Source organism: Pleurodeles waltl, chromosome 3_1 (genome assembly GCF_031143425.1).
Source record: "Pleurodeles waltl isolate 20211129_DDA chromosome 3_1, aPleWal1.hap1.20221129, whole genome shotgun sequence".
Taxonomy (NCBI): domain Eukaryota; kingdom Metazoa; phylum Chordata; class Amphibia; order Caudata; family Salamandridae; genus Pleurodeles; species Pleurodeles waltl.
In genome coordinates this window covers 820111636-820183724 of record NC_090440.1, presented here as the reverse complement: position 1 = coordinate 820183724, position 72089 = coordinate 820111636, and positions in this window count along the sequence as shown.

The following is a 72089-nucleotide window of genomic DNA, read 5'->3' as shown; positions in this document are numbered from 1 at the left end:
AAGTGAAAATATGTTAACAAGCTGTGAATGGAAAAATACCTGCACCACCAATGTGACTGCATTTGAAGCCTAGCCTAGCACAAAATTGAGTCAGTGGTCAAGATGGAATCAATGGTTAAATATAGATAGCATCACACCAGCCTGAGTGAGTTTTAACTCCTAAACTATGCCCCCCCATCCTTGTACTCTTAGTTGTGAAGTTAAAAGTGCCCAAAATCCAAAACTTGGGACTTCAAATTTTTTGGGCTAGAAACTCCTCTGAGAACGGAAAGGGGGCCGGTACAACCTGCTTGTCTATCTGCCTAAGGGACATTGCAGTTGGCCTGATTTCACAGTAGCTCCTGCTGCGTTCACATATCCAGTTCAGTGGTCCTTCGCCAAAGGAGTATCCTGTGGTAAAGCACGTTAGGGCCTGCTTAGAGACCCATATTTAAATGCACATGTTAAGTTAGCATTCCTTTTCTGTCACTAACCTTTTACCTAGCTTTTCATTTATGTGATAATGTACCGAGAAATTATTGTACATGCTGGTTGTTCCTAGAAAGCATTGATGCCATTTAGTCCATATACTATGTCCAAGGCTGAGCACACCTAAAGCAATTAAACATTCTGGTTGTCTGTGGAGACAGCTCAATGTTTCTAGACATTTCACAGCATCGAGCTTGTACCTCTGAGACCATGTGTGACACTAATGGCCACTGGTGGGGTTGGGTTGCCACATAGCCTGCCTCACAAGGGACCTTGCCTACAAACTTTGCCCTGGCCTAGGGGAACCTACTGACCACCTCCCCCACCCAGACACCTCGTAATGCGCACAGAGTCAGCTGAATGAGAGTGTACTCACCCCCTTGTGGCTGCTGTGATGCCCTCAAGCGCCCATTCAACTCCGGACACGCCACCACCAGGATCCGTAACATCAGGGGTCATGGTGTGACGGGCACCCCTCCCACGTTGGGAGGCCATCCCCAGCTGGGCCTCTGCCGTCTTTTTGCTCCAGCGGCGCAGGTCCTCCCATCGTTTACGGCAGTGGGTGCTCTGTCTGTGGTAGACCCCCAGGGTCCAGATGTCCTTGGCGATGGCACGCCAAATACCTTTCTTCTGGTGGGCGCTGACCTAAAGGAATGGTACAGGGGGAAAAGGAAATGAATTACCCGTCCGGACCATCATACTCATTGCCCACCAGTTCCCACCCTTGCCCTGACGCACATACACTCCCCATCCGCACATGCAGGCCTCAGCCCCCCCATGAATCTTCCATCCACACCACTCAAAACAGGCATTGCCCATGCAGCATGCTCACAGTGTACTCACCTGTTTGTCTGGAAGACCGTACAGTTGCGTGTACTGGGGGAGGACCCCATCCACTAGTTTCTCCAACTCCTCCGAAGTGAAGGCAGTGGCCCTTTCCCCAGACACATGAGCCATTGTCGCTTCCAGACTGAGGTCACAGCAGCACTTGCAGTGCAGGTCCTCTCCTGTTGAGGGTCAGGTATCAAGTGAGTGAACAGGGAGAAAATGGCGGTCACCTCCACGGCGGAGCGTACCGTCACCACCTGCGTACATCGTTATTGGCTCCTGGGACCCATAGGGCCCAATGTTAACCAATGCTGAATTGCGCTGCGGTCTTCGACGGCCCACCGCGACGGTGTAGAACGCCAGCGCAGTTACCTCATATCCCCTTGTCCCACCTTACAGGTCAGGCAGCCGCCATTTCAGGAGGCCACGTGGGATGGATGTTAACTGCGTCACACCTATCTAGGCCAGGAATATAGACCGATACCGGCACATTGCAGATTAATTACGTTTCTGAAAAAAAAACATTGTGATACCTCAGTGTTGGATGACTCTCTGCTCGCTATTTTCCTCCATAGGGCACGTCTGCTGGGGCAGGTGATGAGATGGCGGCATCCTCCGGTGTACAGACCCCTGGTCACATACAGACTTGATTGTGCAACAATCCAGGAACTGTGTGCCCAGTTGGAACCGGACCTGATGTCAGGTATCCGCCATCCCACAGGAATCCCCCCTGTAGTGCAGGTCCTGTCTGTACTCCATTTCCTGGCCAGTGGGTCTTTTCAAACAACAGTGGCCATGGCATCAGGGATGTCCCAGCCAATGTTCTCAAACGTGTTGTTCAGAGTGTTATCTGCCCTGCTGAAACACATGCGCAGCTACATCGTTTTCCTTCAGGTGGAGGATTTACCCACAGTGAAAGGTGACTTCTATGCCCTGGGACATATCCCCAACATCATTGTTGCCATTGATGGGACACATGTGGTGTTTGTTCCCCCCAGCAGAAATGAACAGGTGTACAGAAACCGGAAGAGCTACCATTCGATGAATGTGAAGATTGTGTGTTTGGCAGACCAGTACATCTCCCATGTCAATGCCAAGTATCCTGGCTCTGTGCATGACACTTACATTTTGAGGAATAGCAGCATCCCTTATGTGATGGGCCAACTCCTTAGGCACCATGTGTGGCTAATAGGTGAGGTCAAGGTCCCAATACAGTTGACATAGGTGTCTGGGTATGGGGTTGTTCCTAAGGGTTATTGTGTGTCTAACAGTTGTCCCTCGACATTTGCAGGTGACTCTGGTTACCCCAACCTGTCATGGCTACTGACCCCAGTGAGGAATGCCAGGACAAGGGCAGAGGAACGCTACAATGAGGCACATGGGCGAACTAGGAGGGTGATCGAGCGTACCTTTGGCCTCCTGAAGGCCAGATTCCGGTGCCTCCATCTGACAGGTGGATCCCTCTACTACTCACCGAAGAAGGTGTGCCAGATAATCTTGGCCTGCTGTATGCTGCACAACCTGGCTTTGTGACGCCAGGTGCCTTTTCTGCAGGAGAATGGGCCAGATGGTGGTCTTGTGGCTGCTGTGGAGCCTGTGGACAGTGAAGAAGAGGAGGGAGAAGAATATGATATTGACAACTGAAACAACATCAATAGGGCAATACTTCCAGTGAGACACAGGTAAGAAGATGCCACTGCTTCACACATCTCATTCTATTGTTGGAACTAGCATAAATCTGTCATTTTCATTTAGTGTATGGACCCTGACTTGTCACTTTGACTTTCCATTTCAAAGATTTGTGTCCCACTTTCTACCCTCTGCTATGTTTACTGCTGGCCTACAGCTGTGTTACATTGGTATGTGAACAAGTAAATTGACATTGCTATCTTCCATAGTTGTTGCAATTACACATTTGTGAAAGCACAGACTGACTCCAGATTGTTTTGTGATTGAAGTGTGTCTATTCCTGTGCTAATAAGTGGAGGGGGTTGTAAAATGGGCTGGGGGGATGGTGGAGGAATGTCCATAGCAGAGTCCAGTCTATTTGTTTCACAGGTGCATTGTCCAAAGGGTCATACGAAGTTGAGCAATTGCAGTTTAAGAATGGACAGGGTGACAGAGTGGGACAGAAGGGTGACATTCAAGGGGCCTCATTTCCTCACAGGGGTCTTGGCAATGTTCTCTGTCTTGTTCCTGAATCTCAGGGGCCATTTGCGGGGTGGTTCTCCATATGCGGGTGGTGGGGTGCTGGTGTCCTGTTGTACCTGTGGCGGTGCCTCCTGTCCACTAGCACTGGAGGAGGTGGAGGGCTGTTCATCGTTCAGGCTAGTGTCAGGGGACCCTTGTTGTGCCACTGTGTCCCTCCTGGTGTTGGCGAGGTCTACCAGCACCCCTGCAATGGTGACCAGGGTGGTGTTAATGGACTTCAGGTCCTTCCTGATCCCATGGTAGTGTTCCTCCTGCAGCCGCTGGGTCTCCTGAAACTTGGCCAGTACCGTTGCCATCATCTCCTTGGAATGATGGTAAGCCCCCATGATGTTGGAGAGTGCCTCGTGGAGAGTGGTTCCCGGGGCCTGTCCTACCCCTGTCGCACAGCAGTCCTCCCAGTTTCCCTGTTATCCTGTACCTCTGTCCCCTGAACCGTGTGCCCACTGCCACTCCCCCCAGGTACCTGATTTTCTTGGGTTGGTGGGTTTGCCTGGGTTCCCTGTAGTGGTAGACACACTGCTATTTGACGTGTCCTGGGGACAGAGGGATGGGCCCGCTGGGTGGGTGCTGTGCTGGTGTTTCCTGAAGGGGGAGGCTCTGTGGTGGCTTGTGCCAGTGTCAGGGGAACTGACTGTCCTGAGGTCCCTGATGGGCCAGGCTGGTCATCTTGATCCAGTTGTGCAGAGCTGCTGTCATCACTGTGGGCCTATTCCGTGGGGGGACTGGATATGTCTGGCACCTCGTGTCCGGTGACGTTGGGTAGGGGTCCTGTTGGGGTGTAAATGCATAATTATTGTATGTGTGTCATCGTGTGCAATGGGTGGTTGACCCTGTACTCCAGTGCTTGCATTATTGGCTTGGTCCTTGTGTGATTGGTGATTTTGGGGCATGAGTGAGTCTCTGTAGTGGACATGCTTGGGTGATGGTGTCCATGCATTGGTGTCACATGCAGGGCTTGGTTTTGGGATGTGTGGGTTGTATTGGTGGGGTATCTGTGGGTTGTTGGGGTGATGGGTGTGAGGGTAAGGGCGGGAGTATGTGATGGCATGCAGGTAGGGTGGGGGGGATATAGTAGTAAAGATTTGCCTTACCAGAGTCCAATCCTCCTGCTACTCCTGCGAGGCCCTCAGGATGCAGTATAGCCAAGACTTGCTCCTTCCATGTTGTTAGTTGTGGGGGAGGAGGTGGGGGCCATCGCCAGTCCTCTGTACAGCAATCTGGTGTCTGGAGACCACGGAACGCACCTTCCCCCGTAGGTCATTCCACCTCTTTCTGATGTCATCCCTAGTTCTTGGATGCTGTCCCACTAAGTTGACCCTGTCGACGATTCTGTGCCATAGCTCCATCTTCCTTGCAATGGAGGTCTGCTGCACCTGTGATCCGAATAGCTGTGGCTCTACCCGGACCATTTCTTCCACTATGACCCTGAGCTCCTCCTCAGAGAACCTGGGGTGTCGTTGAGGTGCCATGATGTGGTGTGGGTGATGTGTGAGGTGGTGTCTGTTGTGATGTGTGAGGGGGGTGTTGGTGTGTGTTGTTTGAGGAGCGTGGATGTTGTGTAAGTGATGGTGTTGTGTGTCTGTGGATGCTGGTTTTGTTTTTGGTAGTGTATCTCTCTGGCGTGGTTTCAAAATTCTGGTAGCAAGGGTTTGTGGGTGATGTGGGTGTGTGCTTTATATTGGATTGGGTGTGTGGGTGTGGTGTGTGTAAGTTTATCAGGTGTGTGTATTTTGAGCGCAGCGTGTGTACCGCCAATGGTTTACCGTGTTTTGAAAGACTGCTGCATTGATTCGTGGTTCGTGATAGTGTGGGCGTATTCCTGTTGGCGTGACAGTGTGGGTTTTGTTATCGCCAGTTTATCACTGACCTCTGATGTGGCGGACTTGTCTGGGTGTCTGTATTGTGGGGGATTCTGGACTGTGTCTCGTGATACCTGTAGCGGAATTCTGCGGCCGCAGCGGTATGTTGGCGGTCTTCTGCACAGCGGTAAGTGGGATTTACCGCCAGGATAGTTATGAGGGCCATAGTAAGGATTGAGAAGTAGGCCCAGCACAATGCACAGAATACAAAAAACAAGATGACCTAGTGCGTAGGTGACCATGTGGTGCAGTTCGCGCTTGTGTTGTGGCTGAGTACAATTCCACCCTTTTGCACAAAGTGAGTCAGAGTTTCTCCAATTGCCTTATTACATTAATTAAGTGCTAACTTTTGATAAGAAACAGGTGAACATTTAATGTTTGGTGTCTGAGAAATTGTAATAAAATATCTTCTTTAACAATAAAGTCAGATTTACGTTGCAAGTTTGAAAATGGCACTTTTAGAAAGTTGTCTAGGTATACTTGGCAGTTCTCCTTTGTTTATTCCTCCCAGACAGCCACATAATAGTGGGATTAGCTGTGCCTGAATGCGTAATCACCTCGCAGGATAGAGGGGCAGACCCAGACATAGCTTCACTTGCTACTGGATAGGAAGTGCCATGCCTTTACACAAATTACTTGTTACACCTGTATTGTTTATGCAACCAGCTTGAAGCCAGGGCAAGGGAGGCAGAAAACTTCAGGCACTTCAAAGGGAACTTTCTAGAAACTTCTCCTATTTCAAAGAAGGCACCAGGTATATAAATAGAGCCCTCAGATCCACTCTTCAGTGTACTTTCTTGACCTGCCAAAGGACTCTCAGAGGACTCCCTACTGCAGTGTCCTATAATTGACAAGACTGCTTTCCTGCATCTGGAAGAACTGCTTTGCTGCTTAGAGCATGCCTCGAACCCTTAGAGGCCTGTCTGCTGCGTGTGCCCTGTTCCAGGGCTCCAGAGTATCTACATGGGTTAATAGACTATTCCTCCTATCAGAGCCCCAGGAGCAGAGAAGGGGGCAGCGTCCTTGAACTTGCGCCTGCAATCAGCTGTTCTGCTTTGTTTCAAACTAAGAGGGAGTGAAGCTAATGAATGCAAAGAATGCAGCACTCTTAATCTGAGTAATGAATTTATTAAGGCACTTCCCAGGGCTCCAAAAAAATATATGAAAATGATAACATAAGCACTAAGGCCCTCATTATGACTTTGGCGGTCCTTGTCAAAGACCACCAAAGCCACTTCAGTCAACAGACCGCCATATTAGGAGACCTGAAAGGACTTCTGCCCATTTAATCTGACTCCGTTGGCCTGGGTGGTGGAGTTGAAGAGGCGGTTCCACCACCAGCACCGCCACGGCAACAAGACACCGCCCGCTGCATTATGATATGTGATATGGTGTGGCGGAGTCCTGTTGGCGGTGAGGGGCTGGAGGTGGAAAACGCTAGGACCAATCCCCTCCCAGGCGACCACCTCACCAGAAAAGGTATGTATGTGTGCCTGAATGGGTGTGCATGTGTGTATGTATGTGTGCATGGAGGCTGTGTGTGTCTGCATAGATGTGGAGGGGAGGGGGGTGTCAGCATGCGACTGCATGTGTGTTTTTATGCAGAGGGATGGGGTGTCTATCTGACTGCGTCTTTGTGTGCAAATAGGGGTGTCTGCATGTGTGTTTGTGAGCAAGCGAGTGGGGTGTCTGGATGTATGTGTGCAGTTGGGGAGAGTTTCTGCATGTATGTGCAGGGGACAGGGGTGTCGGGGTGTGAGTGAGTACGTGTGTGTATTGGGATTCATGTGAGTTGGGGTGCATGTGTGCAAGTCGCCGAGTGAGTGGGGGTCTCTGTGCGCAAGTGTGTGTATGAGGTGGGGTGTATGCAAGTGTTCTTATACGGAGGGGGGAGTGTGTGAATGTATACGTGGGTGGAGGGAATGGGGGTGTGCATAAATTCAGAGGGGTTGGTGGTGTGAATGATTGCTGAGGGGGTGCATATGTGTGAGTGTGGGTGAGGGTGTGTGTATGTCAGTGTGAGAGTGGGTGGGGGTGTTTGTATGGATATGTGCAGTTGGGTGGGGGTGTTTGCAAGTGTGTGGACGTGTGGGGGGTGCATGAAGGTATGTGGGTGGGTGGAGGTGCATGGAGGTGTGTGGTTTGTAGGGGTGTGTGTGTGTGCTGCTGACAGGAATGGGGATTCTTGCCACCGGTATGTTTCCGCCAGGGTTTCTGCACGAATAATCCCGGTGGTTTGGTGCCTCGTAATGTGGGTGGGGTCCTGCCGTCAGATCAGAGGAGCTCACCGCGGCCGTGTTGGTACAACTGCACCGGCAGGCCTGGCAGTGTTGTGGCGGTTTGGCTTCAGCCAAACACCACAACTTGTAATGCGGCAGTCTTTACCGCCGGGTCCGCTACGGAAAGAACGCCACCGCACGCAATGGTTTGATGAACGGCAGCCTCGTAATGAGGGCCTTAATTTGAATGCAGCAACACATGTGCAGCTACTAAAATAATCATAGCTGTTGGATAATAATGATCAGAGAAAGTACAGTATATCAACAATGACTATATATGCAGTGAATAGGTATATTTATGCATGCACACAGTGAAGCTAGATAATTAGGAATTAAAAATGCATCACCATGGGGAATGAATCCAACATCATCCTTGTCTGCCAATGTCAAGCTGTGAAACCCGGAACAGCTGAGACTGGAGGAAGTTCCCCAGTGGTCTTGTTCTGAGCAATGCATCCACCCTGGGAAATGAATTCCTTCTGGCCCAGTGCCAAGCTACCCCACCTTAAATACTTCTTTAAACATTTAAACAAACTTAAGGGGAAGGTTCTAGTAATCCCCCTCCCTTTGAGCATGTTGTTAACTTAAAGCATTGGCTGTACTGGGTCAGTTTAGAAAAACATGAAAAGAGACTGGCCAGATCTCACGGTGTATTTCCAAGACCAAGCCATACCCTTCTCTGCTATAAACATTCTCATCCTTGTACACTCTTATCACCATTGCATCTCCCACATTATGTTCCCTTTCCTAGTGAGAAAAGTGAAAATATGTTAACAAGCTGTGAATGGAAAAATACCTGCACCACCAATGTGACTGCATTTGAAGCCTAGCCTAGCACAAAATTGAGTCAGTGGTCAAGATGGAATCAATGGTTAAATATAGATAGCATCACACCAGCCTGAGTGAGTTTTAACTCCTAAACTATGCCCCCCCATCCTTGTACTCTTAGTTGTGAAGTTAAAAGTGCCCAAAATCCAAAACATGGGACTTCAAATTTTTTGGGCTAGAAACTCCTCTGAGAACGGAAAGGGGGCCGGTACAACCTGCTTGTCTATCTGCCTAAGGGACATTGCAGTTGGCCTGATTTCACAGTAGCTCCTGCTGCGTTCACATATCCAGTTCAGTGGTCCTTCGCCAAAGGAGTATCCTGTGGTAAAGCACGTTAGGGCCTGCTTAGAGACCCATATTTAAATGCACATGTTAAGTTAGCATTCCTTTTCTGTCACTAACCTTTTACCTAGCTTTTCATTTATGTGATAATGTACCGAGAAATTATTGTACATGCTGGTTGTTCCTAGTAAGCATTGATGCCATTTAGTCCATATACTATGTCCAAGGCTGAGCACACCTAAAGCAATTAAACATTCTGGTTGTCTGTGGAGACAGCTCAATGTTTCTAGACATTTCACAGCATCGAGCTTGTACCTCTGAGACCATGTGTGACACTAATGGCGCTTGTATTATGAAAACTGCCAATGTGCCACGTGCAGTAGAGGAACACTTCTGCTGGGGTTATCCTGGAATGCACCATGCAGGGCCCAAGATGCAGCTTGGCTGACTCTGATGCTGATCCTGAATCTGACCTCCATCCTCCACAGGACTAATAGCCTGCATTACATTGGACTACCTTCCTGGTACATTTACCCAGGGATGTTGGTTGGGCTTTCCCAATAGATTTTGCATACTGTGTTCCCAGTATGCTCTCAGCAGTATCTGTAGTTACAAATGAGTGCACCAACACATTCACAAAACCATTGTTGACCTGTTTATCTTTCTTACCATTTTTGTAATGATGGTTACCATGCTTTGTTTTTTTTGCCTGATAATCTCAGCACATTTTTTTTTATGCAAGAAAAAGACTTAAATACGTTTTCACATATTTTTGTGTCTAATCTTGGGTACTCTAAGTGACAATGAAAGGGTAAATATATTTCTAAGATTTCCTTGGAAATCTGAGTAGTAATGTTGGAGGTTGGCAGACTCAGCTAGTACCCTGGTGTGTTTAGTAGATAGGAAGGGGCACTGTAAGCTGGCTAAGGACGCATGTCAACATTTCCTAATGGTATAAGCGAACAAAGTCTTTATACCGTGAAGTTTATATTGACCAGGTACGCAGTCCTACTTCATTTGTATGAACTGTATTAAATGGCTCCACCAATATTCTAGGCCAGGTACTAATTTAATGGGTTACCTGAATAGTTGTTAAGTACAAAGTGTACCCTTCTTAACTTAAACAGAGACGTCCATGGTGCTAGGGGTTAATCCTCCTGAGCTTCATAGGAAATTCATTTTTAGTATGTAGGTTGTTCAAACTTGAACCATTGAAAGGATTACCCCACTATAGTGTTCCTTTTCTGAATCCTATTCTTAATATGATGAATGCAGTTAACATTCAGGTAAACTGTAGACAGGCAGCCACAATCTATTTGGCACAACAGGGACTCCCTAACACAGGAAGTAAAGTTACCTTTGTGGTAGAAGCCCATGAAGCATGTTAATCCAAAGTTTTTTATTCATTGGTCAATTTTCCTGCAGTAGATTCAAACATACAAACATTTCATATGTACACTGAATTGGCAGCACCTAACATTTCAGGAACATTTAAATTGATTCCAAGGTGCCTTTCCACATGCATTGCAACACTTTTGCCTGGGTCCCCTCTGTAATGATGGAGCGACCTTGCCAGTCCTAGCTGGCTATACCAAATCCATCCTTTATGCAAAAATCTTGTAATATTATATAGACAATTGACTCAAGTTTGTTATTCAAACAATAACGGCTGTCCCAGCAAGATCTGTTCTAGCTGTTACCTGTGCCTGCAATTAGTTCTGTCATTATCAATGCAATCATGTCTAACATTCCCACTAGACAGGAAATTATTCCATTCTGGATTGGTAAAAATAAATCTGCTCGAAGCAATGCTTCCCCATACGAGACCCATAGATAAACACAGGGTTCTTACTATGTGCCTATCCCTTGGTATGGTTCCCCCTGTTGACGATTGTACCATCTGGGGCATCATCTTTGCTGCTGTTTACACCATAACTCATGGAAACCCATTAATAGCTGTTTTGCTGGAGGTGCTAAATCAGATTCAAAATGAATACCCCGTGGCCCCTGCCTTGATTGCAGGATGAAATTAAAAGGAAATTTAGCCACAGTTTGTACAATTATATGAAGTTATATTAAAGGGGAGGCACCAGCACTGGTAGTATGCCAACAACTTGCATAAATTCTGTACAAGATCAGAAAACACACTTTTCTAGGTATTATTAGGGGGTACCTATACATTTATAGGTCAAGGTAATTTCAGAGCTAGTTCTAATAAGCCGGAGCATAAAGGCAAATCTGACCAAGAGGTTCCAAACAGACATCAGCATCCTCTAACAAATGCTGGGACAAACAAATATTAAATTAAGATTGGATCAAATCAAGGTGTGGATCTTTGGAACCTGAGCCCACTGAAACATGTTACAACTTGTGTAATCAGTATACTGATAGACGTCCTTCTCATTTCTTTCAGGACTCACCAGACAAATGCTTTGAGATAGGAGGGTGGTCCAAGCACGGGCACAAAGAGTATGTGAAACTGACAACAGTCTCAAAATGCTCATAACAAAACCCTTAAACATAAAGAAGAAAATGGAAGGTGCTTCTGTTAAATATTTAAATATGCCACACATACTGAGAACAGAGCTTCTGAACAAGACGTGGGCATTGACACTCCCAAACAGTGCAGCAGAGACCACAGCAGTTTGCCGGAATCTTCAAGAGATTCTGGTTTCAAGATCAACTAGTAAATTTGCACAAGTTGAAACACCAAATCAGCAGGTGAGCCATCACTGCGGACTACGTGAAGTGGACTTTCAAATTGAGGCCAACTTAAGGCACACTATTAACCCGTACTGGGCCCAGGACGAGGTGATCTCGTCCAAGGCACCGGTTCCCCGGTGCCTTGGACGAGATCACCTCATCCTGCTATGGGCCCCTGGGGGAGCGCTAGCACTTCCCCCGATGGCCAGGCCCACCCCTCCCCTAGGCAGGGATGGAAGGGGAATTGCTTCCCCTTCCACCCCCGCCCCCCGTGAACCCCCTGTGGCATCTGATGACGTCAGCGCGCGAAACGCGCGCTGACCTCATCAGAGGCCTTTCCTCCGGCGCTGGAAGCTCAGCTTTCAGCGCCCGATCGGAGGAGAAATGCAAAGCATTTCTCCTCCGATCACGTGGAGGGGGCAGAGAAGCCTGAAAGGAGAGGAAAGGCCTTTCCTCTCCTTTCAGGCTTCTCTGAACATTTCTGCTGCCCAATGCCACTCGACACCAGGGATTTTTTTTTTTATTTACTTGATAAGGAGAGCGGCCACTCGGGCAAGGGCCGCTCTCCATGGGGGCAATTTGTTTTTTGGCTGTTTCTGCACCCCCTGGGGGCAGAAACCCCCCTAGACACCAGGGATTTTTTTTTTGTGTGTTTTTTTTATTTGTGGGGAGCGACCCCTTAGGCAAGGGTCGCTCCCCTCGGGGCAAAAGTTTCGAGGCCATTTCTGCCCCCCTTGAGGGCAGATCAGCCTATTTTTATTAGGCCAATCTGCCCCCAAGGGGGGCAGAAACCACTTGACACCAGGGATTTTTTTATTTTTTATATGTACACATAAGGGGAGCGGCCAATGGGCGGCAAATAATTTTAGGGCTGTTTCCGCCCCCCCTGGGGGCAGATCGGCCTTATATAATAAGGCCGATCTGCCGATCTGCCCCCAGGGGGGCAGAAACCCCCTAGACACCAGGTATTTATTTTTTGGTTTGTTATATGTGGGGAGTGACCCCTTAAGCAAGGGTCGCTCCTCTGGGGGCAAAATTAATTCTAGGCCGTTTCTGCCCCCCTTGGGAACAGATCAGCCTATTTCTATTAGGGGGGCAGAAACCACTAGACACCAGGGATTTTAATTTTTTTGCAAAACATTCACGCAAGGGGAGTGACTTCTTAGGCAAGGGTCGTTCCCCTGAGGGGCAAATTTATTTTAGGCCATTTCTGCCCCCCTTGGGGGCAGAGCTGCATATTTGTGTTAGGCCAATCTGCCTCCAAGGAGGGCAGAATCCACTAGGCACCAGGGAATTTTGTTTGTGCCAATTTCACGTAAGGGGAGTGACCCCTTAGGCAAGGGTTGCTCCCCATGGGGGGGAAATTTATTTTAGGTAATTTCTGCTCCCCTTGGGGGCAGATCGGCCTATTTCTATTAGGCCGATCTGCCCCCTGGGGGGCAGAAACCACTTAGACACCAGGGATTGGTGTGTGTGTTTTGTTTGGTGGGTCAGCCCCTTGGGCAAGGGTCTCTCCCCATGGGGGCACATTACTGTTGGCCATATATGCCCCCCTTGGAGGCAGATCGGCTTATTTGGAAGGTCCCTCAGCCCCCATTGGGCGCAGAAAGCCCACCAGAGACCAGGGAAGTTTTTTCTCAAAATAAGAGGGTGGAGGTATGGCCATACCCCCACCGCAGATAAATGGGGACCAAGTTGTTCTGCCCACCAGTGGGCAGATGGGGCAATTACCTCTGATCCACACCCCGGGGGCAGGAAGTCTGCTAAATGCCAGGGAATAAAAAAAAAAATAGTGGGGTGGTGGCCACCAACCAGTATGGGCATGGTTATGCCCCTACCCCAACTGAAGGTGGTAACAGTCTTTCAGCTCACTAAAACATCTTATCCCACGGCAAGCAAGTGGACATTTGATTATTTGGGGTTTTGGTTTTACATTTGGGCCATGAGAGCTTGGCTAACTCTCAAAATCGTCCCACTTGGAATGGTGAGGGCTGCACTTTTTGGACTTTGGGACGCTGCCATGTAGAAAAATCCACAAGACCCAGACACATCTGAAAACTAAACATCTGGGTGATTCCAGGGTGGTGTGCTTCAAATGGACCCCGCACAATTTTCTTACCCACAATGCCCTAAAAACCTCCAACTTTGCTGGAAATCACACATTTTTCCCACAGTTTTGTGATGGAACCTACCGGAATCTGCAGGAATCCCCAAAATTCCTACCACCCAGCATTGTCTAATCTATACCGATAGAAATTCTGCCCCACTTGTCAGCCTAAAAATGCTTTTTTCCAAACTGCCCTTTTGGACCCACTTTGGTTCCCCTTCAATTTTGACATGTTTTGGGCTCTTTCCTGTCACAGGCACTTAGCTCACCTACACAAGTGAGTTATAATTGTTACCGGGAGACTGAGGGGAACGTTGGGTGGTAGGAAATTTGTCCCTGTGCGGTGATCTCACACAGAAAGGTGGGAAAAATGTGATTTTTTACCTAAATTTGAGGTTTGCTGAGGATTCTGTGTAAGAAAACACTGGGGTATCCACGCAAGTCACACCTCCCTGGACTCCCTGTATGGCTGCTGAGCCCAGGACCAAAAACGCAGATGCCCCCCGCAAAAACAGGTAGTTTTGTATTTGATCATTTTGATGTGTCCAGATAGTGTTTTGGGGCATTTCCTTTTGCGGGCACTGGGCCTTCCCACACAATTGAGGTACCATTCTTATCGGAAGACTTGGGGGAACACTGGGTGGAAGGAAATTTGTGGCTCCTCTCAGATTCCAGAACTCTCTGTCACCAAAATGTGAGGAAAAGGTTTTTTTAGCCAAATTTTGAGGTTTGCAAAGGATTCTGGGTAACAGAACCTGGTCAGAGCCCCACAAGTCACCACGTCTTGGATTCCCCTAGGTCTCCAGTTTTCAATAATGCACAGGTTTGGTAGGTTTCCCTAGGTGCCGGCTGAGCTAGAGGCCAAAATCTACAGGTAGGCACTTTGCAAAAAACACCTTTGTTTTCTGTAGAAAAATGTGATGTGTCCACGTTGTGTTTTGTAGCATTTCCTGTCTCGGACGCTATGCCTACCCACACAAGTGAGGTACCATTTGTATCGGGAGACTTGGGGGAACGCTGGGTGGAGGAAATTTGTGGCTCCTCTCAGATTACAGAACTCTGTCATCGAAATGTGAGGAAAAGGTGTTTTTTTAGCCACATTTTGAGGTTTGCTAAGGATTCTGGGTAACAGAACCTGGTGAGAGCTCCACAAGTCACCCCGTCCTGGATTCCCCTAGGTCTCTAGTTTTCAAAAATGCACAGGTTTGGTAGGTTTCCCTAGGTGCCGGCTGAGCTAGAGGCCAAAATCCACAGGTAGGCACTTTGCAAAAAACACCTCTGTTTTCTGTGGAAAAATGCGATGTGTCCATGTTGTGTTTTGGGGCATTTCCTGTCGCGGGCACTAGGCCTACCCACACAAGTGAGGTACCATTTTTATCAGGAGACTTGGGGGAACATAAACTAGCAAAATAAGTGTTATTGCCCCTTGTCTTTCTCTACATTTTTTCCTTCCAAATATAAGACAGTGTGTAAAAAAGACATCTATTTGAGAAATGCCCTGTAATTCACATGCTAGTATGGGCACCCCAGAATTCAGAGATGTGCAAATAACCACTGCTTCTCAACACCCTATCTTGTGCCCATTTTGGAAATACAAAGGTTTTCTTGATACCTATTTTTGACTCTTTATATTTCAGCAAATTAATTTCTGTATACCCGGTATAGAATGAAAACCCACTGCAAGGTGCAGCTCATTTATTGGCTCTGGGTACCTAGGGTTCTTGATGAACCTACAAGCCCTATATATCCCCGCAACCAGAAGAGTCCAGCAGACGTAAAAGTATATTGCTTTCAAAAATCTGACATTGCAGGAAAAAGTTACAGAGTAAAACGTAGAGAAAAATGGCTGTTTTTTTCATCTCAATTTCAATACTTTTTTATTTCAGTTGTTATTTTCTGCAGGAAACCCTTGTAGGAGCTACACAAATTACCCATTGTTAATTCAGAATGTTGTCTACTTTTCAGAAATGTTTAGGTTTCTGGGATCCAGCATTGGTTTCACACCCTTTTATGTCACTGACTGGAAAGAGGCTGAAAGCACAAAAAATCATAAAAATGGGGTATGTCCCAGTAAAATGCCAAAGTTTTGTTGAAAAATTGGACGTTCTGATTCAAGTCTGCCTGTTCCTGAAAGCTGGGAAGCTGGTGATTTTAGCACCGCAAACCCTTTGTTGATGCCCTTTTCAGGGGAAAAAACAGAAGCCTTCTTCTGCAGCCCTTTTTTCCTATTTCTTTTTTTAAAACAAAATTTTCCCTGTATTTTGGCTAATTTCTTGGCCTCCTTCAGGGGAACCAACAAAGTGTGGGTACCTCTAGAATCCCTAGGATGTTGGAAAAAAAGGACGCAATTTGGCGCTGGTAGCTTATGTGGACAAAAAGTTATGAGGGCCTAAGCGAGAACTATTCCAAAGAGGCCAAAAAAGGCCTGGCACAGGAGGGGAAAAAGGCCTGGCAGCAAAGGGGTTAAAGTGATATTCTGGGAAAAATTAACATGCAGTTATGACATTCTCTTGACTGAAGTACATTGACCATCTGAGTTTGTTAGGAAAGTCCCACAAAGAGAAGATGTCCTCCTGATTGCCGACCTAAAGATAGTAATTCGCAAAGTCAAAAACACAGACATTTAGGGGGTCATTACGATCTCAGTGGGTTTCGGCGCTGACGGTCAACAGAAGAACCCCCCGCCGGCCACTTTCTGAACATCCAGCTGGGCCGGTGGGCAGAATCAGTGTCTCAGCCAGCCGGCCCAGCTGGATGCAGGGCCTGAACATTGATGCACCCGTCACGCATTTCACGGCCTGTAAATCGGGCAGGGAATAGCGCGACGGGGCTGTGCATGGGGGCCCCTGCACTGCCTATGCCAAGTGCATGGGCAGTGCAGGGGTCACCAGGGGGGCCTGAGTCACTCATTCGGCTAGCCTTTCCCTGGGTGTAAACCACCAGGGGAAGGCTGGTGGAATCAGACTCATTATCCGGTGGCCAGCGCAGCTTGCAGCCCTGCCCACTCGGATTAGAAACACCGCCACCCCCAGGCTGCCTGGTGGCGGAAGCCTGGCAGTGGCAGCGTTTCAAACATGGTGGTTCAGCCACGTTCATTATATGGCGGTCTGGACTGCCATACCGTTGGCAGCAATTACTGCCATGCAGATAATGAGGGCCTTAGTCTTTGGTCATAGACCAAAGGTCTAAGTTTACCTGTGTGAATCGGGCTCTAGGAGAGAGTCAACCGCATAGTGTTGGGATTTGCAGAATATAGCTACAAATTCAATTTTCAGAAATCAAAACTTGCTTTTCGTAGTGTCCTGTTTTTGGAATACAAATTGTCCAATGAAGTCAAAAGCCTTGCTCCACACTTCCTAGAGAAGTATGGGCCAGATGTAGGTACGAAAAAATTCCATGCGAATCACTATTTCTGACTCGCAAAACGATATTCCAGTAAAAATCGCTATTCCAAATAGCGAGTCGCAGCAGAGTTGCACTGCATTTTTCGACCTCGCAAAAAGCGAGGACGCAAATTGAACGAAGGGTGTGGTCCAGTGTCGCAAATTGCGACTGACTCGCAAATTGCCTGCAGGTAGAATGAAACTTTTGAAATACCCAATTTCTGGTTCTGTTTGATGGCATCAGAACCAGGAAGTAACCACATGGAACAGGGAGGAGGGAGGAGCCCACCCAGCCCAAACTGCAGAGCCACACCCAGGTGAGAGGAGCTGCAGCAACAATGGCTACACACGAGAAGGAGACACCCAGTGGAGGCAGAAAACGCGAAATCAAGTTTTCTGACAAGGAGTTGGAGGTGCTGGCTGAGGAGTGCTGCCTGCACCATGAACAATTATTTGGCAAGGCAGCAATGAGTGTCCCTGACACCCAAAAAAAGAAGGTCTGGCAGGACATCCAGAACAAGATCAATGCCATTGGTGTAAGCCAACGCACCATGGATGAAATACGCAAAAGGTGGTGTGACCTTCGCTCCAGGACCAAAGAGAGAGTGGCGGAGCGCATGAGGGAGATGCATGGCACTGGAGGATGGCCATCTACTGTTCCACCCAATACAGCAATAGAAAGCATGGTGAAGACAACTCTGGAGCCGGAGGCTGTACTGGGCATTGGAGATGTGGACAGTTCGGTACCAAAACATATGCATTCACACCCGCATACGCACTATGCACATAATCCCAGTACACATCAGCAGGCACCTCCAGACTAGCTCCATTCACAGTTTAGCAACCTATAGAATAGTGCATTATGGGCAATGTAGTACAGTAGTCCAAACATAGACAAATGTTTATTTTGAGGCATCAAACATATGTGCAAGACTGACAGCATATCCCCTATGTCCCACAGGTCTCCGACAAGGCCCTCCTATCAGTGCCACTGTGCAGGGAGAGGAACATGGCACAGACCCACAGGAGGAGGCTGCCACAGATACCGCAGGGGAGAGCAGGACAACACCCCGTGGCATTGGCACTTGTGACCATGGACGATCCTGCGCTGGGTATGGAGGCAGCTGTTGAAACACCAGGGCCAATGCCTATGGAAAGGCAAACACATGCATCATCAGGTGCAGTGCGTAGACGCCGCCGCACATTGCAGTCTGTGCGCATTGAGGATGTGTCAGATGTAGATTTTGTGGGACTTGAGGCATCCTTGTTGCAGAGTCAGTGCCTGCAAAATAGACAGATGTTGTTAATGAACCGGAACCTCTCAAGACTGCAGACCACTATCACACATGGGCTGGCAAATGTGGACAACCAGTTCACAACAATGAACACACATCTGGGTAACCTGATGACCTCCATTGACAATTTGGTCAGGGAACTAGTGGCTGACAGGGCACAGGCACGGCGCAGGGAGCGCAACACTGCTGTCCGTTTAGACAGGCTTGGTGCATCCATGGGCGCCTGGCAACAGACACAACCTGCCTGTCAAGGCGCACTGTCAGCCTGCAAGTAGAACTGGGGCATTTTGCAGGAGATGTGGCACATGGACTTGACTGCATCAGCCATGTGGTGGATCTGCTGGAGATCAGACAGGCTGCAAGGGGCATAGTGGATACCCCGCAGGACAGTGAGGAGGGCTCAACTGTGAGTAGTGTGTCTGCCACTGATGCACATGTGTTGCAGAGTAGCAGTGCATGGCAGGGCTAAGGGGACCAAGCTGGAATGAGCCATGGTGGCCACAGACGTAGAAGGTTGTGAGCCACTGACATGTATTGGTACAGAGGCACATGAACATAATATGTCCGATTTGACTGTTTTATTACCATACTGTGGCATTGTTCACATTGATTTCAACATTATAGTTCTGCAATAAAAAGGTTTAGTTTGTTTGACTACACAACGGGGCTATGTGTGTCTTACATTAGTGAGTGTTGTCACGGTTGCCACGTACCTGCCAAAGTAGTGGGTTGCAATGAGGTTCTGTCTCTGTCTGCCCTCCATTGCGATGCTTCTATCCCCAGGCTGTCGGTGTGGTAGCTCTTGCTCCTCATCCTCCGTATCTGTGTCTTCAGGGGTGAGATATAGCCCACGTCTGGTGGCAATGTTGTGTAGGATGGCACAGGTGGCAACTATCCTGCATGCTGTTTCTGGGGGCATACTGGAGTTCTCCTCTACTTTTGTGGAGGCATCAGAATCTTGACTTCAACAAGCCAAACGTCCTCTTGACTACAGTTCTGGTCCGCGGATCTGCAATGTTGTATCGCCTCTCGTTCTGATTGCCAGGTGTTAGGTATGGGGTGAGTATCCATGGTCTCAGGGCATATGCACTGTCACCTGTTTGACAAAAGAGGCAAATTTAGCAGGGCATCACAGGGTTACACAGTGACCTGTATGTAAGGCTTCAGCGTGTACTCGCCAATACCTAATAAATATCCTTCTCCAAACTCCTCACGTGCTAGGCGTTGGAGTATCCCACTGTGCCTGACGATGTATGCATCATGTGTACTCCCTGGATATTTAGCCACAATGTCAGTAATGACATTATGGGTGTCACATACCACCTGGATGTTTAGTGAGTGGGTACATTTCCTATTGCGGAACACATATTCCAGATTTGCTGGTGGGCAAATTGGTATATGTGTCCCGTCCACACACCCTATTACATGGGGAAAGTTGGCAATTCTGTAGAAGTCCAACTTGGTGCTGTTCATTTCTGCCTCATTTCTGGAAAGGTATATATATCTGGATATGTGTGCGAGTATGGCATCCAGGAAACATCTGAAGAATCGTGAGAGTGCACTTTGGGATACCCCACCTGCCACAGCAATTACCCCCTGATAGCTACCCAAGGCCAAGAGGTGCAGTGAGCATAGCACTTGCACATGTGTGGGGATGGCGCTGCCGTGCATTGTCTGTCGTTCAAGCTGAGGTTTCAGCAGTTCAATTGTCTGTATTTATCATATATCTCCTCCTCAGTTTGTTGAAATAGTGTCTGCCTGGTTCGATATATCCTCTCCTGTCTCTGCCTCCTCCTCCTATGCTGGGCAGCCTGGACTCTCCTCCTCCATGCAATCACGTATAGTGCAGCCATTTTGAGTAACCCAGATGCCTTTTGGGTCTCCGTTTATACTTTGGTTCTGGTTACCACCTGCTCAGAATCAGTGGCAATCTGGGTGTGCAAAATGGGCTTTTTGCGACTAGCATACGGTTTGCAACTCGCAATTTTTTGCGAGTCGGTAATGGGTCGCATCGCTATTTGGTGATCCGAAATGGGATTTGTGCATCCCATTTCACATTTTGCGGGGGTCGCAAATAGCGCTGCAAGCCAATTGCGACTCGCAATCCTTTGCTCCATCTGGCCCTATGTTCTTTTACAACCACCAAGCAGCTTAAAGAATCCACAATCACTGTTAGGCTTCCTAAATTTTGGTGGATTACACACATCGGATTAAACCAATGTACGATTTAATTTGTCCACATATTTCCAGTATACACTGGACATGTGATCATTCACAAATACTCAGCTCATTACAGACTAACATGCTAACATCTAGACACTTAGACACTTGTGTCAATACAATAAATCTAGTGATGCTTGTCATTGCAGGTTCCACTGGCTACACCTATGTCACCTTCAACGAAGGTGACACAGTGCCTATTGCATATAAATTGCATATTTATTCAAATGCTGAAATGCATTTTGCACCCACTGAAATAATATTGACTGGAGTTCAGATGGCTGTCATAAAGGAAAGACCATCGGCTTAGGGGGAGACGCATTATTGTTGTAACTCCCATCCCAGCCCTAGAGGCTTGTACCAAGGAAAGAGTTCTGAACACGAAAGTCGTACATCCAAGATGGATACAGTGAGCCACTTCCTTGACTGCTACTGATGTAGATTATGGGCCTGATTTAGATGTTGGTGAGAATGGTCTTGCCATTAACTTTTCAACTGGAAACCTGCCTGCTGCCGTAACAGTCCACCTGGAGTACTTAGATGCTGGCAGTCCCATAGATGAAAGACCACATGTGATGCAACGTCTCTGCCAAGAAACACCAACTTCATCAATGGCGGGGAACGGAAAAGGGGATGGTGGTGGGACCGCTGCCAGCCTTCCCACCATACAGATTCAGATGTGCCTTACTGCCATGGAAAAAGCGGTGATCTGACCTCTACTCCTTAGATCAGTGGTTCCCAACCTTTTGACATCTGTGGACCCCCACTTTATCATGACTGGAACCCGGGGACCCCCATTGAATCATTATTGGAATCCAGGGAGCCCCTACTGAGTCATTCCTGAAAGCTGGAGACCTAATCTGTTAATATTATTTGATTTTCTAAGCAGTCGCGGACCCCCTGAGGAGGCTTCGTGGACCCCCAGGGGTCCACGGACCACAGGTTAGGAACCACTGCCTTAGATGGTGGATTGAAGAAAGGGGGTAAAAAGTCTCCTTTTTTCCACTTTGTTCCCCCGTCTTAGACTTGACAACAAATGCCATTGCTGCTGCCACTGACACACGGAAAAAAAACACACCCCTGTCTCTGGACTTCAAGGAAGAGACACTGAATTGGCAGTGTATATTGGATGGGCACTGCATGGGAGGTGTCGACCACTGGAGACATATACATGTCACAGTATTTTTTTTATCACTGTGACATGCATATGTCGGGGACGCAAGTGGCAAGACATGGATGGAGACACACTGGTACACAACACATATTGCACACATACACAACTGTCATTATGGTGCCACTGTTCATTGTTAAATTAATGCTGGCACCACAGTGATGGTACATTCACACCAACCAACTGTGTCAATGTATGCACATTGCCAGGGGACCTGTATCTGTCATGTTGTGCAGCGTGTAAGTCAGTACATGTATATGTGCATGTGATGCGATTGGCTGGTTGAGGTGGGGGACCGGGTGAGTATGACTGTGTTTGTGTAGCTGAGTGTGTAGTTGTGTTGTTTGTTGTGTCATTTGTGGGTGCATTGTTAATGGTGTATGTATGTTATGTCATGGAGGTATTTTTATGTGTTGTAGGGGTTGTGTTGTGTCGGAATGGCAATGGGTAATTTTGTGCATGTGCTGTGTAGTGTGAATGTGGGACTACACCTATGGCTAAAGGACAGTACATGTGTGTCCCTTACCACTCTTCCATATTCCTTGCCATTGTACGAAGTCCACAGAGTCCCGCCATGTCTCCCACAGTCTGCAAACCTCTGCCATTCGGACAGCCAACAGAACTGTAACATCTAAATATGGCATGCATCACCGTGACTGTATTTTATGGTTCACACCCAATGCAGTTTGGCCGTGTGACCGCCTAAATCTAAATCAGGCCCTATGTCTTTGCTCCAACTTTGCAGACTTAAGAATTTCTGCAATACAAACAAAAAATTGTGACATTTTGCCTCTTGAACAGTATGATTATATCATATATACTGATGGTCCAGTGCATCCTACGATAGACACCAAGCAACAATACTTAGCTGCTTGAGCAGCACTTCATGATGTCCTGAAAAATGATGAATTCAAGCCAATAAAATCATTCATGCAGTCCTGGGATTGCACATATCAACTGGCTGAGATAAAAGCACTGATTCTGGTACTAGATTATACTAATCCTGAATTCCCCACACTGATAGTGTGCAATCCGTATGTCCAGTCCTATAATAAAAACTTGCATTATTGGCACCTGAATGGATTTAGAGATTCCAAATGGAATACTATCAAGCATAACCTGCTTTAGAGTACGTGGGCACATCTTACAAATTGTTTGCCACAGGTTCACGTAATTCACACATTGAGTCACTAATGTGTTGGAATACATGTTTCAGGGAATTCACAGGCTGATGAAGCCACAAACGTAGTGGCACAGTCTGTTGTAGTAGCCGTGATTACTCATTCTCATACAAGGTTGTGAGATGACATTATGACTGCAGTAACTGCTTCACGCAGTGCACTCCTTTCCTAAGCAATTTCCATCAAAATATTAATATCTGTTGAGTTTCCAAAACATTTTCTTTGCCTGCATTTCTGGGGTGGGTGGTAAACCAGGATTGCATGCTAGAGCTAATAATAGTTATGTATTAGAGGTAGGTGTCTGCACATGCTGGTGTGGCAGCAACAGTTTCTCTACTCGAAACGCTACTGGTGTCATGGTCTGCACAAGCACATGAAACAACATGTCCTTAATTGTAACATTTGCAAACAAATTAATAGTTCTACCACTACACGCCCACCACAGACAGCCCTCTTAATTTCAAACAAACCTCTCCAGTGCCTATTCTTAGATCATTGCAGACTGTTAAATTCTGATGGGGCTTTTAAATACATTCTACTAACTTTAGATTCATGATCTTGATTCCTAATGGTATGGCCCCAGTGATGGGCTGACACTCCAACTGTTAGTAAAGATTTGCAAATCATTGCGGGGACATGTGCAGTAGTGACATTCCATTTCATACCAGGGTCCTCTATTTGCCTCTAAGGCTTACAGGTATACCATGGTAATCCTGGGTGTTGCTCTGCATTTCTCCTCTCCCTATCATCCTAAGGGATATTTGATAGTGGAGAGAAAGAACTGTGACTTAAAGCAAATCTTAACAGCTACAATATTAGGTTCAGGTCACAGCTGGCTCCATCACTCGTATGGAGTGCAGAGAGCTTTAAATAATCTACCCAGAAGATCTTTTAGAGGCTGAACCCCCTACGAGGTCCTTTTCAGTATCAAGATGCATGTTTCAGATTGATAATCGTGGCACAGAGGAGGAGAACACACCTTTTGAAATAAATGAACGTTTTACTCTCTGATAGGAATTACAACATTTTTATGGCAAGCACTCAAATTAAATAAGCAAACATTGTGCCACTGATGAAGTTTCGAGATCTGATCCATTGAGAATGCCAACAGGAAGGAGTTTGGCCCATCTTACTGAAAACTGGTGCTAGTCCTGGGTATTCCAGGTACAAGAACCGTGATGATTGTAAAAGTAAACGCATTGTTTCTATTGACCTGATAAAGCTACACCATGTGGATAGTCCTACACAGTAGGCCACAAGGGCTCCTCCCACTTCTCTGCCTGAGATCCCTCTACAAGAATTAAGTAACACAATGAATGCTTCTCCCCAGCTGGGGACTACAGATGGTGAATTTCCATTGGTTCCTGTTACCACTTAAACTACAGGACGTGTTCCCGATATGAATGTACGGTCTTCAACTGCTGTTTTTACCAATAAAAGTATGAATTGCGAACCACCTTTGGAAGTAAGTACTAGTTCCCCTTCACCACGTGAGGTCCCTATTAGTGCACAGACTGCCTAAAGTTACTTTTGATTTTACTAGTTGATGTTTATCCATTTATTAACATATATATTTCCCTGGAGTATGTGCTTTTCTTGACTGGCTAAGAAAGAGTTACCTGATTTCTACTTGGTACTACATTTGGATTGCCATTTCACTGTTTTTCCTTTTACTGTGGATTGGGTTTGTCATAATGTTCTTTTTGATTTAAAATGGACATTAAGTTGCAGAACGCACTGCTCCTGAACTGGTTGCCGATGTGTTGAAGTCTCACTCTTCCTCGCAGAGGGTGCAAAGAGACCTGTCCCTTTTGATCATTTCTACGTTTCCTGTCTCCAATTGAATTGTGTGGGATATGGTTTGGTTTGACATTTTGAGTCCCTACTGAACCTCTACAAACACCATACAGTCTTCAGTTCTCTTCTTTTTATTTATTTCTTTTCAATTTTATTGAAGATGCACAGCAGAAAAAGAAACAATATAAATAGAAGACAGATAAATACACATAATTTATCTCATCCATATATTACAAATAGCAATTACTAATTAGGTTCATTAAAGCCATCTGAAGAAGAAGTAAAGTGCAGATAAAATGCAGGAATCAATTATGCTTAATACACATCATATACAATCGGCGCTTAGCTATTGCCTAGCCACTGTGCGAGCGGGACTCAAATTAGTTTACCAATCTGTCTACGGGCACAACCCTTGAGTGCATAAGAGTCCATCTCAAAATAAAACGTTGAGCACAGACGGGCCAGCCAGTGGATAAAAGTTGGTGGCAATGATTCCAGCCAATCAGATGTAATACAACAATGGGCCACTGACATAGCTAAAAACAAAAACCGCTGTGACTGGTCTGCATGCCCCACTCTATCAATTCCTAACAATGCAAGTTGAGGAGTAATCACAACATCCTGCTGAATAATCCTAGACAAAAAGTGGCCATATCAGTAAAAAAATTAATGTAGTCTACTACAACTAAAAAACATATGTAGTAAAACGCCCGCTACGCTCTTACAGCGGGGACATACCACCCCCATCGAGCTGCCCCATTTAGATAACTTAGCAGGGGTATAATAAAGATGAAATACTGTTTTATAATATTGCGCTTGTGGCCCAGCAGCAAGCTCAAAGTGCTGGGCCATGTCTAAAGAGGCCAAAAATGAGGCTTCAGAAGCCCCAATACTCCGTGCCCACCTCTCCACATGATTACCCAAATCATCTAACAATAAATCCAGAAAAAATGGGTATAGCAACCGAACCCGCCATCTAGTAAACTTTTATAAAACCTCCAAGACTGGGTCAATGGCCCACATTCGGAAGTGGAGGTCGTCAAAAAAAAATCCCTAATTTGTAAGAATTTCAAAAAATCTTTACTGTCCAGCTTAAAGTCACCTGTCAATTCCTCAAATGATTTAAGATGGCTATCCTTATCAAAATTGCCAATATGCCGGACACCCCGCTGTGCCCAATTGGCACAGCGCTTATTCTTGAAGATGTTGGGAAGTATGGGCGAGTTCAAAATAGGCGCATAAAAGTTAATCCGGTCAATTCCAAATCTGGTTTTAATACTAGACCACACCTTGAATGCAGCCCGAATGGTCTTAAACTTAACTTTTTTTAAATAGCTAGGCTCAACAATTCTCATAAAAGCCGCATTGGCATGGCTTCCCCAAATCATGTTGTAAATAGAAGGACAAGTTTCACCAACGCCTCTGCTATAAACATCTTGGGTAAGTAGCGGTTGAATATATTGTAAGGCTGTTACCCAATAATAAAAAAGGAAGTTTGGGGCAGCCCAACCCCCTTTCTTTCTTGGAAGCACTAAGTACTTATATGCCCGCCGTGCTTTAGAAAAGTACCATATAAAACTGTTTGTTAAGTTTTCCATGTGTTTAAGCCAGTCACTGCTAATTTCCTGCGGAATAGTGCGAAAACAATACAGAACCCTGGGTAAGAAGAGCATTTTAATAAAATTGCACCGCCAAATAATCGTAAGGCGTAAATTATTCATACGGTGGAGTTCTTTCCTAGTTTTGGCTAGAACAGGGGCAAGATTGCTCTCAACAATCTGCTCCAGGTTAATCATTAATCTAACACCTAAGTAGGTCACTTGTTCAGCCCTTCTGTTATCTACAATAGAGACCCATTCATTGCCCAATATTTGACATTTAGCCTTATTTAATGAATAGCCCGAAATCTCGCCAATCTCCGCCGTTAGCTTCTCTTTTTTTTTAACCGCCTGCCCTGGATCGGGTGTAGTAACGGCTATATCGTCAGCATAAGCAAGTATTTTCAAGGTGCCGTCAATCATTACCATGGACGGGATCAAAATACTTTGAAGGAGCCTTCTAATTAAAGGGTTAATATAAAGTGCAAAAAGTAATGGCGAGCAGGGACAGCCCTGTCTGGTACCCCTTGTGATGAAAATAGGGTCAGAGGCTGCCCCGGCCAATTGAATTCGAACCATAGGTTTCTGATATAGGCCCAGAATAGCCCTGATAAAGCCAGGATCTACATTAGCTTTAAAAAACACTGCCCAAAGATACTCCCAGCTCACCTGATCAAAAGCCTTTTCGGCATCTAATAAAATTAGAGACATAGGTGCTGCTACAGCCTGGGATGCATCTAACATGGCAATGACCCGCCTCATGTGGTCGGCGGTCCCACGCCCAGGAATAAACCCATGCTGCCATGGGGAAACAAGTACGCTAATTACTCAGCTCATTCTAGTCGCAAGAATTTTAGCAAACAACTTGGCATCTGCATTTTTTAATGAAATAGGGCGATAGGAACCTGGTAATGATGCATCCTTCTCCTTTTTTAAAATACAATAATATTAGCATCTAGCCATCATCTTTGAGTTCCTCAAAAAAGGCCATAGAGCATTTCATTGGGATCATATTGGGCCCAGTAGCTTTCCCATTAGGCAAAGAGGCTAATGCTGCTATGATCTCATCCAGCATAATAGGAGTAGCCAGTTGGCGACTCTCATCTTCCGCCAGCCTTGGACCTGGCGTTTCACTCAAATACTGGCTAATCCTTTCTTTTAGATCACTTGGAGGTTGGTTTTCCTGCTAATACAAAACAGAATAATAATCCTTAAAAACCTTTAATACTGGCAAATCCCCCGTACGATCTGCCCCTGGTTGTCCTTGATAGCAATATTGGCATCCCGGGTCACCTTCTGTCTAGTATTATATGCAAGAAGCTTGCCCACCTTCTCACTAAGCTTGTAGCATTCCTGTCTACGAGTATGAGCTTTAATAATGTCTTGATCTAAATACATCTGGGTAATCCTAGCTTTCATAGCGGCAATCTGATCTAAAATATCCTGTATAGAAAGATTATTCATTGTCAGCCCCACTATCTGCTGTTCCAAAAAACCCAACTCCGTCTGAGCCGCACATATAGCTGAAGTACGTTGTTTTCCCCAATTTAGGGCATAGCTCAAAGTTTCACCATGAACAGATGCTTTTAGGGCATCCCAGAGCCCCCCGGCAGGAACCGTGCCCCTGTTAAAGCTCAAACACTCTGGTATCCATTTTTTTAAACCGTGACACATAAGCTGAGTCCAGCAATAGTCCCCGATCAAAAGACCATGGTTTAAGATGTCGCTCTTTGCGTAGGACAAAAAATTGCAAAACCAAAGGATTATGGTCAGACATGACTCTAGGAAACTTTTCGACAGAAAGCCCTTCACACAACAGGGCTGACAAAAAAAAAAGTCTAGCCGGACAGACTTCCTGTGCGGGTGAGAAAAAAAGGTATACCCATGGTCAGCGGGCGTACAATGCTGCCAGGCATCCACAAGGCTATGGCTCTGCACTAGAGTTTGTAGAGCTTGAAAGGACTTTGGTTTTCTTCCCAAATATGAATCCTAGTTCTGGAAGGGAATACTAGTCTCAATATGTATATTCAGATCACCACAGACAATAAGTGGTAAAGGCCGAGCAGCAAGCTCCAAATTCAAGGTATTGATAACATCCGGATCATCAAGGTTTGAGCCATAGATTGAACACACGGTAAAACTAGAATGCCCCATTAAACACTCTCAAATCACCCAGCGACCCAGATTATCAACCCTTTTCTTAGCCACCGTAAGGAGATCACACCGTGCAAGTACTGCAACTCATTTTGTTGTGGTTTCTTGAGTGGTATAAGCCAATAATTGGAGGCCAGGAAAATCCAACAACGATTTTTTAGTCGGGATAGCATGTGTCTCCTGTAGGCAGATTACATCTGCCCTTAATGTTTTTAAACCATGGGTAACGAGGCGCCTTTTCGTAAGATCATTTAACCCGCATATATTTAACATAGCTATACGGAGATTATGACAATGCCCCATTTAAAGCTCTAATGTTAGCAACCATAATCAAACCAAACCTAATCATACATGCAAAAAATATCTTCAATGCCTTACTGTACATCTTTCTTTGCATCTTCCTTACTTTATCACTACCCCGGGCTACCCAACCCCACCCCTGACCACCAAACCCCCAAACCAGGAGCCAACTCCCCCACCCCTCCCCCACACCCTACCAGATGAGACAGCCAGACTGAAGGTCTGTAAGGTGGACAAGGCCCCTCCCCTTGGAGGCTCCAAACAACAGCAGCTTGGTAAAAAACCAAGTGAACAGCAGCATGGCCCTCCTAAAAGGAAAAACACCTCAAAATAGCCCCAAGAAAAAAAAAAAACAATAAAAAAAGATAAAAACCAACCACCAAAAAAAGAAAAAGAAAAAAACACCTGGCTATCAAGCCACTAAACCAATATCATATAGAGCATTTTTTTCCTTTTTATCCCCCCTTCCCGTCACTCCTCTTCCTCCTTCCCCAAGCCTTCCTCTTTTTTTTTCAGCCTCTTGAAATCAGTTAAGTCAGGGATTGCAAATACTCCTTGGCCTTGATCTCAGACGAGAACATACGAATCGTGCCTTTATGTATTGTCTTAAGGCGAGCAGGAGACAATAAATAAGCTTCGGCTCCCTTTCCCTGAAAGGGACTAATCAATTGTCTCAGGCACCAATGTCTCTCTACTGTAGCATTGCCAGAAGTGCGGGCGGGAATAAAAAATACAACCCTCACAGCTAATCTTGGAATCGGGAGGGTTTCTCAAAAATTGTTTGGCATAGCAAGTAGTTACCAAAATAAACAATAAAAGCCCTGGGCTGCTGTTGATTTGCCCCGGTTACTCCTGGCAGTTGTTGCTTCTACAGGTACAATGGGAACCAATGGGCTCTTTGTATCTCTTTCTCTCAATCCCATCCACCCTGTTCTGGAAATGCTGCGTTAAATGACCTAACTATGAAGGCCCTTGGGTCCTGCCCTTCTATTCTTTCTTGTATCCCCAGTAAACTCAAATTGTTGCGGCATTGCTGATTTTCAAAATCCTCTATTTTCCACTGGATATCGGAGAGATGAGTATCATGTATATGTTTGTTGTACCACCGCCCCCATTTTGTTTCTAACACATTGGCCTGAGACTCGATTGTAGCAATCCGCTCCCCTATTTCTGAGCAGGTCTTTGCAATCTTGCTAACTGCTACTTGCAATTGCTTTGTGGCCACCCTAGCTTTCTAACTATCACCTTGAGTCTGTTTATGTTGTGCCATGATGGTTTGGTAGATAAGGTGCAGAGAAAGGAGAGGAGCCTCTGCACTCACAACATCAATCCCGGAACCTGCCGGGCCCACAGAGAAATCATCCAGGCTGTACTGCAGTTGTTGAGTGCCTGTATAGTCCCACGACATTGCTTTTGCCCCACGTGCATTTTTCTTTTTTTTCCTTTTCTCAATAGGCTCCATAAACTTGTCCAAGTTAGCCACCACGCCTCACCCTTCATGACATTTAATTGCAGTACACCTCAGCATGGCAGTAGGAGTCAAGGGGGCAGTGGAACTATAATAAGTCTCTGAGGGGGTCATTCTGACCTCGGCGGTAAAAGGCGCTTACCGCCGGTCAGAAGGCCGCCACAACACCACCGCGGTCACGGTAAACCGCCACGGTCATTCTGACCCTCAAGAGGCAAACCGCCAAAAACCCGACATCAACAAAAGTCCGCCACACCAACGGCCAGCGTTAAACTGGCGAAGACCAAACCTCCACCGTCACGCCAACAGAAAAACGCCCATGCCATTACGACCCACGAATCCACGCGGTGGTCTTTCAACCGCGGTATTCCATTGGCGGTAGGCGGTCGAAGACCGCGGCGCAAAGCCGCATTGGTTAACATTGAACCGTATGAGTTTCAGGAGCCAATGACGAAGTGCGCCGGCGGTCGCGGGACGCACCGCCGCGGTACGCACCGCCGCGGACGTGACCGCCATTTTCTATCTGCTTAATCACTCGAGACGTGATCATCCACAGGAGAAGACCTATACTGCAAGTGCTGCTGTGACCTCGGTCTGGAAGATACAATGGCTGCTGCGACTGGGGAAAGGGCCCCTGCCTTCACTTCTGAAGAATTGGAGAAACTCGTGGATGGGGTCCTCCCCCAGTATGCGCTACTCTACGGTCCTCCAGACCAACAGGTAAGTACACTGGGAGCATTCTTTGGGGGCAATGCCTGTGTTGAGTCGGGTGGATGAAAGATGGTGGGGAGGGGAGTGATTGAGGCATGCATCAAACGACGGATGAGAGCATGTGCCACATGGCAAGGGTGGGGATGGGGGGCCACTCACATCGAGCATGCTGAAAATTATAATAATGTTATTTCTCCCCCTGTACATGTCACATAGGTCAGCGCCCATCAGAAAATCGACATTTGGCGTGCCATCGCAAGGGCTTCCGGACCCTGGGGGTCCACAACAGACGGGGCACCCACTGCCGCAAGAGGTGGGAGGACATCCGCCGCGGGAGCAGGAAGACCGCGGAGGCTCTGCTGGGGATGGCCTCCCAACGTAGGAGGGGTGCCACTCGTCAATTGACCCCCCTGATGTCTCGGATCCTGGCGGTGGCCTACCCAGATTTGGATGGGCGCGTGAGGACATCACAGCAGACACAAGGGGGTGAGTACCAGCACATTCTGCTATCTTAGCGTGCAGTGGAAGTGTCTGGGTGGGGGAGGAGGGCTGTGGGTATCCCTAGGCAGGGCGATTTCTGTAGGCTAGGCCCCTCCGTAAGGCATGGCCCTGTGCCCCCGCCCCCACCTCTGTAGGGTGCCAAGTACAGCTATCCATGGCCCTGTGTCACCTATGTGTGCAGTTGTCGTCCATAGGCTTGTAGGCCAAGTCCCAATGATTGAGTAGTGTACCCCAAGTGCGTGGCGTAGTGCAGGGGGCTTCTGTGTCTGTCCTCTCCGCCAACTGTGTTGCCAATGGATGCACTCAACATGTCTTCATTTCCCCCCCCCTTTTTTGCTGCTCTTCCATGTGTGCATTAGCATCATCAGGCGGAGTAGAAGTGGCATCGGAGCACGAGGGAGCTGCATCTCACATGGCCCTGGAGGGCCATGCAACCGACTCGGAGTTCACCAGTGAGACGGAGGGCGAGGGGAGCTCCACAACGGGGACACGTGGAGACATCAGCGACACAGACACGTCCTCGGAAGGGAACTCCCTTGTGGTGGCGGCAACATCCGTGCCCACCGCAACAACAGGTACAGCCGCCACCCAGCGCACCAGCTCTGCCCTCCCAGCAGCCCTTCTGCGATCGCCCCGTGCCCGCTCGCACACGAAGGCGGGCATCTCCTTCGCCCCAGGCACCTCAGGCCCTGCCCCAGTTACCCCTGCTGCCCTCAGTGAGGAGGTCATTGACCTCCTCAGGACGCTCATTGTTGGGCAGTCTACCCTTTTGAATGCCATCCAGGGGGTAGAAAGGGAGGTGCACCGGAGCAATGCATACCTGGAGGGCATTCATTTGGGTCAGGCTGCCCATCAGCGATCGTTCAACGCTCTGGCCTCAGCACTGACGGCAGCCATTGTCCCTGTCTCCTGTCTCCCTCCTCCAACTTCCTCCACCCAGTCCCACTCCCCTGTTCCTCTGCCTTTCCCAGATACACCTACAGACCAGCCTGCACACACCTCAACACCCAAGGGCAGCTAATCCAGACATAAGCACCACACATCACACAAGCATTCACACAAGCAACAGCCACATGCAGACATACCAACAGCCACTGCCTCCTCTGTGTCCCCCTCCTCCTCGTCTCCCTCCTCCCTCCCTGTGACGTCTCCACTCACACTTGCATGCACTACCTCATCAGCCACTACGTCCATCACCAGCACACCCACCAGAACACTCCGCACACGTGCAGTCACCACCCCCACTGCCATTTACACGTCCCCTGTGTCCTCTCCCAGTGTGTCTGTCACCCCCTCTTCCAAACCACACAAACGCAGGCAGCCACCCACCCAACAGCCATCCACCTCACAACAGCCTCCGTCACAAGCACCTGCACCCAAAGACACCACACTTGACTCTCCTACAACCACATCCTCTTCCTCCACTCCCATACCCACTGCACCTACCCTTCCCACTGCTCCTAAAAAGTTTTTCCTGTCCAAAATGAACCTCTTTCCATCACCTGACCCACCCCCTCCATCTCGTAAGAGTCCAATCAGCACCTCAGCCACCACAAACCCTGGACCTACAAGGTCCATAGTACAGGGATATTGGAGTCCACCACCTTCAAGGGCAGCAACATCGGCCAGCAGTAAAGGGACAGCCAGCCCACCCCCTGGGAAAGAAAACCAAGAAAGGCAAGGCCCAGCACGAGAGGCCAGAGACGGCAGCCTCCAAAGGCACTACCCTGGCACCGTCAGGAAGTGGGGTGCCACCTGGCACATCTACAAAGGGAGGCAAGGGCCACAGAGAATCACGGAAGGATGGCAAGGGAAGCACGGCTGACAAGTCCGGCAGCAGGCGAGCTGCCCAGGAGGGCCCCACCAGCCCCATTCCGGGTGTGAAGGAGGACACCCACGGGCCCGGGACTCCAGCACAGGAGGGCCCCGGAAGCGAGAAGTCAGATGGCGAGTGAACTCCATATATTGCCCGGATATGGTGCCCTGGAGACACATGTCAAGAACCGCTGAACAGGGCCCTTCAAGACAAGCACCGCTGAACAGGCCACCGCCGTCTCAAGAACCGCTGAACAGGACCCTTCAAGACAAGCACCGCTGAACAGGGCACCGCCGTCTCAAGAACCGCTGAACAGGGCCCTTCAAGACAAGCACCGCTGAACAGGGCCCTTCAAGACAAGCACCGCTGAACAGGGCACCGCCGTCTCAAGAGCCGCTGAACAGGGCCCTTCAGGACAAGCACCGCTGAACAGGCCATCGCCGTCTCAAGAACCGCTGAACAGGGCCTTTCAAGACAAGCACCGCTGAACAGGGCACCGCCGTCTCAAGAACCGCTGAAAAGGGCCCGTCAAGACAAGCACCGCTGAACAGGGCACTTCAAGACAAGCACCGCTGAACAGGGCCCTTCAAGACAAGCACCGCTGAACAGGCCACCGCCGTCTCAAGAACCGCTGAACAGGGCCCTTCAGGACAAGCACCGCTGAACAGGCCACCGCCGTCTCAAGAACCGCTGAACAGGGCCCTTCAAGACAAGCACCGTTGAACAGGGCACCGCCGTCTCAAGAACCGCTGAACAGGGCCCTTCAAGACAAGCACCGCTGAACAGGGCACTTCAAGACAAGCACCGCTGAACAGGGCCCTTCAAGACAAGCACCGCTGAACAGGGCACCACCGTCTCAAGAACCGCTGAACAGGGCCCTTCAAGACAAGCACCGCTGAACAGGGCACCGCCGTCTCAAGAACTGCTGAACAGGGCCCTTCAAGACAAGCACCGCTGAACAGGGCACTTCAAGACAAGCACCGCTGAACAGAGCCCTTCAAGACAAGCACCGCTGAACAGGGAACCACCGTCTCAAGAACCGCTGAACAGGGCACTTCAAGACAAGCACCGCTGAACAGGGCCCTTCAAGACAAGCACCGCTGAACAGGGCACCGCCGTCTCAAGAACCGCTGAACAGGGCCCTTCAAGACAAGCACCGCTCCGCTGGGCCCTTCATCTCAAGCACCGCTCCGCTGGGCCCTTCAGCTCAAGCACCACTCCGCTGGGCCCTTCAAGACAAGCACTGCTCCGCTGGGCCCTTCATCTCAAGCACCACTCCGCTGGGCCCTTCAAGACAAGCACCGCTATGCTGGGCCCTTCATCTCTGCACCGATCCGCTGGGCCCTTCAAGACAAGCACCGCTCCGCTGGGCCCTACATCTCAAGCACCGCTCCGCTGGGCCCTTCATCTCAAGCACCGCTCCGTTGGGCCCTTCAAGACAAGCACCGCTCCGCTGGGCCCTTCATCTCAAGCACTGCTCCGCTGGGCCCTTCATCTCAAGCACCGCTCCGCTGGGCCCTTCAAGACAAGCACCGCTCCGCTGGGCCCTTCATCTCAAGCACCGCTCCGCTGGGCCCTTCAAGACAAGCACCGCTCCGCTGGGCCCTTCATCTCAAGCACCGCTCCGCTGGGCCCTTCAAGACAAGCACCGCTCCGCTGGGCCCTTCATCTCTGCACCGCTCCTCTGGGCCCTTCATCTCAAGCACCGCTCCGCTGGGCCCTTCAAGACAAGCACCGCTCCGCTGGGCCCTTCATCTCAAGCACCGCTCCGCTGGGCCCTTCAAGACAAGCACCGCTCCGCTGGGTCCTTCATCTCTGCACCGCTCCTCTGGGCCCTTCATCTCAAGCACCGCTCCGCTGGGCCCTTCAAGACAAGCACCGCTCCGCTGGGCCCTTCATCTCAAGCACCGCTCCGCTGGGCCCTTCAAGACAAGCACTGCTCCGCTGGGCCCTTCATCTCTGCACCGCTCCGCTGGGCCCTTCATCTCGAGCACCGCTCCGCTGGGCCCTTCAAGACAAGCACCGCTACGCTGGGCCCTTCATCTCAAGCACCGCTCCGCTGGGCACCGCCGTCTCAAGCACCGCTCCGCTGGGCCCTTCATCTCAAGCACCGCTGGCCCATTGGCAGAAGGGGCAGGCCCGGATCTGTGTCGGGCAGGGCTGCACGATGCACTCTGGGCACCATGCCTCCTCCAGTACCAGTGGAGTCTGTAATCCACTTGAGAGACTGTGGCTTTGCACTCCCCAGGATGGCACAGTTGGCAAGCCACCCACTGTAGAGACTTGTGAGACTGTGGCTTTGCACTCCCCAGGATGGGACAGTGGGCATGGAGGCCCCTCGTGGATCTGGCGTCGTTGACTCATGTGGCTGAGGTGCCTCCCCTTCCGTTCCCCCTGAAGTGCCTGTAGTTTTTCTATCTGATGCCCCTGCAGTGTTCTCTCCAATGGCTTCGGGTCTCCTTTGCCCATGTGTTGAGGCCCATCGGCCCACGTACAATGACTGAAACCCAATTTGGACAGGACAATTTACATATGTGTATATAGTTATAGATGTTTGAATTTTTTTTTTACGTAGCCTTACAATATATTTTAATTTCATGATCATTTTATTTTGTCTTTGCATTCTTCCGGGGGGCTTGGGGGTGTCACTCTGAGTTGTTGCTCTGCATTGATATGTAGGTAGTTGTGGGTGAGAGTGGGTGTGTCGCGTATGTGTGTGCCCGTAATCTTTTCTCCTCCCCCCGCCCCTGTGTCATAGGTGCAGTACTCACCGTTGTCTTCTGCGCCGGCGTTCGTGCTCCTGGTAGAGGAGCAGGTAGACAATAGCTGGTAGGATGTGTAGTTCTGGTTCCATGCTGTCCAGATTCCTCGTGGAGTGTGTAGAGGTGAGCGTTTTCCCGTTCGTAGTCTGTTTCCGCTGTGTTTTTATCGGCGGGGCTCCCGCCCCGGAAAAGGTGGCGGATTGGTGAGTTGTGATGGGTGGGTGGTACATTGTCTCCCGCCTGTCTGTTGGCGGTCACCGCCGCGCTGTTTGTTTGTCCCGCCGTGGCGGTCGGAGTGTTAAAGTGGCGGTCTGTGTTGGCGGTTTCCGCCAGGGTCAGAATTCAATTTTTTGGACCGCTTGCCTGTTGGCGGGTTGGCCGCCGCTTTAACACCGACCGCCAGGGATGGAATGACCCCCTGAGCCTGTTAAGGAGCTAGTACTGGCATTATCCCAATCCCTTTATTGGTCCGAAAGGGAATAGAAATTCTCTCCAGCTTCGCCTAGAGCAAGGCAATCCTCTTTTCTCTGCCGGGAGTTGTGAGTGGCCCCGAGAGTGCAAACAGGGGGCGCAAGTCTGCACCTGCCAGAGGATGTATTGCCACTGCCCGATCACAATGCGCTATCTCAGGGTCTCGAGCAAGCATTACATTACCCAGAGGGACGGGGCCCTGTGGCAGCTGACAGCTCCTTCCCTCAAACAATACTGACTGCCCTTCACCGCTAGAGCTAGGAGCTGACAGGTGTAAAGATGCCAGGGAAAGGATCCCAGCAAAATTGCTTGTAGCCAAGGGCCCATTACCATCAGCATCACCATCCGCCTGGAGCAGCGTTCTATTACATGAAAAAGGTGCAAAAGACACTGGTTCGCCTCCACCGTCACCCACCTCAGCCACCACTGCCACCAAATCCCGAGGGCATTCAAAGTTAGTAGACTCTGTGGGCGTACTGCCCACTGGAAGAGCTGAATTTCGAGGGGTTTTAAACATTAGGGGTATAGTCAGCCCACCTCCATGTTCTCCAGCAAATTTGACATACATTTTCGACTTACAGTTCCAATCCGGTGCCGGAGAAGACCCTGGTGCTCGCTGTTTGTCCTCCAGGACCCCCTGGGCTCTTAGAGCTGCTTGCCTCCCGACATTACCAGCACTTCCACTCATGGAGGCAACCCCTGAGGCAGGAGTGGGGCGTGAGAAGGTCGGCGGTCCTGCGGCCCGGGCTTTGACCGGCTTCCACGCACAGTCTTCAGGGCCATTAACTCCTGCTGGTGAAGTCGAGGTCGAGAGGAAGAGAAAAAAGAAAAAGAAAGTTTTAAAAAAACGCCGTTGCGACTATAGCAGTTTGCACGGCCGACACAGCTCACAAGCCACTTACGGGAGACACGACCACGAAAAATCGCAGCGAAAATGCCCCCTATTAAATCGTCACTCGCCTCACGCATAATCTACTTCTGTTGGGGTGTGGGGGGCACAAACGCCAAACTGGAGCCGCGGGGGGAGAGAGAGCCTCAGACTGTTAGCAAGTCGTGGCCGCCAACTTGTCTCTTCAAGTATGCAACCGCACTTCTCCAGTCTTCAGATCTCAATGGACAATATTATCATTGCTGTTGTTCTCTCTGATGAATGGGATGTGATGACAGTGAGAAGTATGCTGTCCGAATTGGAAAGCTATTCTGTATTTGAAACTCATCATTATGCTCATCATTATTTACACAGAGCCAGTTCTCCCCATGCAGTTTTTAACTACACATTATTGGAATATTGCCTGAACCACCAGTAGATAGTTCCACAACATATATTAGAAATGTTGCAAATTTTTCAGGATACAATCACTTGGACACACATTCCTATCATTATAAACTCACCCCATCTCCAGTAAAGAAGAACATGGTTACACAGACTAAATTGTTTTTTTTGGATTAATTTATATTTCAACGAACCCTACAGGCACGTTATGAATATTGGAAAAATAACATTGAATATAGATGGTTTGGGGACCATGCCATTGGCAAGTACGAGATAAAGATTTATTTAGAGCATGCTTAATATCACGACATAAAATGTTCCTGATCAAAATGGTGCAGCAAAGAACTTTCATGGGTCTGGCTAAAAGTAAAGCTATGACTAGACCTTGCATTCCCTCTACTGCATATTTTGAAAAGTGGCATCAGTTTGCAAACTATACCGAAGATCAATTAAACAACATGATATAGAATGGTGTGTATATATAATTCTTCAATTTCTGGTCCAGAAGGGTAGTTAGTGTGGCCAGCCAATACTAATAGTTGTCACTCATGTTTTTTAAACTTCACTTTGGGTTTCAAAGCTAGAAGACCAGACTCCTGATAATTGCAGTCACAACATTTAGGTGTAGTGAACACATATAGGGCCTGATTCAGACCTTGGCGGACGGCGGAGGCCGTCCGCCAAGGTCCCGCCGACAAATGACCGCACCGCGGTCAAAAGACCGCGGCGGCCATTCAAACATTTCCACTGGGCCGGCGGGCGCTCTCCAAAAGAGCGCCCGCCGGCCCAGCGGAAATGCCCCTGCAACGTGGACGCCGGCTCAGAATTGAGCCGGCGTAGTTGCAGGGGTGTGACGAGTGCAGTTGCACCCGTCGCGTATTTCAGTGTCTGCAAAGCAGACACTGAAATACTTTGTGGGGCCCTCTTACGGGGGCCCCGCGGCACCCCCTACCGCCATCCTGTTCATGGCGGGTTTCCCGCCATGAACAGGATGGCGGTAGGGGGTGTCTGAATCCCCATGGCGGCGGAGCGCGCTCCGCCGCCATGGAGGATTCAATGGGGCAGCGGTAAACCGGCGGGAGACCGCCAGTTTACCCTTTCTGACCGCGGCTGAACCGCCGCGGTCAGAATGCCCTTGGGAGCACCGCCAGCCTGTTGGCGGTGCTCCCGTGGTCGGTGACCCTGGCGGTCACCGGCCGCCAGGGTCAGAATGACCCCCATAGTGTAGGGAAATTGTGGCAACAATAATTACAACATTCCACATTAGCTACAGTGAAAGAACTTGGGGGCAGATTGGCCTATTTTGATGAGGCCAATCTGCCCCCAAGGGGGGCAGAAACCACTAGACACCAGGGAGTTTTTTCTTTGCGTGAATTTCACGCAAGGGGAGCGGCCCCTTAGGCAAGGGTCGCTCCCTGGGAGGCAAATTTATTTTAGACCATTGGGCAGATCAGCCTATTATTAGGCCGATCTGCCCCCAGGGGGGGCAGAAACCTCTAGGCGCCAGGGGATTTTTTTTTTTTGTGTTTTTTTTTTGTTTGTTTGTTTTTTTAGAGATGGGGAGCGACCCATCAGGCAAGGGTCGCTCCCCTGGGTGGCAAATTGTATTTAGGCCATTTCTGCCCCCCTTGGGGGCAGATTGGCCGATTTTAGGTCAATCTGCCCCCAAGGGGTCAGAAACCACTAGGCACCGGAGATTTGTTTTTTGGCGCCAATGTCTCGCAGGGGGAGCGACCCCGTAGGCAAGGGTCGCTCCCGAAGGGGGGGGATGGTTGGGGGGGCGAATTTATTTTAGGCCATTTCTGCCCCCAGGGGGGGGCAGAAACCTCTAGGCGCCAGGGCAAATTTTTTTTTTGTGTTTTTTTTTTTTTGTTTGTTTGTTTTTTTAGAGATGGGTAGCGACCCATCAGGTAAGGGTCACTGCCCTGGTGGGCAAATTGTATTTAGACCATTTCTGCCCCCCTTGGGGGCAGATTGGTCGATTTTAGGTCAATCTGCCCCCAAGGGGGCAGAAACCACTAGGCACCTGGGATTTGTTTTTTGGTGCCAATGTCACGCAGGGGGAGCGACCCCGTAGGCAAGGGTCGCTCCTGGGGGGGGTGGGGTTTGGGGGGCAAATTTATTTTAGGCCATTTCTGCCCCCCCTGGGGGCAGATAGGCCTATTGTTAGGCCGATCTGCCCCCAGGGGGGGTCAGAAACCTCTAAGCGCCAGGGCAATATTTTATTTTTATTTTTTATTTTTTTTAGAGATGGGGAGCGACCCATCAGGCAAGGGTCGCTCTCCTGGGGGGCAAATTGTATTTAGACCATTTCTGCCCCCCTTGGGGGCAGATTGGTCGATTTTAGGTCAATCTGCCCCCAAGGGGGCAGAAACCACTAGGCACCGGGGATTTGTTTTTTGGCGCCAATGTCACGCACGGGGAGCGACCCCGTAGGCAAGGGTCGCTCCCGGAGGGGGGGAGGGTTGGGGGGGCAAATATATTTTAGGCCATTTCTGCCCCCGGGGGGGCAGAAACCTCTAGACGCCAGGGCAATTTTTTTTTGTTTGTTTTTTTAGAGTGTGGGAGCGACCCATCAGGCAAGGGTCGCTCTCCTGGGGGGCGAATTGTATTTAGACCATTTCTGCCCCCCTTGGGGGCAGATTGGTCGATTTTAGGTCAATCTGCCCCCAAGGTGGCAGAAACCACTAGGCACCGGGGATTTGTTTTTTGGCGCCAATGTCACGCAGGGGGAGCGACCCCGTAGGCAAGGGTCGCTCCCGGAGGGGGGGCAAATTTATTTTAGGCCATTTCTGCCCCCCCCTGGGGGCAGATCGGCCTATTACTAGGCCGATCTGCCCCCAGGGGGGGGGCAGAAACCTCTAGGCGCCAGGGCAATTTTTATGTGTTTGTTTTTTTAGAGATGGGGAGCGACCCATCAGGCAAGGGTCGCTGCCCTGGGGGGCAAATTGTATTTAGACCATTTCTGCCCCCCTTGGGGGCAGATTGGCCGATTTTAGGTCAATCTGCCCCCAAGGGGGCAGAAACCACTAGGCACCGGGGATTTGTTTTTTGGCGCCAATGTCACGCAGGGGGAGCGACCCCGTAGGCAAGGGTCGCTCCCGGGCAGGGGGAGTTTTGGGGGGGGTCAAATTTATTTTAGGGCATTTCTGCCCCCCCCCCTGTGGCCGGCTGAGCTAGAGGCCAAACTCCACAGGTAGGCACTTTGCAAAAAACACCTCTGTTTTCTGTGAAAAAATATGTTGTGTCCACGTTGTGTTTTGGGCCATTTCCTTTCGTGGGCGCTAGGCCTACCCACAGAAGTGAGGTACCATTTTTATCAAGAGACTTAGGGGAACGCTGGGTGGAAGGAAATTTGTGGCTCCTCTCAGATTCCAGAACTTTCTGTCACCGAAATGAGAGGAAAAAGTGTTTTTTTGGCCAAATGTTGATGTTTGCAAAGGATTCTGGGTAACATAACCTGGTCAGAGCCCCGCAAGTCACCCCATCTTGGGTTCCCCTGGGTTTCTAGTTTTCAAAAATGCGCTGGTTTGCTAGGTTTCCCCAGGTGCCGGCTGAGCTACAGGCCAAAATCCACAGGTAGGCACTGTTTTCTATGAAAAAATGTGATGTGTCCACGTTGTGTTTTGGGCCATTTCCTTTCGTGGGCGCCAGTCCTACCCACACAAGTGAGGTATCATTTTTATCGGGAGACTTGGGGGAACGCTGGGTGGAAGGAAATTAGTGGCTCCTCTCAGATTCCAGAACTTTCTGCCACAGAAATGTGAGGAACATGTGTTTTTTTAGCCAAATTTTGAGGTTTGCAAAGGATTCTGGGTAACAAAACCTGGTCCGAGGCCCACAAGTCACCCCATCTTGGATTCCCCTAGGTCTCTAGGTTTCAGAAATGCACAGGTTTGGTAGGTTTTCCTATGTTCCGGCTGAGCAAGAGGCCAAAATCTACAGGTAGGCACTTCGCAAAAATCACCTCTGTTTTCTTTAAAAAAATTAGATGTGTCCACGTTGCGCTTTGGGGCGTTTCCTGTCGCGGGCGCTAGGCCTACCCACACAAGTGAGGTATAATTTTTATCGGGAGACTTGGGGGAACGATGGGTGGAAGGAAATTTGTGGCTCCTCTAAGATTCCAGAACTTTCTGCCACAGAAATGTGATGAACATGTGTTTTTTTAGCCAAATTTTGAGGTTTGCAAAGGATTCTGGGTAACAGAACCTGGTCCGAGCCCCACAAGTCACCCCATCATGGATTCCCCTAGGTCTCTAGTTTTCAGAAATGCACAGGTTTGGCAGGTTTCCCTAGGTGCCGGCTGAGCTAGAGGCCAAAATCTACAGGTAGGCACTTTGCAAAAAACACCTCTGTTTTCTTTCAAAAAATTGGATGTGTCCACGTTGCGCTTTGGGGCGTTTCCTGTCGCGGGCGCTAGGCCTACCCACACAAGTGCGGTATCATTTTTATTGGGAGACTTGGGGGAACGCTGGGTGGAAGGAAATTTGTGGCTCCTCTCAGATTCCAGAACTTTCTGCTACAGAAATATGAGGAACATGTGTTTTTTTAGCCAAATTTGAGGTTTGCAAAGGATTCTGGGTAACAGAACCTGGTCCGAGCCCCACAAGTCACCCTATCATGGATTCCCCTAGGTCTCTAGTTTTTAGAAATGCACAGGTTTGGCAGGTTTCCCTAGGTGCCGGCTGAGCTAGAGGCCAAAATCTACAGGTAGTCACTTTGCAAAAAACACCTCTGTTTTCTTTCAAAAAATTGGATGTGTCCAAGTTGCGCTTTGGGGTGTTTCCTGTCGCGGGCGCTAGACCTACCCACACAAGTGAGGTATCATTTTTATTGGGAGAATTGGGGGAACGCTGGGTCGAAGGAAATTTGTGGCTCCTCTCAGATTCCAGAACTTTCTGCCACGGAAATGTGAGGAACATGTGTTTTTTTAGCCAAATTTTGAGGTTTGCAAAGGATTCGGGGTAAAAGAACCTGGTCTGAGCCCCACAAGTCACCCCATCTTGGATTCCCCTAGGTCTCTAGTTTTCAGAAATGCACAGGTTTGGTAGGTTTCCCTAGGTGCCGGCTGAGCTAGAGGCCAAAATCTACAGGTAGGCACTTCGCAAAAATCACCTCTATTTTCTTTCAAAAAATTGGATGTGTCCACTTTGTGCTTTGGGGTGTTTCCTGTCGCGGACGCTAGGCCTACCCACACAAGTGAGGTATAATTTTTATTGGGAGACTTGGGGGAACGCTGGGTGGAAGGAAATTTGTGGCTCCTCTCAGATTCCAGAACTTTCTGCCACAGAAATGTGAGGAACATGTGTTTTTTTAGCGAAATTTTGAGGTTTGCAAAGGATTCTGGGTAACAGAACCTGGTCCGAGCCCCACAAGTCACCCCATCATGGATTCCCCTAGGTCTCTAGTTTTCAGAAATGCACAGGTTTGGTAGGTTTCCCTAGGTGCCGGCTGAGCTAGAGGCCAAAATCTACAGGTAGGCACTTCGCAAAAAACACCTCTATTTTCTTTCAAAAAATTGGATGTGTCCACGTTGCGCTTTGGGGCGTTTCCTGTTGCGGGCTCTAGGCCTACCCACACAAGTGAGGTATCATTTTTATCGGGAGACTTGGGGGAACACTGGGTGGAAGGAAATGTGTGGCTCCTCTCAGATTCCAGAACTTTCTGCCACGGAAATGTGAGGAACATGTGTTTTTTTAGCCAAATTTTGAGGTTTGCATAGGATTCTGGGTAACAGAACCTGGTCCGAGCCCCACAAGTTACCCCATCATGGATTCCCCTAGGTCTCTAGTTTTCAGAAATGCACAGGTTTGGTAGGTTTCCCTAGGTGCCGGCTGAGCTAGAGGCCAAAATCTACAGGTAGGCACTTTGCAAAAAACACCTCTGTTTTCTTTCAAAAAATTGGATGTGTCCACGTTGCGCTTTGGGGCATTTCCTGTTGCGGGCTCTAGGCCTACCCACACAAGTGAAGTATCATTTTTATCGCGAGACTTGGGGGAACGCTGGGTGGAAGGAAATTTGTGGCTCCTCTCAGATTCCAGAACTTTCTGCCACAGAAATATGAGGAACATGTGTTTTTTTAGCCAAATTTTGAGGTTTGCATAGGATTCTGGGTAACAGAACCTGGTCCGAGCCCCACAAGTCACCCCATCATGGATTCCCCTAGGTCTCTAGTTTTCAGAAATGCACAGGTTTAGCAGGTTTCCCTAGGTGCCGGCTGAGCTAGAGGCCAAAATCTACAGGTAGGCACTTCGCAAAAATCACCTCTATTTTCTTTCAAAAAATTGGATGTGTCCACGTTGTGCTTTGGGGTGTTTCCTGTCGCGGGCGCTAGGCCTACCCACACAAGTGAGGTATCATTTTTATCGGGAGACTTGGGGGAACGCTGGGTGGAAGGAAATTTGTGGCTCCTCTCAGATTCCAGAACTTTCTGCCACGGAAATGTGAGGAACATGTGTTTTTTTAGCCAAATTTTGAGGTTTGCAAAGGATTCGGGGTAAAAGAACCTGGTCTGAGCCCCACAAGTCACCCCATCTTGGATTCCCCTAGGTCTCTAGTTTTCAGAAATGCACAGGTTTGGTAGGTTTCCCTAGGTGCCGGCTGAGCTAGAGGCCAAAATCTACAGGTAGGCACTTCGCAAAAATCACCTCTATTTTCTTTCAAAAAATTGGATGTGTCCACTTTGTGCTTTGGGGTGTTTCCTGTCGCGGACGCTAGGCCTACCCACACAAGTGAGGTATAATTTTTATTGGGAGACTTGGGGGAACGCTGGGTGGAAGGAAATTTGTGGCTCCTCTCAGATTCCAGAACTTTCTGCCACAGAAATGTGAGGAACATGTGTTTTTTTAGCGAAATTTTGAGGTTTGCAAAGGATTCTGGGTAACAGAACCTGGTCCGAGCCCCACAAGTCACCCCATCATGGATTCCCCTAGGTCTCTAGTTTTCAGAAATGCACAGGTTTGGTAGGTTTCCCTAGGTGCCGGCTGAGCTAGAGGCCAAAATCTACAGGTAGGCACTTCGCAAAAAACACCTCTATTTTCTTTCAAAAAATTGGATGTGTCCACGTTGCGCTTTGGGGCGTTTCCTGTTGCGGGCTCTAGGCCTACCCACACAAGTGAGGTATCATTTTTATCGGGAGACTTGGGGGAACACTGGGTGGAAGGAAATTTGTGGCTCCTCTCAGATTCCAGAACTTTCTGCCACGGAAATGTGAGGAACATGTGTTTTTTTAGCCAAATTTTGAGGTTTGCATAGGATTCTGGGTAACAGAACCTGGTCCGAGCCCCACAAGTTACCCCATCATGGATTCCCCTAGGTCTCTAGTTTTCAGAAATGCACAGGTTTGGTAGGTTTCCCTAGGTGCCGGCTGAGCTAGAGGCCAAAATCTACAGGTAGGCACTTTGCAAAAAACACCTCTGTTTTCTTTCAAAAAATTGGATGTGTCCACGTTGCGCTTTGGGGCATTTCCTGTTGCGGGCTCTAGGCCTACCCACACAAGTGAAGTATCATTTTTATCGCGAGACTTGGGGGAACGCTGGGTGGAAGGAAATTTGTGGCTCCTCTCAGATTCCAGAACTTTCTGCCACAGAAATATGAGGAACATGTGTTTTTTTAGCCAAATTTTGAGGTTTGCATAGGATTCTGGGTAACAGAACCTGGTCCGAGCCCCACAAGTCACCCCATCATGGATTCCCCTAGGTCTCTAGTTTTCAGAAATGCACAGGTTTAGCAGGTTTCCCTAGGTGCCGGCTGAGCTAGAGGCCAAAATCTACAGGTAGGCACTTCGCAAAAATCACCTCTATTTTCTTTCAAAAAATTGGATGTGTCCACGTTGTGCTTTGGGGTGTTTCCTGTCGCGGGCGCTAGGCCTACCCACACAAGTGAGGTATCATTTTTATCGGGAGACTTGGGGGAACGCTGGGTGGAAGGAAATTTGTGGCTCCTCTCAGATTCCAGAACTTTCTGCCACGGAAATGTGAGGAACATGTGTTTTTTTGCCAAATTTTGAGGTTTGCAAAGGATTCGGGGTAAAAGAACCTGGTCTGAGCCCCACAAGTCACCCCATCTTGGATTCCCCTAGGTCTCTAGTTTTCAGAAATGCACAGGTTTGGTAGGTTTCCCTAGGTGCCGGCTGAGCTAGAGGCCAAAATCTACAGGTAGGCACTTCGCAAAAATCACCTCTATTTTCTTTCAAAAAATTGGATGTGTCCACGTTGTGCTTTGGGGTGTTTCCTGTCGCGGGCGCTAGGCCTACCCACACAAGTGAGGTATCATTTTTATCGGGAGACTTGGGGGAACGCTGGGTTGAAGGAAATTTGTGGCTCCTCTCAGATTCCAGAACTTTCTGCCACAGAAATGTGAGGAACATGTGTTTTTTTAGCGAAATTTTGAGGTTTGCAAAGGATTCTGGGTAACAGAACCTGGTCCGAGCCCCACAAGTCACCCCATCATGGATTCCCCTAGGTCTCTAGTTTTCAGAAATGCACAGGTTTGGTAGGTTTCCCTAGGTGCCGGCTGAGCTAGAGGCCAAAATCTACAGGTAGGCACTTCGCAAAAAACACCTCTATTTTCTTTCAAAAAATTGGATGTGTCCACGTTGCGCTTTGGGGCGTTTCCTGTTGCAGGCTCTAGGCCTACCCACACAAGTGAGGTATCATTTTTATGGGGAGACTTGGGGGAACACTGGGTGGAAGGAAATTTGTGGCTCCTCTCAGATTCCAGAACTTTCTGCCACGGAAATGTGAGGAACATGTGTTTTTTTAGCCAAATTTTGAGGTTTGCATAGGATTCTGGGTAACAGAACCTGGTCCGAGCCCCACAAGATACCCATCATGGATTTCCCTAGGTCTCTAGTTCTCAGAAATGCACAGGTTTGGCAGGTTTCCCTAGGTGCCGGCTGAGCTAGAGGCTAAAATCTACAGGTAGGCACTTTGCAAAAAACACCTCTGTTTTCTTTAAAAAAATTGGATGTGTCCACGTTGCGCTTTGGGGCGTTTCCTGTCGCAGGCGCTAGGCCTTCCCACACATGTGAGGTATCATTTTTATCGGGAGACTTGGGGGAACGCTGGGTGGAAGGAAATTCGTGGCACCTCTCAGATTCCAGAACTTTCTGCCACAGAATGTGAGGAACATGTGTTTTTTTAGCCAAATTTGAGGTTTGCAAAGGATTCTGGGTAACAGAACCTGGTCCGAGCCCCACAAGTCACCCCATCATGGATTCCCCTAGGTCTCTAGTTTTCAGAAATGCACAGGTTTGGTAGGTTTCCCTATGTGCCGGCTGAGCTAGAGGCCAAAATCTACAGGTAGGCACTTTGCAAAAAACACCTCTATTTTCTTTCAAAATATTGGATGTGTCCACGTTGCGCTTTGGGGCGTTTCCTGTTGCGGGCTCTAGGCCTACCCACACAAGTGAGGTATCATTTTTATCGGGAGACTTGGGGGAACACTGGGTGGAAGGAAATTTGTGGCTCCTCTCAGATTCCAGAACTTTCTGCCACGGAAATGCGAGGAACATGTGTTTTTTTAGCCAAATTTTGAGGTTTGCATAGGATTCTGGGTAACAGAACCTGGTCCGAGCCCCACAAGTCACCCCATCATGGATTCCCCTAGGTCTCTAGTTTTCAGAAATGCACAGGTTTGGTAGGTTTCCCTATGTGCCGGCTGAGCTAGAGGCCAAAATCTACAGGTAGGCACTTTGCAAAAAACACCTCTATTTTCTTTCAAAATATTGGATGTGTCCACGTTGCGCTTTGGGGCGTTTCCTGTCGCGGGCGCTAGGCCTACCCACACAAGTGAGGTATAATTTTTATCGGGAGACTTGGGGGAATGCTGGGTGGAAGGAAATTTGTGGCTCCTCTCAGATTCCAGAACTTTCTGCCACAGAAATATGAGGTACATGTGTTTTTTTGCCAAATTTTGAGGTTTGCAAAGGATTCTGGGTAACAGAACCTGGTCCGAGCCCCACAAGTCACCCCATCATGGATTCCCCCAGGTGTCTAGTTTTCAGAAATGCACAGGTTTGGCAGGTTTCCCTAGGTGCCGGCTGAGCTAGAGGCCAAAATCTACAGGTAGGCACTTTGCAAAAAACACCTCTGTTTTCTTTCAAAAAATTGGATGTGTCCACGTTGCGCTTTGGGGTGTTTCCTGTCGCGGGCGCTAGGCCTACCCACACAAGTGAGGTATCATTTTTATTGGGAGACTTGGGGGAACGCTGGGTGGAAGGAAATTGGTGGCTCCTCTCAGATTCCAGAACTTTCTGCCACAGAAATGTGAGGAACATGTGTTTTTTTAGCGAACTTTTGAGGTTTGCAAAGGATTCTGGGTAACAGAACCTGGTCCGAGCCCCACAAGTCACCCCATCATGGATTCCCCTAGGTCTCTAGTTTTCAGAAATGCACAGGTTTGGTAGGTTTCCCTAGGTGCCGGCTGAGCTAGAGGCCAAAATCTACAGGTAGGCACTTCGCAAAAAACACCTCTATTTTCTTTAAAAAAATTGGATGTGTCCACGTTGCGCTTTGGGGCGTTTCCTGTTGCGGGCTCTAGGCCTACCCACACAAGTGAGGTACCATTTTTAACGGGAGACTTGGGGGAACACTGGGTGGAAGGAAATTTGTGGCTCCTCTCAGATTCCAGAACTTTCTGCCACAGAAATATGAGGAACATGTGTTTTTTTAGCCAAATTTTGAGGTTTGCATAGGATTCTGGGTAAAAGAACCTGGTCCGAGCCCCACAAGTTACCCCATCATGGATTCCCCTAGGCCTCTAGTTTTCAGAAATGCACAGGTTTGGCAGGTTTCCCTAGGTGCCGGCTGAGCTAGAGGCCAAAATCTACAGGTAGGCACTTTGCAAAAAACACCTCTGTTTTCTTTAAAAAAATTGTATGTGTCCACGTTGCGCTTTGGGGCGTTTCCTGTCGCAGGCGCTAGGCCTACCCACACATGTGAGGTATCATTTTTATTGGGAGACTTGGGGGAACGCTGGGTGGAAGGAAATTTGTGGCACCTCTCAGATTCCAGAACTTTCTGCCACAGAAATGTGAGGAACATGTGTTTTTTTAGCCAAATTTGAGGTTTGCAAAGGATTCTGGGTAACAGAACCTGGTCCGAGCCCCACAAGTCACCCCATCATGGATTCCCCTAGGTCTCTAGTTTTCAGAAATGCACAGGTTTGGTAGGTTTCCCTATGTGCCGGCTGAGCTAGAGGTCAAAATCTACAGGTAGGCACTTCGCAAAAAACACCTCTATTTTCTTTAAAAAAATTGGATGTGTCCACGTTGCGCTTTGGGGCGTTTCCTGTCGCTGGCGCTAGGCCTACCCACACAAGTGAGGTATCATTTTTATCGGGAGACTTGGGGGAACGCTAGGTGGGAGGAAAGTTGTGGCTCTTCTGAGATTCCGGAACTTTCTGCCACAGAAATGTGAGGAACATGTGTTTTTTTAGCCAAATTTTGGGGTTTGCAAAGGATTATGGGTAACAGAACCTGGTCCGATCCCCACAAGTCACCCCATCTTGGATTCCCCTAGGTCTCTAGTTTTCAGAAATGCACAGGTTTCGTAGGTTTCCCTAGGTGCCGGCGGAGCTAGAGGCCAAAATCTACAGGTAGGCACTTCGCAAAAAACACCTCTGTTTTCTTTGAAAAAATTGGATGTGTCCACGTTGCGCTTTGGGGCGTTTCCTGTCGCGGGCTCTAGGCCTACCCACACAAGTGAGGTATCATTTTTATCGGGAGACTTGGGGGAACGCTGGGTGGAAGGAAATTTGTGGCTCCTCTCAGATTCCAGAACTTTCTGCCACAGAAATATGAGGAACATGTGTTTTTTTAGCCAAATTTTGAGGTTTGCATAGGATTCTGGGTAACAGAACCTGGTCCGAGCCCCACAAGTCACCCCATCATGGATTCCCCTAGGTCTCTAGTTTTCAGAAATGCACAGGTTTGGCAGGTTTCCCTAGGTGCCGGCTGAGCTAGAGGCCAAAATCTACAGGTAGGCACTTCGCAAAAATCACCTCTATTTTCTTTCAAAAAATTGGATGTGTCCACGTTGTGCTTTGGGGTGTTTCCTGTCGCGGGCGCTAGGCCTACCCACACAAGTGAGGTATCATTTTTATCGGGAGACTTGGGGGAACGCTGGGTGGAAGGAAATTTGTGGCTCCTCTCAGATTCCAGAACTTTCTGCCACGGAAATGTGAGGAACATGTGTTTTTTTAGCCAAATTTAGAGGTTTGCAAAGGATTCGGGGTAAAAGAACCTGGTCTGAGCCCCACAAGTCACCCCATCTTGGATTCCCCTAGGTCTCTAGTTTTCAGAAATGCACAGGTTTGGTAGGTTTCCCTAGGTGCCGGCTGAGCTAGAGGCCAAAATCTACAGGTAGGCACTTCGCAAAGATCACCTCTATTTTCTTTCAAAAAATTGGATGTGTCCACGTTGTGCTTTGGGGTGTTTCCTGTCGCGGGCGCTAGGCCTACCCACACAAGTGAGGTATCATTTTTATCGGGAGACTTGGGGGAACGCTGGGTGGAAGGAAATTTGTGGCTCCTCTCAGATTCCAGAACTTTCTGCCACAGAAATGTGAGGAACATGTGTTTTTTTAGCAAAATTTTGAGGTTTGCAAAGGATTCTGGGTAACAGAACCTGGTCCGAGCCCCACAAGTCACCCCATCATGGATTCCCCTAGGTCTCTAGTTTTCAGAAATGCACAGGTTTGGTAGGTTTCCCTAGGTGCCGGCTGAGCTAGAGGCCAAAATCTACAGGTAGGCACTTCGCAAAAAACACCTCTATTTTCTTTAAAAAAATTGGATGTGTCCACGTTGCGCTTTGGGGCGTTTCCTGTTGCGGGCTCTAGGCCTACCCACACAAGTGAGGTATCATTTTTATCGGGAGACTTGGGGGAACACTGGGTGGAAGGAAATTTGTGGCTCCTCTCAGATTCCAGAACTTTCTGCCACGGAAATGTGAGGAACATGTGTTTTTTTAGCCAAATTTTGAGGTTTGCATAGGATTCTGGGTAACAGAACCTGGTCCGAGCCCCACAAGTTACCCCATCATGGATTCCCCTAGGTCTCTCGTTTTCAGAAATGCACAGGTTTGGCAGGTTTCCCTAGGTGCCGGCTGAGCTAGAGGCTAAAATCTACAGGTAGGCACTTTGCAAAAAACACCTCTGTTTTCTTAAAAAAAATTGGATGTGTCCACGTTGCGCTTTGGGGCGTTTCCTGTCGCAGGCGCTAGGCCTACCCACACATGTGAGGTATCATTTTTATCGGGAGACTTGGGGGAACGCTGGGTGGAAGGAAATTTGTGGCACCTCTCAGATTCCAGAACTTTCTGCCACAGAATGTGAGGAACATGTGTTTTTTTAGCCAAATTTGAGGTTTGCAAAGGATTCTGGGTAACAGAACCTGGTCCGAGCCCCACAAGTCACCCCATCATGGATTCCCCTAGGTCTCTAGTTTTCAGAAATGCACAGGTTTGGTAGGTTTCCCTATGTGCCGGCTGAGCTAGAGGCCAAAATCTACAGGTAGGCACTTCGCAAAAAACACCTCTATTTTCTTTAAAAAAATTGGATGTGTCCACGTTGCGCTTTGGGGCGTTTCCTGTCGCGGGCGCTAGGCCTACCCACACAAGTGAGGTATAATTTTTATCGGGAGACTTGGGGGAACACTGGGTGGAAGGAAATTTGTGGCTCCTCTCAGATTCCAGAACTTTCTGCCACAGAAATATGAGGAACATGTGTTTTTTGCCAAATTTTGAGGTTTGCAAAGGATTCTGGGTAACAGAACCTGGTCCGAGCCCCACAAGTCACCCCATCATGGATTCCCCTAGGTCTCTAGTTTTCAGAAATGCACAGGTTTGGTAGGTTTCCCTATGTGCCGGCTGAGCTAGAGGTCAAAATCTACAGGTAGGCACTTCGCAAAAAACACCTCTATTTTCTTTCAAAAAATTGGATGTGTCCACGTTGCACTTTGGGGCGTTTCCTGTCGCTGGCGCTAGGCCTACCCACACAAGTGAGGTATCATTTTTATCGGGAGACTTGGGGGAACGCTAGGTGGGAGGAAAGTTGTGGCTCTTCTCAGATTCCGGAACTTTCTGCCACAGAAATTTGAGGAACATGTGTTTTTTTAGCCAAATTTTGGGGTTTGCAAAGGATTATGGGTAACAGAACCTGGTCCGATCCCCACAAGTCACCCCATCTTGGATTCCCCTAGGTCTCTAGTTTTCAGAAATGTACAGGTTTTGTAGGTTTCCCTAGGTGCCGGCGGAGCTAGAGGCCAAAATCTACAGGTAGGCACTTCGCAAAAAACACCTCTGTTTTCTTTGAAAAAATTGGATGTGTCCACGTTGCGCTTTGGGGCGTTTCCTGTCGCGGGCTCTAGGCCTACCCACACAAGTGAGGTATCATTTTTATCGGGAGACTTGGGGGAACGCTGGGTGGAAGGAAATTTGTGGCTCCTCTCAGATTCCAGAACTTTCTGCCACAGAAATATGAGGAACATGTGTTTTTTTAGCCAAATTTTGAGGTTTGCATAGGATTCTGGGTAACAGAACCTGGTCCGAGCCCCACAAGTCACCCCATCATGGATTCCCCTAGGTCTCTAGTTTTCAGAAATGCACAGGTTTGGCAGGTTTCCATAGGTGCCGGCTGAGCTAGAGGCCAAAATCTACAGGTAGGCACTTCGCAAAAATCACCTCTATTTTCTTTCAAAAAATTGGATGTGTCCACGTTGTGCTTTGGGGTGTTTCCTGTCGCGGGCGCTAGGCCTACCCACACAAGTGAGGTATCATTTTTATCGGGAGACTTGGGGGAACGCTGGGTGGAAGGAAATTTGTGGCTCCTCTCAGATTCCAGAACTTTCTGCCACGGAAATGTGAGGAACATGTGTTTTTTTAGCCAAATTTTGAGGTTTGCAAAGGATTCGGGGTAAAAGAACCTGGTCTGAGCCCCACAAGTCACCCCATCTTGGATTCCCCTAGGTCTCTAGTTTTCAGAAATGCACAGGTTTGGTAGGTTTCCCTAGGTGCCGGCTGAGCTAGAGGCCAAAATCTACAGGTAGGCACTTCGCAAAAAACACCTCTATTTTCTTTCAAAAAAATGGATGTGTCCACGTTGCGCTTTGGGGCGTTTCCTGTTGCGGGCTCTAGGCCTACCCACACAAGTGAGGTATCATTTTTATCGGGAGACTTGGGGGAACACTGGGTGGAAGGAAATTTGTGGCTCCTCTCAGATTCCAGAACTTTCTGCCACGGAAATGTGAGGAACATGTGTTTTTTTTAGCCAAATTTTGAGGTTTGCATAGGATTCTGGGTAACAGAACCTGGTCCGAGCCCCACAAGTTACCCCATCATGGATTCCCCTAGGTCTCTAGTTTTCAGAAATGCACAGGTTTGGCAGGTTTCCCTAGGTGCCGGCTGAGCTAGAGGCTAAAATCTACAGGTAGGCACTTTGCAAAAAACACCTCTGTTTTCTTTAAAAAAATTGGATGTGTCCACGTTGCGCTTTGGGGCGTTTCCTGTCGCAGGCGCTAGGCCTACCCACACATGTGAGGTATCATTTTTATCGGGAGACTTGGGGGAACGCTGGGTGGAAGGAAATTTGTGGCACCTCTCAGATTCCAGAACTTTCTGCCACAGAATGTGAGGAACATGTGTTTTTTTAGCCAAATTTGAGGTTTGCAAAGGATTCTGGGTAACAGAACCTGGTCCGAGCCCCACAAGTCACCCCATCATGGATTCCCCTAGGTCTCTAGTTTTCAGAAATGCACAGGTTTGGTAGGTTTCCCTATGTGCCGGCTGAGCTAGAGGCTAAAATCTACAGGTAGGCACTTCGCAAAAAACACCTCTATTTTCTTTAAAAAAATTGGATGTGTCCACGTTGCGCTTTGGGGCGTTTCCTGTCGCGGGCGCTAGGCCTACCCACACAAGTGAGGTATAATTTTTATCGGGAGACTTGGGGGAACGCTGGGTGGAAGGAAATTTGTGGCTCCTCTCAGATTCCAGAACTTTCTGCCACAGAAATATGAGGAACATGTGTTTTTTTGCCAAATTTTGAGGTTTGCAAAGGATTCTGGGTAACAGAACCTGGTCCGAGCCCCACAAGTCACCCCATCATGGATTCCCCCAGGTGTCTAGTTTTCAGAAATGCACAGGTTTGGCAGGTTTCCCTAGGTGCCTCCTGAGCTAGAGGCCAAAATCTACAGGTAGGCACTTTGCAAAAAACACCTCTGTTTTCTTTCAAAAAATTGGATGTGTCCACGTTGCGCTTTGGGGTGTTTCCTGTCGCGGGCGCTAGGCCTACCCACACAAGTGAGGTATCATTTTTATCGGGAGACTTGGGGGAACGCTGGGTGGAAGGAAATTTGTGGCTCCTCTCAGATTCCAGAACTTTCTGCCACAGAATGTGAGGAACATGTGTTTTTTTAGCCAAATTTGAGGTTTGCAAAGGATTCTGGGTAACAGAACCTGGTCCGAGCCCCACAAGTCACCCCATCATGGATTCCCCTAGGTCTCTAGTTTTCAGAAATGCACAGGTTTGGTAGGTTTCCCTATGTGCCGGCTGAGCTAGAGGCCAAAATCTACAGGTAGGCACTTCGCAAAAAACACCTCTATTTTCTTTAAAAAAATTGGATGTGTCCACGTTGCGCTTTGGGGCGTTTCCTGTCGCGGGCGCTAGGCCTACCCACACAAGTGAGGTATAATTTTTATCGGGAGACTTGGGGGAACGCTGGGTGGAAGGAAATTTGTGGCTCCTCTCAGATTCCAGAACTTTCTGCCACAGAAATATGAGGAACATGTGTTTTTTTCCCAAATGTTGAGGTATGCAAAGGATTCTGGGTAACAGAACCTGGTCCGAGCCCCACAAGTCACCCCATCATGGATTCCCCCAGGTGTCTAGTTTTCAGAAATGCGCAGGTTTGGCAGGTTTCCCTAGGTGCCGGCTGAGCTAGAGGCCAAAATCTACAGGTAGGCACTTTGCAAAAAACACCTCTGTTTTCTTTCAAAAAATTGGATGTGTCCACGTTGCGCTTTGGGGTGTTTCCTGTCGCGGGCGCTAGGCCTACCCACACAAGTGAGGTATCATTTTTATTGGGAGACTTGGGGGAACGCTGGGTGGAAGGAAATTTGTGGCTCCTCTCAGATTCCAGAACTTTCTGACACAGAAATATGAGGAACATGTGTTTTTTTGCCAAATTTTGAGGTTTGCAAAGGATTCTGGGTAACAGAACCTGGTCCGAGCCCCACAAGTCACCCCATCATGGATTCCCCCAGGTGTCTAGTTTTCAGAAATGCACAGGTTTGGCAGGTTTCCCTAGGTGCCGGCTGAGCTAGAGGCCAAAATCTACAGGTAGGCACTTTGCAAAAAACACCTCTGTTTTCTTTCAAAAAATTGGATGTGTCCACGTTGCGCTTTGGGGTGTTTCCTGTCGCGGGCGCTAGGCCTACCCACACAAGTGAGGTATCATTTTTATCGGGAGACTTGGGGGAACGCTGGGTGGAAGGAAATTTGTGGCTCCTCTCAGATTCCAGAACTTTCTGCCACAGAATGTGAGGAACATGTGTTTTTTTAGCCAAATTTTGAGGTTTGCATAGGATTCTGGGTAACAGAACCTGGTCCGAGCCCCACAAGTTACCCCATCATGGATTCCCCTAGGTCTCTAGTTTTCAGAAATGCACAGGTTTGGCAGGTTTCCCTAGGTGCCGGCTGAGCTAGAGGCTAAAATCTACAGGTAGGCACTTTGCAAAAAACACCTCTGTTTTCTTTAAAAAAATTGGATGTGTCCACGTTGCGCTTTGGGGTGTTTCCTGTCGCGGGCGCTAGGCCTACCCACACAAGTGAGGTATCATTTTTATCGGGAGACTTGGGGGAACGCTGGGTGGAAGGAAATTTGTGGCTCCTCTCAGATTCCAGAACTTTCTGCCACAGAATGTGAGGAACATGTGTTTTTTTAGCCAAATTTGAGGTTTGCAAAGGATTCTGGGTAACAGAACCTGGTCCGAGCCCCACAAGTCACCCCATCATGGATTCCCCTAGGTCTCTAGTTTTCAGAAATGCACAGGTTTGGTAGGTTTCCCTATGTGCCGGCTGAGCTAGAGGCCAAAATCTACAGGTAGGCACTTCGCAAAAAACACCTCTATTTTCTTTAAAAAAATTGGATGTTTCCACGTTGCGCTTTGGGGCGTTTCCTGTCGCGGGCGCTAGGCCTACCCACACAAGTGAGGTATAATTTTTATCGGGAGACTTGGGGGAACGCTGGGTGGAAGGAAATTTGTGGCTCCTCTCAGATTCCAGAACTTTCTGCCACAGAAATATGAGGAACATGTGTTTTTTTCCCAAATGTTGAGGTATGCAAAGGATTCTGGGTAACAGAACCTGGTCCGAGCCCCACAAGTCACCCCATCATGGATTCCCCCAGGTGTCTAGTTTTCAGAAATGCACAGGTTTGGCAGGTTTCCCTAGGTGCCGGCTGAGCTAGAGGCCAAAATCTACAGGTAGGCACTTTGCAAAAAACACCTCTGTTTTCTTTCAAAAAATTGGATGTGTCCACGTTGCGCTTTGGGGTGTTTCCTGTCGCGGGCGCTAGGCCTACCCACACAAGTGAGGTATCATTTTTATTGGGAGACTTGGGGGAACGCTGGGTGGAAGAAAATTTGTGGCTCCTCTCAGATTCCAGAACTTTCTGACACAGAAATATGAGGAACATGTGTTTTTTTGCCAAATTTTGAGGTTTGCAAAGGATTCTGGGTAACAGAACCTGGTCCGAGCCCCACAAGTCACCCCATCATGGATTCCCCCAGGTGTCTAGTTTTCAGAAATGCACAGGTTTGGCAGGTTTCCCTAGGTGCCGGCTGAGCTAGAGGCCAAAATCTACAGGTAGGCACTTTGCAAAAAACACCTCTGTTTTCTTTCAAAAAATTGGATGTGTCCACGTTGCGCTTTGGGGTGTTTCCTGTCGCGGGCGCTAGGCCTACCCACACAAGTGAGGTATCATTTTTATCGGGAGACTTGGGGGAACGCTGGGTGGAAGGAAATTTGTGGCTCCTCTCAGATTCCAGAACTTTCTGCCACAGAATGTGAGGAACATGTGTTTTTTTAGCCAAATTTTGAGGTTTGCATAGGATTCTGGGTAACAGAACCTGGTCCGAGCCCCACAAGTTACCCCATCATGGATTCCCCTAGGTCTCTAGTTTTCAGAAATGCACAGGTTTGGCAGGTTTCCCTAGGTGCCGGCTGAGCTAGAGGCTAAAATCTACAGGTAGGCACTTTGCAAAAAACACCTCTGTTTTCTTTAAAAAAATTGGATGTGTCCACGTTGCGCTTTGGGGCGTTTCCTGTCGCAGGCGCTAGGCCTACCCACACATGTGAGGTATCATTTTTATCGGGAGACTTGGGGGAACGCTGGGTGGAAGGAAATTTGTGGCACCTCTCAGATTCCAGAACTTTCTGCCACAGAATGTGAGGAACATGTGTTTTTTTAGCCAAATTTGAGGTTTGCAAAGGATTCTGGGTAACAGAACCTGGTCCGAGCCCCACAAGTCACCCCATCATGGATTCCCCTAGGTCTCTAGTTTTCAGAAATGCACAGGTTTGGTAGGTTTCCCTATGTGCCGGCTGAGCTAGAGGCTAAAATCTACAGGTAGGCACTTCGCAAAAAACACCTCTATTTTCTTTAAAAAAATTGGATGTGTCCACGTTGCGCTTTGGGGCGTTTCCTGTCGCGGGCGCTAGGCCTACCCACACAAGTGAGGTATAATTTTTATCGGGAGACTTGGGGGAACGCTGGGTGGAAGGAAATTTGTGGCTCCTCTCAGATTCCAGAACTTTCTGCCACAGAAATATGAGGAACATGTGTTTTTTTGCCAAATTTTGAGGTTTGCAAAGGATTCTGGGTAACAGAACCTGGTCCGAGCCCCACAAGTCACCCCATCATGGATTCCCCCAGGTGTCTAGTTTTCAGAAATGCACAGGTTTGGCAGGTTTCCCTAGGTGCCGGCTGAGCTAGAGGCCAAAATCTACAGGTAGGCACTTTGCAAAAAACACCTCTGTTTTCTTTCAAAAAATTGGATGTGTCCACGTTGCGCTTTGGGGTGTTTCCTGTCGCGGGCGCTAGGCCTACCCACACAAGTGAGGTATCATTTTTATCGGGAGACTTGGGGGAACGCTGGGTGGAAGGAAATTTGTGGCTCCTCTCAGATTCCTGAACTTTCTGCCACAGAATGTGAGGAACATGTGTTTTTTTAGCCAAATTTGAGGTTTGCAAAGGATTCTGGGTAACAGAACCTGGTCCGAGCCCCACAAGTCACCCCATCATGGATTCCCCTAGGTCTCTAGTTTTCAGAAATGCACAGGTTTGGTAGGTTTCCCTATGTGCCGGCTGAGCTAGAGGCCAAAATCTACAGGTAGGCACTTCGCAAAAAACACCTCTATTTTCTTTAAAAAAATTGGATGTGTCCACGTTGCGCTTTGGGGCGTTTCCTGTCGCGGGCGCTAGGCCTACCCACACAAGTGAGGTATAATTTTTATCGGGAGACTTGGGGGAACGCTGGGTGGAAGGAAATTTGTGGCTCCTCTCAGATTCCAGAACTTTCTGCCACAGAAATATGAGGAACATGTGTTTTTTTGCCAAATGTTGAGGTATGCAAAGGATTCTGGGTAACAGAACCTGGTCCGAGCCCCACAAGTCACCCCATCATGGATTCCCCCAGGTGTCTAGTTTTCAGAAATGCACAGGTTTGGCAGGTTTCCCTAGGTGCCGGCTGAGCTAGAGGCCAAAATCTACAGGTAGGCACTTTGCAAAAAACACCTCTGTTTTCTTTCAAAAAATTGGATGTGTCCACGTTGCGCTTTGGGGTGTTTCCTGTCGCGGGCGCTAGGCCTACCCACACAAGTGAGGTATCATTTTTATTGGGAGACTTGGGGGAACGCTGGGTGGAAGGAAATTTGTGGCTCCTCTCAGATTCCAGAACTTTCTGACACAGAAATATGAGGAACATGTGTTTTTTTGCCAAATTTTGAGGTTTGCAAAGGATTCTGGGTAACAGAACCTGGTCCGAGCCCCACAAGTCACCCCATCATGGATTCCCCCAGGTGTCTAGTTTTCAGAAATGCACAGGTTTGGCAGGTTTCCCTAGGTGCCGGCTGAGCTAGAGGCCAAAATCTACAGGTAGGCACTTTGCAAAAAACACCTCTGTTTTCTTTCAAAAAATTGGATGTGTCCACGTTGCGCTTTGGGGTGTTTCCTGTCGCGGGCGCTAGGCCTACCCACACAAGTGAGGTATCATTTTTATCGGGAGACTTGGGGGAACGCTGGGTGGAAGGAAATTTGTGGCTCCTCTCAGATTCCAGAACTTTCTGCCACAGAATGTGAGGAACATGTGTTTTTTAGCCAAATTTGAGGTTTACAAAGGATTCTGGGTAACAGAACCTGGTCCGAGCCCCACAAGTCACCCCATCATGGATTCCCCTAGGTCTCTAGTTTTCAGAAATGCACAGGTTTGGTAGGTTTCCCTATGTGCCGGCTGAGCTAGAGGCCAAAATCTACAGGTAGGCACTTCGCAAAAAACACCTCTATTTTCTTTAAAAAAATTGGATGTGTCCACGTTGCGCTTTGGGGCGTTTCCTGTCGCGGGCGCTAGGCCTACCCACACAAGTGAGGTATAATTTTTATCGGGAGACTTGGGGGAACGCTGGGTGGAAGGAAATTTGTGGCTCCTCTCAGATTCCAGAACTTTCTGCCACAGAAATATGAGGAACATGTGTTTTTTTTGCCAAATTTTGAGGTTTGCAAAGGATTCTGGGTAACAGAACCTGGTCCGAGCCCCACAAGTCACCCCATCATGGATTCCCCCAGGTGTCTAGTTTTCAGAAATGCACAGGTTTGGCAGGTTTCCCTAGGTGCCGGCTGAGCTAGAGGCCAAAATCTACAGGTAGGCACTTTGCAAAAAACACCTCTGTTTTCTTTCAAAAAATTGGATGTGTCCACGTTGCGCTTTGGGGTGTTTCCTGTCGCGGGCGCTAGGCCTACCCACACAAGTGAGGTATCATTTTTATTGGGAGACTTGGGGGAACGCTGGGTGGAAGGAAATTTGTGGCTCCTCTCAGATTCCAGAACTTTCTGCCACAGAAATGTGAGGAACATGTGTTTTTTTAGCGAAATTTTGAGGTTTGCAAAGGATTCTGGGTAACAGAACCTGGTCCGAGCCCCACAAGTCACCCCATCATGGATTCCCCTAGGTCTCTAGTTTTCAGAAATGCACAGGTTTGGTAGGTTTCCCTAGGTGCCGGCTGAGCTAGTGGTCAAAATCTACAGGTAGGCACTTCGCAAAAAACACCTCTATTTTCTTTCAAAAAATTGGATGTGTCCACGTTGCGCTTTGGGGCGTTTCCTGTTGCGGGCTCTAGGCCTACCCACACAAGTGAGGTATCATTTTTAACGGGAGACTTGGGGGAACACTGCGTGGAAGGAAATTTGTGGCTCCTCTCAGATTCCAGAACTTTCTGCCACAGAAATATGAGGAACATGTGTTTTTTTAGCCAAATTTTGAGGTTTCCATAGGATTCTGGGTAACAGAACCTGGTCCGAGCCCCACAAGTTACCCCATCATGGATTCCCCTAGGCCTCTAGTTTTCAGAAATGCACAGGTTTGGCAGGTTTCCCTAGGTGACGGCTGAGCTAGAGGCCAAAATCTACAGGTAGGCACTTTGCAAAAAACACCTCTGTTTTCTTTAAAAAAATTGGATGTGTCCACGTTGCGCTTTGGGGCGTTTCCTGTTGCGGGCTCTAGGCCTACCCACACAAGTGAGGTATCATTTTTATCGGGAGACTTGGGGGAACGCTGGGTGGAAGGAAATTTGTGTCTCCTCTCAGATTCCAGAACTTTCTGCCACAGAAATATGAGGAACATGTGTTTTTTTAGCCAAATTTTGAGGTTTGCATAGGATTCTGGGTAACAGAACCTGGTCCGAGCCCCACAAGTCCCCCCATCATGGATTCCCCTAGGTCTCTAGTTTTCAGAAATGCAGAGGTTTGGCAGGTTTCCCTAGGTGCCGGCTGAGCTAGAGGCCAAAATCTACAGGTAGGCACTTCACAAAAATCACCTCTATTTTCTTTCAAAAAATTGGATGTGTCCACGTTGCGCTTTGGGGTGTTTCCTGTCACGGGCTCTAGGCCTACCCACACAAGTGAGGTATCATTTTTATCGGGAGACTAGGGGGAACGCTGGGTGGAAGGAAATGTGTGGCTCCTCTCAGATTCCAGAACTTTCTGCCACAGAAATGTGAGGAACATGTGTTTTTTTAACCAAATTTTGAGGTTTGCAAAGGATTCTGGGTAACAGAACCTGGTCCGAGCCCCACAAGTCACCCAATCTTGGATTCCCCTAGGTCTCTAGTTTTCAGAAATGCACATGTTTGGTAGGTTTCCCTAGGTGCCGGCTGAGCTAGAGGACAAAATCTACAGGTAGGCACTTCGCAAAAAAACCTCTGTTTTCTTTAAAAAAATTGGATGTGTCCACGTTGCGCTTTGGGGCGTTTCCTGTCGCAGGCGCTAGGCCTACCCACACATGTGAGGTATCATTTTTATCGGGAGACTTGGGGGAACGCTGGGTGGAAGGAAATTTGTGGCACCACTCAGATTCCAGAACTTTCTGCCACAGAAATGTGAGGAACATGTGTTTTTTTAGCCAAATTTGAGGTTTGCAAAGGATTCTGGGTAACAGAACCTGGTCCGAGTCCCACAAGTCACCCCATCATGGATTCCCTAGGTCTCTAGTTTTCAGAAATGCACAGGTTTGGTAGGTTTCCCTATGTGCCGGCTGAGCTAGAGGCCAAAATCTACAGGTAGGCACTTCGCAAAAAACACCTCTATTTTCTTTCAAAAAATTGGATGTGTCCACGTTGCGCTTTGGGGCGTTTCCTGTCGCTGGCGCTAGGCCTACCCACACAAGTGAGGTATCATTTTTATCGGGAGACTTGGGGGAACGCTAGGTTGGAGGAAAGTTGTGGCTCTTATCAGATTCCAGAACTTTCTACCACGGAAATGTGAGGAACATGTGTTTTTTTAGCCAAATTTTGGGGTTTGCAAAGGATTATGGGTAACAGAACCTGGTCCGATCCCCACAAGTCACCCCATCTTGGATTCCCCTAGGTCTCTAGTTTTCAGAAATGCACAGGTTTTGTAGGTTTCCCTAGGTGCCGGCGGAGCTAGAGGCCAAAATCTACAGGTAGGCACTTCGCAAAAAACACCTCTGTTTTCTTTCAAAAAATTGGATGTGTCCACGTTGCGCTTTGGGGCGTTTCCTGTTGCGGGCTCTAGGCCTACCCACACAAGTGAGGTATCATTTTTATCGGGAGACTTGGGGGAACACTGGGTGGAAGGAAATTTGTGGCTCCTCTCAGATTCCAGAACTTTCTGCCACAGAAATATGAGGAACATGTGTTTTTTTAGCCAAATTTTGAGGTTTGCATAGGATTCTGTGTAACAGAACCTGGTCCGAACCCCACAAGTCACCCCATCATGGATTCCCCTAGGTCTCTAGTTTTCAGAAATGCAGAGGTTTGGCAGGTTTCCCTAGGTGCCGGCTGAGCTAGAGGCCAAAATCTACAGGTAGGCACTATGCAAAAAACACCTCTGTTTTCTTTCAAAAAATTTGATGTGTCCACGTTGCGCTTTGGGGCGTTTCCTGTCGCGGGCGCTAGGCCTACCCACACAAGTGAGGTATAATTTTTATCGGGAGACTTGGGGGAACGCTAGGTGGAAGGAAATTTGGGGCTCTTCTCAGATTCCAGAACTTTCTGCCACAGAAATGTGAGGAACATGTGTTTTTTTAGCCAAATTTTGGGGTTTGCAAAGGATTATGGGTAACAGAACCTGGTCCGATCCCCACAAGTCACCCCATCTTGGATTCCCCTAGGTCTCTAGTTTTCAGAAATGCACAGGTTTCGTAGGTTTCCCTAGGTGCCTGCTGAGCTAGAGGCCAAAATCTACAGGTAGGCACTTCGCAAAAATCACCTCTATTTTCTTTCAAAAAATTGGATGTGTCCACGTTGCGCTTTGGGGTGTTTCCTGTCACGGGCTCTAGGCCTACCCACACAAGTGAGGTATCATTTTTATCGGGAGACTAGGGGGAACGCTGGGTGGAAGGAAATGTGTGGCTCCTCTCAGATTCCAGAACTTTCTACCACAGAAATGTGAGAAACATGTGTTTTTTTAACCAAATTTTGAGGTTTGCAAAGGATTCTGGGTAACAGAACCTGGTCCGAGCCCCACAAGTCACCCAATCTTGGATTCCCCTAGGTCTCTAGTTTTCAGAAATGCACATGTTTGGTAGGTTTCCCTAGGTGCCGGCTGAGCTAGAGGACAAAATCTACAGGTAGGCACTTCGCAAAAAAAATCTCTGTTTTCTTTAAAAAAATTGGATGTGTCCACGTTGCGCTTTGGGGCGTTTCCTGTCGCAGGCGCTAGGCCTACCCACACATGTGAGGTATCATTTTTATCGGGAGACTTGGGGGAACGCTGGGTGGAAGGAAATTTGTGGCACCTCTCAGATTCCAGAACTTTCTGCCACAGAAATGTGAGGAACATGTGTTTTTTTAGCCAAATTTGAGGTTTGCAAAGGATTCTGGGTAACAGAAACTGGTCCGAGTCCCACAAGTCACCCCATCATGGATTCCCTAGGTCTCTAGTTTTCAGAAATGCACAGGTTTGGTAGGTTTCCCTATGTGCCGGCTGAGCTAGAGGCCAAAATCTACAGGTAGGCACTTCGCATAAAACACCTCTATTTTCTTTCAAAAAATTGGATGTGTCCACGTTGCGCTTTGGGGCGTTTCCTGTCGCTGGCGCTAGGCCTACCCACACAAGTGAGGTATCATTTTTATCGGGAGACTTGGGGGAACGCTAGGTGGGAGGAATGTTGTGGCTCTTCTCAGATTCCAGAACTTTCTGCCACAGAAATGTGAGGAACATGTGTTTTTTTAGCCAAATTTTGGGGTTTGCAAAGGATTATGGGTAACAGAACCTGGTCCGATCCCCACAAGTCACCCCATCTTGGATTCCCCTAGGTCTCTAGTTTTCAGAAATGCACAGGTTTGGTAGGTTTCCCTAGGTGACGGCGGAGCTAGAGGCCAAAATCTACAGGTAGGCACTTCGCAAAAAACACCTCTGTTTTCTTTCAAAAAATTAGATGTGTCCACGTTGTGCTTTGGGGTGTTTCCTGTTGCGGGCTCTAGGCCTACCCACACAAGTGAGGTATCATTTTTATCGGGAGACTTGGGGGAACGCTGGGTGGAAGGAAATTTGTGTCTCCTCTCAGATTCCAGAACTTTCTGCCACAGAAATATGAGGAACGTGTGTTTTTTTAGCCAAATTTTGAGGTTTGCATAGGATTCTGGGTAACAGAACATGGTCCGAGCCCCACAAGTCACCCCATCATGGATTCCCCTAGGTCTCTAGTTTTCAGAAATGCAGAGGTTTGTCAGGTTTCCCTAGGTGCCGGTTGAGCTAGAGGCCAAAATCTACAGGTAGGCACTTTGCAAAAAACACCTCTGTTTTCTTTCAAAAAATTTGATGTGTCCACGTTGCGCTTTGGGGCGTTTCCTGTCGCGGGCGCTAGGCCTACCCACACAAGTGAGGTATCATTTTTATCGGGAGACTTGGGGGAACGCTAGGTGGAAGGAAATTTGGGGCTCTTCTCAGATTCCAGAACTTTCTGCCACAGAAATGTGAGGAACATGTGTTTTTTTAGCCAAATTTTGGGGTTTGCAAAGGATTATGGGTAACAGAACCTGGTCCGATCCCCACAAGTCACCCCATCTTGGATTCCCCTAGGTCTCTAGTTTTCAGAAATGCACAGGTTTCGTAGGTTTCCCTAGGTGCCGGCGGAGCTAGAGGCCAAAATCTACAGGTAGGCACTTCGCAAAAAACACCTCTGTTTTCTTTCAAAAAATTTGATGTGTCCACGTTGCGCTTTGGGGCGTTTCCTGTCACTGGCGCTAGGCCTACCCACACAAGTGAGGTATCATTTTTATCGGGAGACTTGGGGGAACGCTAGGTGGGAGGAAAGTTGTGGCTCTTCTGAGATTCCGGAACTTTCTGCCACAGAAATGTGAGGAACATGTGTTTTTTTAGCCAAATTTTGGGGTTTGCAAAGGATTATGGGTAACAGAACCTGGTCCGATCCCCACAAGTCACCCCATCTTGGATTCCCCTAGGTCTCTAGTTTTCAGAAATGCACAGGTTTCGTAGGTTTCCCTAGGTGCCGGCGGAGCTAGAGGCCAAAATCTACAGGTAGGCACTTCGCAAAAAACACCTCTGTTTTCTTTGAAAAAATTGGATGTGTCCACGTTGCGCTTTGGGGCGTTTCCTGTCGCGGGCTCTAGGCCTACCCACACAAGTGAGGTATCATTTTTATCGGGAGACTTGGGGGAACGCTGGGTAGAAGGAAATTTGTGGCTCCTCTCAGATTCCAGAACTTTCTGCCACAGAAATATGAGGAACATGTGTTTTTTTAGCCAAATTTTGAGGTTTGCATAGGATTCTGGGTAACAGAACCTGGTCCGAGCCCCACAAGTCACCCCATCATGGATTCCCCTAGGTCTCTAGTTTTCAGAAATGCACAGGTTTGGCAGGTTTCCCTAGGTGCCGGCTGAGCTAGAGGCCAAAATCTACAGGTAGGCACTTCGCAAAAATCACCTCTATTTTCTTTCAAAAAATTGGATGTGTCCACGTTGTGCTTTGGGGTGTTTCCTGTCGCGGGCGCTAGGCCTACCCACACAAGTGAGGTATCATTTTTATCGGGAGACTTGGGGGAACGCTGGGTGGAAGGAAATTTGTGGCTCCTCTCAGATTCCAGAACTTTCTGCCACGGAAATGTGAGGAACATGTGTTTTTTTAGCCAAATTTAGAGGTTTGCAAAGGATTCGGGGTAAAAGAACCTGGTCTGAGCCCCACAAGTCACCCCATCTTGGATTCCCCTAGGTCTCTAGTTTTCAGAAATGCACAGGTTTGGTAGGTTTCCCTAGGTGCCGGCTGAGCTAGAGGCCAAAATCTACAGGTAGGCACTTCGCAAAGATCACCTCTATTTTCTTTCAAAAAATTGGATGTGTCCACGTTGTGCTTTGGGGTGTTTCCTGTCGCGGGCGCTAGGCCTACCCACACAAGTGAGGTATCATTTTTATCGGGAGACTTGGGGGAACGCTGGGTGGAAGGAAATTTGTGGCTCCTCTCAGATTCCAGAACTTTCTGCCACAGAAATGTGAGGAACATGTGTTTTTTTAGCAAAATTTTGAGGTTTGCAAAGGATTCTGGGTAACAGAACCTGGTCCGAGCCCCACAAGTCACCCCATCATGGATTCCCCTAGGTCTCTAGTTTTCAGAAATGCACAGGTTTGGTAGGTTTCCCTAGGTGCCGGCTGAGCTAGAGGCCAAAATCTACAGGTAGGCACTTCGCAAAAAACACCTCTATTTTCTTTAAAAAAATTGGATGTGTCCACGTTGCGCTTTGGGGCGTTTCCTGTTGCGGGCTCTAGGCCTACCCACACAAGTGAGGTATCATTTTTATCGGGAGACTTGGGGGAACACTGGGTGGAAGGAAATTTGTGGCTCCTCTCAGATTCCAGAACTTTCTGCCACGGAAATGTGAGGAACATGTGTTTTTTTAGCCAAATTTTGAGGTTTGCATAGGATTCTGGGTAACAGAACCTGGTCCGAGCCCCACAAGTTACCCCATCATGGATTCCCCTAGGTCTCTCGTTTTCAGAAATGCACAGGTTTGGCAGGTTTCCCTAGGTGCCGGCTGAGCTAGAGGCTAAAATCTACAGGTAGGCACTTTGCAAAAAACACCTCTGTTTTCTTAAAAAAAATTGGATGTGTCCACGTTGCGCTTTGGGGCGTTTCCTGTCGCAGGCGCTAGGCCTACCCACACATGTGAGGTATCATTTTTATCGGGAGACTTGGGGGAACGCTGGGTGGAAGGAAATTTGTGGCACCTCTCAGATTCCAGAACTTTCTGCCACAGAATGTGAGGAACATGTGTTTTTTTAGCCAAATTTGAGGTTTGCAAAGGATTCTGGGTAACAGAACCTGGTCCGAGCCCCACAAGTCACCCCATCATGGATTCCCCTAGGTCTCTAGTTTTCAGAAATGCACAGGTTTGGTAGGTTTCCCTATGTGCCGGCTGAGCTAGAGGCCAAAATCTACAGGTAGGCACTTCACAAAAATCACCTCTATTTTCTTTCAAAAAATTGGATGTGTCCACGTTGCGCTTTGGGGTGTTTCCTGTCACGGGCTCTAGGCCTACCCACACAAGTGAGGTATCATTTTTATCGGGAGACTAGGGGGAACGCTGGGTGGAAGGAAATGTGTGGCTCCTCTCAGATTCCAGAACTTTCTGCCACAGAAATGTGAGGAACATGTGTTTTTTTAACCAAATTTTGAGGTTTGCAAAGGATTCTGGGTAACAGAACCTGGTCCGAGCCCCACAAGTCACCCAATCTTGGATTCCCCTAGGTCTCTAGTTTTCAGAAATGCACATGTTTGGTAGGTTTCCCTAGGTGCCGGCTGAGCTAGAGGACAAAATCTACAGGTAGGCACTTCGCAAAAAAAACCTCTGTTTTCTTTAAAAAAATTGGATGTGTCCACGTTGCGCTTTGGGGCGTTTCCTGTCGCAGGCGCTAGGCCTACCCACACATGTGAGGTATCATTTTTATCGGGAGACTTGGGGGAACGCTGGGTGGAAGGAAATTTGTGGCACCACTCAGATTCCAGAACTTTCTGCCACAGAAATGTGAGGAACATGTGTTTTTTTAGCCAAATTTGAGGTTTGCAAAGGATTCTGGGTAACAGAACCTGGTCCGAGTCCCACAAGTCACCCCATCATGGATTCCCTAGGTCTCTAGTTTTCAGAAATGCACAGGTTTGGTAGGTTTCCCTATGTGCCGGCTGAGCTAGAGGCCAAAATCTACAGGTAGGCACTTCGCAAAAAACACCTCTATTTTCTTTCAAAAAATTGGATGTGTCCACGTTGCGCTTTGGGGCGTTTCCTGTCGCTGGCGCTAGGCCTACCCACACAAGTGAGGTATCATTTTTATCGGGAGACTTGGGGGAACGCTAGGTTGGAGGAAAGTTGTGGCTCTTATCAGATTCCAGAACTTTCTACCACGGAAATGTGAGGAACATGTGTTTTTTTAGCCAAATTTTGGGGTTTGCAAAGGATTATGGGTAACAGAACCTGGTCCGATCCCCACAAGTCACCCCATCTTGGATTCCCCTAGGTCTCTAGTTTTCAGAAATGCACAGGTTTTGTAGGTTTCCCTAGGTGCCGGCGGAGCTAGAGGCCAAAATCTACAGGTAGGCACTTCGCAAAAAACACCTCTGTTTTCTTTCAAAAAATTGGATGTGTCCACGTTGCGCTTTGGGGCGTTTCCTGTTGCGGGCTCTAGGCCTACCCACACAAGTGAGGTATCATTTTTATCGGGAGACTTGGGGGAACACTGGGTGGAAGGAAATTTGTGGCTCCTCTCAGATTCCAGAACTTTCTGCCACAGAAATATGAGGAACATGTGTTTTTTTAGCCAAATTTTGAGGTTTGCATAGGATTCTGTGTAACAGAACCTGGTCCGAACCCCACAAGTCACCCCATCATGGATTCCCCTAGGTCTCTAGTTTTCAGAAATGCAGAGGTTTGGCAGGTTTCCCTAGGTGCCGGCTGAGCTAGAGGCCAAAATCTACAGGTAGGCACTATGCAAAAAACACCTCTGTTTTCTTTCAAAAAATTTGATGTGTCCACGTTGCGCTTTGGGGCGTTTCCTGTCGCGGGCGCTAGGCCTACCCACACAAGTGAGGTATAATTTTTATCGGGAGACTTGGGGGAACGCTAGGTGGAAGGAAATTTGGGGCTCTTCTCAGATTCCAGAACTTTCTGCCACAGAAATGTGAGGAACATGTGTTTTTTTAGCCAAATTTTGGGGTTTGCAAAGGATTATGGGTAACAGAACCTGGTCCGATCCCCACAAGTCACCCCATCTTGGATTCCCCTAGGTCTCTAGTTTTCAGAAATGCACAGGTTTCGTAGGTTTCCCTAGGTGCCTGCTGAGCTAGAGGCCAAAATCTACAGGTAGGCACTTCGCAAAAATCACCTCTATTTTCTTTCAAAAAATTGGATGTGTCCACGTTGCGCTTTGGGGTGTTTCCTGTCACGGGCTCTAGGCCTACCCACACAAGTGAGGTATCATTTTTATCGGGAGACTAGGGGGAACGCTGGGTGGAAGGAAATGTGTGGCTCCTCTCAGATTCCAGAACTTTCTACCACAGAAATGTGAGAAACATGTGTTTTTTTAACCAAATTTTGAGGTTTGCAAAGGATTCTGGGTAACAGAACCTGGTCCGAGCCCCACAAGTCACCCAATCTTGGATTCCCCTAGGTCTCTAGTTTTCAGAAATGCACATGTTTGGTAGGTTTCCCTAGGTGCCGGCTGAGCTAGAGGACAAAATCTACAGGTAGGCACTTCGCAAAAAAAACCTCTGTTTTCTTTAAAAAAATTGGATGTGTCCACGTTGCGCTTTGGGGCGTTTCCTGTCGCAGGCGCTAGGCCTACCCACACATGTGAGGTATCATTTTTATCGGGAGACTTGGGGGAACGCTGGGTGGAAGGAAATTTGTGGCACCTCTCAGATTCCAGAACTTTCTGCCACAGAAATGTGAGGAACATGTGTTTTTTTAGCCAAATTTGAGGTTTGCAAAGGATTCTGGGTAACAGAACCTGGTCCGAGTCCCACAAGTCACCCCATCATGGATTCCCTAGGTCTCTAGTTTTCAGAAATGCACAGGTTTGGTAGGTTTCCCTATGTGCCGGCTGAGCTAGAGGCCAAAATCTACAGGTAGGCACTTCGCATAAAACACCTCTATTTTCTTTCAAAAAATTGGATGTGTCCACGTTGCGCTTTGGGGCGTTTCCTGTCGCTGGCGCTAGGCCTACCCACACAAGTGAGGTATCATTTTTATCGGGAGACTTGGGGGAACGCTAGGTGGGAGGAATGTTGTGGCTCTTCTCAGATTCCAGAACTTTCTGCCACAGAAATGTGAGGAACATGTGTTTTTTTAGCCAAATTTTGGGGTTTGCAAAGGATTATGGGTAACAGAACCTGGTCCGATCCCCACAAGTCACCCCATCTTGGATTCCCCTAGGTCTCTAGTTTTCAGAAATGCACAGGTTTGGTAGGTTTCCCTAGGTGACGGCGGTGCTAGAGGCCAAAATCTACAGGTAGGCACTTCGCAAAAAACACCTCTGTTTTCTTTCAAAAAATTAGATGTGTCCACGTTGTGCTTTGGGGTGTTTCCTGTTGCGGGCTCTAGGCCTACCCACACAAGTGAGGTATCATTTTTATCGGGAGACTTGGGGGAACGCTGGGTGGAAGGAAATTTGTGTCTCCTCTCAGATTCCAGAACTTTCTGCCACAGAAATATGAGGAACGTGTGTTTTTTTAGCCAAATTTTGAGGTTTGCATAGGATTCTGGGTAACAGAACATGGTCCGAGCCCCACAAGTCACCCCATCATGGATTCCCCTAGGTCTCTAGTTTTCAGAAATGCAGAGGTTTGTCAGGTTTCCCTAGGTGCCGGTTGAGCTAGAGGCCAAAATCTACAGGTAGGCACTTTGCAAAAAACACCTTTGTTTTCTTTCAAAAAATTTGATGTGTCCACGTTGCGCTTTGGGGCGTTTCCTGTCGCGGGCGCTAGGCCTACCCACACAAGTGAGGTATCATTTTTATCGGGAGACTTGGGGGAACGCTAGGTGGAAGGAAATTTGGGGCTCTTCTCAGATTCCAGAACTTTCTGCCACAGAAATGTGAGGAACATGTGTTTTGTTAGCCAAATTTTGGGGTTTGCAAAGGATTATGGGTAACAGAACCTGGTCCGATCCCCACAAGTCACCCCATCTTGGATTCCCCTAGGTCTCTAGTTTTCAGAAATGCACAGGTTTCGTAGGTTTCCCTAGGTGCCGGCTGAGCTAGAGGCCAAAATCTACAGGTAGGCACTTCGCAAAAATCACCTCTATTTTCTTTCAAAAAATTGGATGTGTCCACGTTGCGCTTTGGGGTGTTTCCTGTCACGGGCTCTAGGCCTACCCACACAAGTGAGGTATCATTTTTATCGGGAGACTAGGGGGAACGCTGGGTGGAAGGAAATTTGTGGCTCCTCTCAGATTCCAGAACTTTCTGCCACAGAAATGTGAGGAACATGTGTTTTTTTAACCAAATTTTGAGGTTTGCAAAGGATTCTGGGTAACAGAACCTGGTCCGAGCCCCACAAGTCACCCCATCTTGGATTCCCCTAGGTCTCTAGTTTTCAGAAATGCACATGTTTGGTAGGTTTCCCTAGGTGCCGGCTGAGCTAGAGGACAAAATCTACAGGTAGGCACTTCGCCAAAAAAACCTCTGTTTTCTTTAAAAAAATTGGATGTGTCCACGTTGCGCTTTGGGGCGTTTCCTGTCGCGGGCGCTAGGCCTACCCGCACAAGTGAGGTATCATTTTTATTGTGAGACTTGGGGGAACACTGGGTGGAAGGAAATTTGTGGCTCCTCTCAGATTCCAGAACTTTCTACCACAGAAATGTGAGGAACATGTGTTTTTTTAGCCAAATGTTGAGGTTTGCAAAGGATTCTGGGTAACAGAACCTGGCCGGAGACCCACAAGTTACCCCATCTTGGATTCCCCTAGGTCTCTAGTTTTGAGAAATGCACAGGTTTCGTAGATTTCCCTAGGTGCCGGCTGAGCTAGAGGCCAAAATCTACAGGTAGCTACTTCGCAAAAAAAACCCTCTGTTTTCTTTCAAAAAATTGGATGTGTCCACGTTGCGCTTTGGGGCATTTCCTGTAGCGGGCGCTAGGCCTACCCACACAAGTGAGGTATCATTTTAATCGGGAGACTTGGGGGAACGCTGGGTGGAAGGAAATTTGTGGCTCCTCTCAGATTCCAGAACTTTCTGCCACCGAAATGCGAGGAACATGTGTTTTTTTAGCCAAATTTTGAGGTTTGCAAAGGATTCTGGGTAACAGAACCTGGTCCGAGCCCCACAAGTCACCCCATCTTGGATTCCCCTAGGTCTCTAGTTTTCAGAAATGCACAGGTTTGGTAGGTTTCCCTAGGTGCCGGCTGAGCTAGAGGCCAAAATCTACAGGTAGGCATTTCACAAAAAACACCCCTGTTTTCTTTCAAAAAATTGGATGTGTCCACGTTGCGCTTTGGGGCGTTTTCTGTCGCGGGCTCTAGGCCTACCCACACAAGTGAGGTATCATTTTTATCGGGAGACTTGGGGGAACGCTGGGTGGAAGGAAATTTGTGGCTCCTCTCAGATTCCAGAACTTTCTGCCACAGAAATATGAGGAACATGTGTTTTTTTAGCCAAATTTTGAGGTTTGCATAGGATTCTGGGTAACAGAAC